The sequence below is a fragment of the Acipenser ruthenus genome, chromosome 41 (assembly GCF_902713425.1).
Source record: "Acipenser ruthenus chromosome 41, fAciRut3.2 maternal haplotype, whole genome shotgun sequence".
NCBI lineage: Eukaryota > Metazoa > Chordata > Actinopteri > Acipenseriformes > Acipenseridae > Acipenser > Acipenser ruthenus.
In genome coordinates this window covers 8301350-8362297 of record NC_081229.1, presented here as the reverse complement: position 1 = coordinate 8362297, position 60948 = coordinate 8301350, and the positions used below count along the sequence as shown (strand labels likewise).

At 42.3% G+C, this 60948-nt stretch overlaps 1 protein-coding gene and 1 pseudogene across 4 annotated transcripts; both read right to left on the bottom strand.

Moving 5' to 3' along the window:
• Nucleotides 1-2686: 2686 nt before the first annotated feature.
• Nucleotides 2687-38384, bottom strand: LOC131709117 (zinc finger protein 883-like). 4 transcript variants are annotated; one of them, XM_059011051.1, is made up of 4 exons: nt 37521-38383; nt 36888-37007; nt 29361-29868; nt 2687-4120 (listed from the first exon to the last, which is right to left on the bottom strand). In XM_059011051.1, exons 3-4 carry the CDS (start codon nt 29839-29841, stop codon nt 2700-2702), a joined length of 1902 nt encoding a protein of 633 aa, XP_058867034.1. In that variant the 5' UTR covers nt 29842-29868; nt 36888-37007; nt 37521-38383; the 3' UTR covers nt 2687-2699. The 4 variants fall into 4 exon arrangements, 3 of the variants coding, with proteins under 3 accessions (XP_058867034.1, XP_058867035.1, XP_058867036.1); XM_059011053.1 differs by lacking the exon at nt 2687-4120 and adding an exon at nt 24487-27020 and having other exon boundaries at nt 37521-38384; XR_009311383.1 differs by lacking the exons at nt 2687-4120; nt 29361-29868 and adding an exon at nt 29922-30411 and having other exon boundaries at nt 37521-38375.
• Nucleotides 38385-52771: 14387 nt separating this feature from the next.
• LOC131709114 (gastrula zinc finger protein XlCGF26.1-like) lies at nt 52772-60573 on the bottom strand (annotated as a pseudogene).
• Nucleotides 60574-60948: the final 375 nt, after the last annotated feature.

The following is a 60948-nucleotide window of genomic DNA, read 5'->3' as shown; positions in this document are numbered from 1 at the left end:
TATTTAAAATTGTCAAGGGGTTTACCAAAGTAACTGCTGAGAATTATTTTTCACACAGGAGTTTTTTGTTTTTCCTCTCCTGAGTGTTAACGGAGCAGAGGTGGGCCGAATGGTCTTTTCTTGCTCTAGAATTTTCTATGTTATTTAAAAAAAAGAATAGAAAGAAAAGAAAGAAATCAAATGAAGAGAAAAAAAATCAGATGAAATATATAAAAAATGAGTAACAGTTTTTGGGGGGGGTCGGTAGAAAAATGAAATTAGATCTAATATAAATTTACAAAAGTAAGATACAGTATTCAAAAAATATGTAAAATATCAATTGTATGCTCAAACTCACTAGCTTAACAGTTCCTCTCTAACCAACTCAACCAGACACAAGTCTGAGATACAAGGTTTCACTCACAGTAGCTATATACAAAAAACACACGGTTCTTAATGTTTATTTTTACCCTATGATCACTGAGTTTACAACACTTTTTTAAAGTTGGAACTACAGTAGCTCTCACACGCTCGGTGCATTACAATGGTGTCACACGATGATACAGTAGCTCTCACACGCTCGGTGCATTACAATGGTGTCACACGATGATACAGTAGCTCTCACACGCTCGGTGCATTACAATGGTGTCACACGATGATACAGTAGCTCCCACACGCTCGGTGCATTACAATGGTGTCACACGATGATACAGTAGCTCCCACAAGCTCGGTGCATTACAATGGTGTCACACGATGATACAGTAGCTCCCACACGCTCTGTACATTACAATGGTGTCACACGATGATACAGTAGCTCCCACACGCTCGGTGCATTACAATGGTGTCACACGATGATACAGTAGCTCCCACACGCTCTGTACATTACAATGGCGTCACACGATGATACAGTAGCTCCCACACACTCTGTACATTACAATGGCGTCACACGATGATACAGTAGCTCCCACACGCTCTGTGCATTACAATGGTGTCACACGATGATACAGTAGCTCCCACACGCTCGGTGCATTACAATGGTGTCACACGATGATACAGTAGCTCCCACACACTCTGTGCATTACAATGGTGTCACACGATGATACAGTAGCTCCCACACACTCTGTACATTACAATGGTGTCACACGATGATACAGTAGCTCCCACACGCTCGGTGCATTACAATGGTGTCACACGATGATACAGTAGCTCCCACACACTCTGTGCATTACAATGGCGTCACACGATGATACAGTAGCTCCCACACGCTCTGTACATTAGAATGGTGTCACACGATGATACAGTAGCTCCCACACGCTCTGTACATTACAATGGTGTCACACGATGATACAGTAGCTCCCACACACTCTGTACATTACAATGGTGTCACACGATGATACAGTAGCTCCCACACACTCTGTACATTACAATGGTGTCACACGATGATACAGTAGCTCCCACACACTCTGTACATTATAATTGTGTCACACGATGATACAGTAGCTCCCACACACTCTGTACATTACAATGGTGTCACACGATGATACAGTAGCTCCCACACACTCTGTACATTATAATTGTGTCACACGATGATACAGTAGCTCCCACACACTCTGTACATTATAATTGTGTCACACGATGATACAGTAGCTCCCACACACTCTGTACATTACAATGGTGTCACACGATGATACAGAAGCTCCCACACACTCTGTACATTACAATGGTGTCACACGATGATACAGTAGCTCCCACACACTCGGTGCATTACAATGGTGTCACACGATGATACAGTAGCTCCCACACGCTCGGTGCATTACAATGGTGTCACACGATGATACAGTAGCTCCCACACACTCTGTACATTACAATGGTGTCACACGATGACAGTCAGGAGCAGGAAGTATCTTCCTCTCTGTCACATGAACAAAACAAGACAAAGACAAATAGTCGTATGTTACTTCAAAGCTGATTTCATGAAGCACAGCTCGATAAAACAGCTAATAATCAAAAGGTAAACTTTTTTTATGATCAATCCTCATTGAAAAGAAAACAAAAGTTACACACAGATTGTTTTAAATTCATTCTGGATGTTTCCAGTACAAGCCAAAGATGGCCACTGCTTGCATTCAAATAGGCTGTAAATTACATTTAACAACTGCATCACATCAAATATATTTTATCTGTGTAATATAATGAAATTAATATGTTGTGTAATAACTCCTCGATGAGCCACCCCGAGTGAAAAAACAGCAATCCAGATTTTTATTTTTTTTTTTAAACATTTTTAACCATGTTTTTAATCATGACGTGCCAGGTACGTCCGTATCGCAAAAGAGGTTAATGTTAAAATATAATGTAATTGAGTTGCAGAGTCAGTGTGATACATCGAAAAAAAAATGTGCTGAGCCGATAAAGAACCTTGTAGAGCTGTGTTTGTACTGTAGTTCAAAGAAACATTGCAGTTAAAACGGAAGGCTTTTTTAATGCCTGCCCATTAGCATCAAAGATTGTACAGTATTTATCGAGATTACTCAGGACTTCAAGGTAATGTTGCATTTTACCCCCTGAAAAACATTTTACTCTCAGTGTTAAAAGGGTAAGTTACTCCCAGACCCAAAACCTTATCTGGTGCGCTGATGTAAGGTAATGTTTCTTTCTGAATGAACATGGTCCTTAGGGTTTGACTCCGGTGTGAATTCACTGGTGTGTTTGAAGATGTCCTAACTTGTTGAAACTGTTCCCACAGTCAGAGCACTGATACAATTTCTCTCCTGTGTGAGTTTGCTGGTGTGTTTTTTGAGGTTACTTAACCGACTGAAACTCTTCCCACAGTCAGAGCAGCAATACGGTTTCTCTCCTGTATGAATTTGCTGGTGTCTTTTCAGGTTTCCTAACAGACTGAAACTCTTCCCACAGTCAGAGCAGCAATACGGTTTCTCTCCTGTGTGAATTCGCTGGTGTGTTTTCAGTTTTCCTGAATTTCTGAAACTCTTCCCACAGTCAGAGCAGCAATACGGTTTCTCTCCTGTATGAATTTGCTGGTGTCTTTTCAGGTTTCCTAACAGACTGAAACTCTTCCCACAGTCAGAGCAGCAATACGGTTTCTCTCCTGTGTGAATTCGCTCATGATTTGTCAGGGTTCCTCTTTCTCTGAAACTCTTCCCACAGTCAGAGCAGCAATACGGTTTCTCTCCTGTATGAATTCGCTGGTGTTTATTCAGGGAGTCTGCATGCCTGAAACTCTTCCCACAGTCAGAGCAGCAATATGGTTTCTCTCCTGTATGAAGTCGCTCATGATTTCTCAGGGCTCCTCTTTCTCTGAAACTCTTCCCACAGTCAGAGCAGCAATACGGTTTCTCTCCTGTGTGAGTTAGCTGGTGTGTTTTCAGGTTACTTAACTGACTGAATCTCTTCCCACAGTCAGAGCAGCAATATGGTTTCTCTCCTGTATGAATTCGCTGGTGTGTTTTCAGTTGTTCTGAAACTCTGAAACTCTTCCCACAGTCAGAGCAGCGATATGGTTTTTTTCCTGTATGAATTCGCTGCTGTTTATTCAGGGAGTCTGCATGCCTGAAACTCTTCCCACAGTCAGAGCAGCAATACGGTTTCTCTCCTGTGTGAATTTGATGGTGTGATTTCAGGTGTCCAAACCGACTGAAACTCTTCCCACAGATAGAGCAGCAATACGGTTTCTCTCCTGTATGAATTCGCTGGTGTGTTTTCAGTTGTTCTGAAACTCTGAAACTCTTCCCACAGTCAGAGCAGCAATACGGTTTTTCTCCTGTATGAATTCGCTGGTGTGTTTTCAGTTGTTCTGAAACTCTGAAACTCTTCCCACAGTCAGAGCAGCAATACGGTTTCTCTCCTGTGTGAATTCGCTCATGTTTTGTCAGGGCTCCTCTTTCTCTGAAACTCTTCCCACAGTCAGAGCAGCAATATGGTTTCTCTCCTGTGTGAGTTAGGTGGTGTGTTTTCAGGTTACTTAACTGACTGAATCTCTTCCCACAGTCAGAGCAGCAATATGGTTTCTCTCCTGTGTGAATTCGCTGGTGTGTTTTCAGGTTTCCTAAGCGAATTAAACTCTTCCCACAGTCAGGATATTCTCCACCGCCCGCCCTCGCTTTAGCTGCTGGACTGGAACCTGGAAAATATGAACAGGAAAGAAAGTAAGAGGGGCTGCTTGTAGGCTTCGGGCATGTGGCTGGGTGGGGGAGTGGATTAAAGCAGGGGTTCCCAATTTTTTTTTACCCCCCCCCCCCCCCCCCCCCCGAGGCCCACCTGTTCAGCTGCATCAGGCACTGCAGCCCACTATTAGCACTCCTTGGGAAAACGTCAAATTAAAAACATTTTCTATGTTTAAACCTGTAACATTATAAATAAAGCTATTCTAAACTGTCCTTTATTCATTTGAATAAATAATGTGAAAGATGGAAATCACATAGAATATGCACAGAGTTAAAAATTAAAACACTTTAATTTTAGTGAATACAATAAATTGCAAAGATTAAACAGACGTTTTTTATCAACCTTTTAAATTAGGTACCTTTGTATAATTGAAAATTCTAGAAATGCGGTTATTTTTCTTGGTTATCAAACAAGAAAGTGCATGTCTCTTATTATTCCCATTCATAAATACCTTAACAGGAATCACTTTTGAGTAAAACCAGTACAACATGCACAAGAACATGACTCTTAAATCCTGATTTCTGAACACTGTGCAACTAAAACGTCCAGCCGTTACCTCAACTTTCACGCATACAATATAGAAGGAAACGAGAGCCTTGCAGAAGTTACTTTTTTCGCAACTACTCTGTACAACCAAATACAACTTGCAAAATCACATTCAGTTAGCTTGCAACTTCCCCCCCCCCAACCCAAAAAAAAAAAAAATCAGAGTGCAGCTGCGCCAAAAGAAAACTTACAATAAATCCACCTGCAGCGAAATCTGAAATCAGTCAAAAAACATTTTATTATTATTATTATTATTATTATTATTATGTTTCAACAAAAAAATATTCTAGCGTAGACATCTGTGAACGAGCATTTTAATAAATCAATTACCGGTATGCAACAAGACTTATCAGTTTGATTCATAACTTGATTTAGTTAATATTGAAACATACATCAAAGCACGCAATATTTTAAATGTTAATAGCTACTTAGGGACAAAAACGTATTCATCATTGGCATCAATTGTAAATGAATGTTATTATAAAAGTTAGTATGAAAACGTTTCTACAAAAGAAAAAAACCCATTCCAGCTCCTCAAAGCTGAGCCCGCGGTACAAATGCATTCAAACTCCTGCAGCTGCCTTTTCTGTTCTTTATACTTTGCAAAACGTATTCTTTGGTAGCGGATTCGACATATTGTAATGTTATGAATACTGAACACACTTTTTACATCTGCCAGCAGAGCGATCACATGACCTCAACACCGCCCTATTGTCAGAGCTCTCGCTCTACATCCCGCCTACAGGAAGGCAATCTGTTAGCTCTGATTTGTGAATTTCTGCTTTGATTGACAGTCCGCCGATACTCCCTTGCTACACTTTATTTTTCTATAATTACAGCTGCTGCCGACGCCTGCTTATCGTTATTAATAGAAAAAAACACATAGAATGTCATTGCACCCGCGGCCTGAAGGTGGTGCTGTTTGGAACCCCTGGATTAAAGTGTGTGCATTTTAGCTGTGGGGTTTGCTCTGGGTTACACCAGTTTAAAAATGCAAAGTTAAACTTAAAGCCTTTCTGTGTGAAAGCAAAGTCAGTAAAGAGTGATGCTGGTGAAACCGAGCCCTGGGATCAAAATCTGACTGTGAAGTTCTCCTGTAATGTTTCAGGTCTATTGCCCCTGACAAACCCAAATTACAAATATATCAGCATTAGATTACAATTATATCTCTCTTATGGTATTTTAGGAGTTTTTCCAAATCATGGGGTAAATCAAATACAAATCGAGTAATCCGTCGCGTATCTGACTGCGGAGGGACCAGAGTAAATACCATTTACTTTTAAAGTGTTCAAATGGATTAGTCATTTTTAGATCAGTATTCTGATTGGACAGGTTTTAAAAGTAATCTAACCAATATGCTCCCTCCCTCTCAAACACACTGTGGATTTCACCCAATCTAGAATGACAATGTCACAGCTACTGAGAGTCACTCACCTGCTAGACTGCATTCTGAATGGGAGTGCCCGTCTTCCTTTCCACCTCCTTGCATGCTGTTGGGAGAGCCTTCCTCTCCAGCGCCTTGCTCTCTCACGCAGATTCTCTCCAACACCACTCTACACTCCCGCAGGCGCACAGGCTCCAGCTCAGGGATGTTTGGTTTGAAGTCCTCGGATTCTTCCTTCCCTGGTTCCATGTGGTCAAACTCTACTTCAGGGGGCTCCTGTTTAATATGGTCAGTTTCCAGCACCTCTTCTTGTTTAACAGGAAGGGATTCTTCTGTCTGGGGGATCTCCAATTCATTGTGCTCAGCTTTAATCTCAGAGACCTCTGGCTGACTGCTGTCACATTGCATCTCACAGAGCTCCTGTTTAATGGGGAGGGAAGCCAGCCCAGAGAACTCCACTCTAATGGGGGCAGGTTCAAGTTCAGAAAACTCCTCTTTAATCTGGACAGATTCCATCTTCACACTGTCCATGGCAGCAGACCGGATTCTGTTTAATCGCTGCTGAAATAATAATTATGTATCAATTTAAATACAGTGTTATGACAGGAGTGGCTTTACTATTGAAGGAACACAGAATTTCTTGTAATAAATTTATAATATCATACAGTTTTATCTGTTTAACCCTTTGCGGACGGGGTCCAGCATTACAATTTTTCCCTTCCGGTCCGACATCATCAAAAAGATGTCAAGCGTAGGTCTCTAGTTTTTATTCTCAGGAAAAAGCAGAGAAAAACTTTCAATGGCTGAGTGAGACCGATAGCAGCCGAAAAAAAAAAAAATAAGGAGGCAGATCTGAGCAATACAGATAGTCCCTTCACCACGGACATAACACGGACATAAACAAACAAGATAGCTGCTTCCTCATCCAGCGCTCAAAGAATATCACAGACATTTGCCAAGCTTTTTGAGATGTTACAGTAATAAAATAATGCCAAATGCATACTGTGAGTTTCTATTGAAGCTACAGTAACACTGAAATCAAATTTCATTGACAGTACAATGAAAAGTATTATAAATGTAGTAGTACTGTGCATTTTATTGACAATACGGTTGTAAGAGAGCCTGCAGCAGGGAAGCAGGAGAGAGCCCTGCACACTATTAGCGGGGGCAGGGCACAGCCCTGCTTGTATAGAGGCTTTGTATTATTAATAGAATGTATAAATATGACTATTATTAATAGAATGTATAAATATGACTGTATTATTAATAGAATGTAGAAATATGACTGTATTATTAATAGAATGTATAAATATGACGGCGCAGCCTTGTGTTCTGTTTTGTATTTTAAAAAAATCCGATGTTTTGTTATTGTCTAAAAACCTTGTGCAGAAACAGTAAAGGCAACTGCCCAGACTGACCCAGGGTCTGTTTGGTTTCCTTTAGTGTTCGTGACTTTGTTTTGTTTTAACTGTTTTATTTCGCTCTGTGAGCAAGTGTTTTTGTTAAATGTTTGTTTTTGTATTTATTTTTGTGTTTGTAAAGAAACACGACGATGTCAATTTAGTACATTGTCAATACAAACTGAACCGTGTCACGCTCAACACTGTCTGTCTCAAGAAGTCAATACAAACTGAACCGTGTCACGCTCAACACGGTCTGTCTCAAGAAGTCAATACAAACTGGACCGTGTCACGCTCAACACTGTCTGTCTCAAGAAGTCAATACAAACTGAACCGTGTCACGCTCAACACGGTCTGTCTCAAGAAGTCGGCAGCACTCAGCAAATCTAGATTTGCACTGTGGAAGAAAATCTCTCACCGGCATGGTTTGCAATTTTCATTATTCTTGATTTTTTTTTCTAACCGTAAAAAGTCTGAAATTAAAAAGATGTTATCTCAGAGGCGACTGGCTACTCTTGTAATGACGCTGCATGACTGTAAAATGACCAGCCCCTACGTAGAAAAATACGTAGTTCATTTACATTTGTTTAGAACATGTAGTTTAGGGCAGCAGTGTGGAGTAGTGGTTAGGGCTCTGGACTCTTGACCGGAGGGTTGTGGGTTCAATCCCCAGTGGGGACACTGTTGCTGTACCCTTGAGCAAGGTACTTTACCTAGATTGCTCCAGTAAAAACCCAACTGTAAAATGGGTAATTGTATGTAAAAATAATGTGATATCTTGTAACAATTGTAAGTCGCCCTGGATAAGGGCGTCTGCTAAGAAATAAATAATAATAATAATAATAATAGTTTATATATTGATCAAAATCAACGTGTGTACTCAGGGGCATGTGAAATAAACACCGCAATTGGGGAGACACATTAAACAAACAAAACAAAAAACCATATATATATATATATCTTTATATATACACACACAATGTGTGTGGTGTGTGTTGATATGGTTATATAAATAAATAGCATTACACTCGCCATTTCAATGAAACTCCATACGCTGTGGAGCTTTTTATCACTGACACATCTTTCTGCAGTTGCAGCTGTAACAGGTAGCGCGGCCCAAAGCACCTGTAGGTGGAATACATCAGGATACAGGAGTCCAGGTCATGTTCTTTACAGAGCTTCATGAGTTCTGACAAAGACATTGCATTGTCCGATTCCCGAGTGTTAAAACAGGCTCAATGTGGTGTACGAATAAATCACACTGCATTTCAAGAACTCTGCATTGAAGCTCTCGATTCAGCTTCACAAGTGCTTTCCCTTTAGTATATTAACAGTTTTCAGTTTAGCATAAAATAGCATCATTTTTAAAATGTGCGGTTTATCCACTAATCGTACTACTACAGCTAGACTCAAACATTAAAGGGACACACGCGCCAGTCCTTAACTACACTTTATGATGAAATACGTTTAGTGTGTGAGTGTCAGTGACAGAAAGGGCAGAAATCAATATTTTGGAGATGATTATTGGAGGGGCCAGTGCCTCTGCATGTACTAAATATTTGAAGATGCACTAAATAGTGTGTTTCTGACCCAGATGGCCTTCCACACGTATGTGTGTGTGTGTGTGCGCATGTGTGTGTATGCGAGTACTAAAAGCACATCGAACACCCAATGCCTTAATATTTTGTGTACAGATTAGTTTTGTTACTAAGGAATTTTACCGACTGTATTAAGTTATTTTTTAATTCTGTGAAGACCTTTTTACAATAAAGACCTTAAAATGTGCCCAAATTATAGTTTAATGTAAGCTCAAGTTAAGTGTGTGCGTGGTGTCTCCATATCAAAGGCTGGACTCGCTGCGAGTGGTTCATTCAGACACAGCTTAAACTGTGCAAAATAACAATTGTCATATAAATATAAGGTCGCTTCAGCATTGATTTTATCACATCCCTGTGTTATTACAGAATGTCTAATTAATACTAATTAAAAAGCCCATTAATACTCACTATATACTGTAAAAAGCCTATCGTGCTGAAAAGTCTGTATAACAGGATATGTTATGTTAAAAAAGTCCCAGGTCGTGTTATTTTGCGGTACATGTTAAAACGTGGTACACCATGTACTGCGCGTGCCCGGGCTGTGCAAATAATTTTAGCTCAGAAAAAAAGTTAACGCCCATCTGAACAAATACAAAGTACTGTTCGACCTTTAAAGTTAATTTTAATATATATATATATATATATATATATATATATATATATATATATATATATAACCAATTCAGCAAATATGTGACTAACTGATGAGCAACAAATTGTGTTATCTAACATTGTAAACATGTACAATTTTGTGGGTGAACCACAGTTTGTCTTATTCCTAGTGATTTGTGCAGCAGTCTATCACAACACTGACAGCGTACCATTTTTTGACGTCACACGGATCAAGTTTTGGTACCAGTACCACATTCTGATGATGTACCACTTTCTGTAGCGCGACACTCTAAATACCTTTTCTCAAAATAACGAAAACAACCGCGTCTGTATCATTTAGTTTAAAACAACCGCGTCTGTATCATTTAGTTTAAGGCATCTGCAGTTAAAATAAATAAATAAATAATAAAATAGAGTAATCAAGAACATTATGTTTTATAAAGTCATTAACACAGACAGACGTGCTTATCTCTCAGCGCGCAATGCGTTTTCATGTAGTTTATATTCAATATGAATCTACAATCACGTGTAGTTTCGTACAGTATCTGTTCAGTTCAGTCGGGATTTATCCCAGACACTAGGAGAGCATCGAGAGGTTGCGCGCATCCGAGTTCAGCAGGTTAAACCACATCAACACCGCGCTGACATTACTAGCTACCCATGACGAGAACATCACATACCTGCGCTGCACAGAAACACTGACCGGCTGAAAAACCCGCGGCTAACAGCAAAACACCACTGCGTCGAGAACAACCAAACACCAATTAAAAACAACAACATGGAACTCACTTTTTCTTTTCTTTTTTTTTTTATCGTCCACGCCTTGTCAAGTGGCGCGCAACAAAATGTTAAATAAATTAAAAACAACTGTGCAGGGCTGAGTCGGTTTTTTTTTCTTTTCTTTTCTTTTAAATTTCAGGCGTTTGTCGTTGTTTTTATTCTCTTTGAAAATGCGCTGAGGTATGACTCTGCCTGCGCTCTAGTAACTCCTAAAAATCCTGCGTCGCCAGCGGGAGTCTGCCTCTGACGTCACCGCCTGCGTAGACGGAGCTGGGACAGATTTAGGAGGTTTCCCAGCGCGGTCCACTGAGCAAACATAGCGACCAACTTCATTGATTTTGCCATTGCAGAAGAGATAGAAGCAATTGAGTTTCCCTTCGTGCTCCACCACCTTCAACAATTACAGCAACCTCAGAAAAGGTCAAACGATGTAGACAGCACAAATACATTTTTCATTAGTTGTCAGTATTTTATTAGCCTTTGTACAATTAATTAAATGCTACATTTTACACAAATACATATACGTCCCATAATGATTGCATTTACTATAAGGATAAACAAAATGCAACAGAAAATATAACTGCATAAAGTGATGGAGTCCAGTAACCAAACTAGTGTATCCAGTGGTACTATTAGTTCACTGACATTCTTAATTAAAATATGTTCTATATATATATATATGGCTTCTGATCACAAACAAACACAAGTGAACTCTCCCTACAATACAGTTTAGAAACATGCACACACATAACTCACCTTTTGGGTGCACTGGGCTCTGGCTCTTCAGTACATCACTGAAAAGCCTACTGGCATATTTAAGATCTGCATGAAATAGGATGATCAAAGATTAGTGGATATATAACTGTGGCATTACATGAAGTCGGAATAAGCATTGTATCAAGAGGAGCTAACAGGTCTGGTAAAGGGTTAGGGTTAAGGTTAGGGTTTGTCTAAACAAATACCAATGCAAATGCACAACAACAAAAGGCTGTAGTTATTGTATTACAGGGTTGTTGTAGTTATTGTATTACAGGGTTGTTGTAGTTATTGTATTACAGTGTTGTTGTAGTTATTGTATTACAGGGTTGTTGTAGTTATCGTATTACAGGGTTGTTGTAGTTATCGTATTCCAGGGTTGTTGTAGTTATTGTATTACAGGGTTGTTGTAGTTATTGTATTACAGGGTTGTTGTAGTTATCGTATTACAGGGTTGTTGTAGTTATTGTATTACAGGGTTGTTGTAGTTATCGTATTACAGGGTTGTTGTAGTTATTGTATTACAGGGTTGTTGTAGTTATCGTATTCCAGGGTTGTTGTAGTTATTGTATTACATTGTTGTTGTAGTTATTGTATTACAGGGTTGTTGTAGTTATCGTATTACAGGGTTGTTGTAGTTATTGTATTCCAGGGTTGTTGTAGTTATTGTATTACAGGGTTGTTGTAGTTATCGTATTACAGGGTTGTTGAAGTTATTGTATTACAGGGTTGTTGTAGTTATTGTATTACAGGGTTGTTGTAGTTATCGTATTACAGGGTTGTTGTAGTTATTGTATTCCAGGGTTGTTGTAGTTATCGTATTACAGGGTTGTTGTAGTTATTGTATTACAGGGTTGTTGTAGTTATCGTATTACAGGGTTGTTGTAGTTATTGTATTACAGGGTTGTTGTAGTTATCGTATTACAGGGTTGTTGAAGTTATTGTATTACAGGGTTGTTGTAGTTATTGTATTACAGGGTTGTTGTAGTTATCGTATTCCAGGGTTGTTGTAGTTATTGTATTCCAGGGTTGTTGTAGTTATTGTATTACAGGGTTGTTGTAGTTATTGTATTCCAGGGTTGTTGTAGTTATCGTATTACAGGGTTGTTGTAGTTATCGTATTACAGGGTTGTTGTAGTTATTGTATTACAGGGTTGTTGTAGTTATTGTATTACAGGGTTGTTGTAGTTATTGTATTACAGGGTTGTTATAGTTATTGTATTACAGGATTGTTGAAGTTATTGTATTACAGGGTTGTTGTAGTTATTGTATTACAGGGTTGTTGTAGTTATCGTATTACAGGGTTGTTGTTGTTATTGTATTACAGGGTTGTTGTAGTTATTGTATTACAGGGTTGTTGTAGTTATCGTATTACAGGGTTGTTGTAGTTATCGTATTACAGGGTTGTTGTAGTTATTGTATTACAGGGTTGTTGTAGTTATTGTATTACAGGGTTGTTGAAGTTATTGTATTACAGGGTTGTTGTAGTTATCGTATTACAGGGTTGTTGTAGTTATCGTATTACAGGGTTGTTGTAGTTATTGTATTCCAGGGTTGTTGTAGTTATTGTATTCCAGGGTTGTTGTAGTTATTGTATTACAGGGTTGTTGTAGTTATCGTATTACATGGTTGTTGTAGTTATCGTATTACAGGGTTGTGAAGATGACAGGTGCTCTCTGTAAAACATTTCTCTCATGTTCCTTATAACAGCTTTCGATGTCTTCAAGAACATATTTGTTGTAGTAGTTATAGTGACAAATCAAACATGAACACACAATATCACTGATACACATCATGTACGTTTCAATAATGCATTCTTAAATGGGGTTTAGTTTATTATCAGTATTTCGTACTTGACTGAATTCTTTCCTTCTCTGCAGGTGTGATAGTTGCCATGCCATCAGTGAGTGTAATATCCAGCTTTTCCATTATGGATGCTCACCAGGGAAGTGGCTGCCACTAACATAGCTTTTATAGACACAGATACATACAGGTGGGTTGAATGAATCACTCAGGATAACAATGTGGCTTTATCACACTTCAACCATTCAGGTGTGTTTTAAGTACATGTGGGTTACTTGTTAGTATATTATTAAATGTGATAACTATGGATAACTACTTTCACAGGAGAAAGCTTATGTACTTTCATATCTATTCTGAAAGTGACATTTAGCTTACAACATTAGCACATATTTTATATGTGTATGTATGTGTACATTAGACCAAATACATTCCAAACCAATAGTTAACCGGTAAGGGCATCATTTGAAGTCTGCTTTACCTTTATTGTTTGTAGTTTAATCAATAGACAGCAATAAGAACAGGAACACTATACATGTCATTTAATAAACTAGAGCAATGTAACCTGCTCTGCAAGCTGTACTGGAAATGCCTGTATAAATAAACACACACAGACACACACACACATATATACAGTGCCTTGCGAAAGTATTCGGCCCCCTTGAACTTTGCGACCTTTTGCCACATTTCAGGCTTCAAACATAAAGATATGAAACTGTAATTTTTTGTGAAGAATCAACAACAAGTGGGACACAATCATGAAGTGGAACGAAATTTATTGGATATTTCAAACTTTTTTAACAAATAAAAAACTGAAAAATTGGGCGTGCAAGATTATTCAGCCCCCTTAAGTTAATACTTTGTAGCGCCACCTTTTGCTGCGATTACAGCTGTAAGTCGCTTGGGGTATGTCTCTATCAGTTTTGCACATCGAGAGACTGAAATTTTTGCCCATTCCTCCTTGCAAAACAGCTCGAGCTCAGTGAGGTTGGATGGAGAGCATTTGTGAACAGCAGTTTTCAGTTCTTTCCACAGATTCTCGATTGGATTCAGGTCTGGACTTTGACTTGGCCATTCTAACACCTGGATATGTTTATTTGTGAACCATTCCATTGTAGATTTTGCTTTATGTTTTGGATCATTGTCTTGTTGGAAGACAAATCTCCGTCCCAGTCTCAGGTCTTTTGCAGACTCCATCAGGTTTTCTTCCAGAATGGTCCTGTATTTGGCTCCATCCATCTTCCCATCAATTTTAACCATCTTCCCTGTCCCTGCTGAAGAAAAGCAGGCCCAAACCATGATGCTGCCACCACCATGTTTGACAGTGGGGATGGTGTGTTCAGGGTGATGAGCTGTGTTGCTTTTATGCCAAACATAACGTTTTGCATTGTTGCCAAAAAGTTCGATTTTGGTTTCATCTGACCAGAGCACCTTCTTCCACATGTTTGGTGTGTCTCCCAGGTGGCTTGTGGCAAACTGTAAATGACACTTTTTATGGATATCTTTAAGAAATAGCTTTCTTCTTGCCACTCTTCCATAAAGGCCAGATTTGTGCAGTATACGACTGATTGTTGTCCTATGGACAGAGTCTCCCACCTCAGCTGTAGATCTCTGCAGTTCATCCAGAGTGATCATGGGCCTCTTGGCTGCATCTCTGATCAGTCTTCTCCTTGTATGAGCTGAAAGTTTAGAGGGACGGCCAGGTCTTGGTAGATTTGCAGTGGTCTGATACTCCTTCCATTTCAATATTATCGCTTGCACAGTGCTCCTTGGGATGTTTAAAGCTTGGGAAATCTTTTTGTATCCAAATCCGGCTTTAAACTTCTCCACAACAGTATCTCGGACCTGCCTGGTGTGTTCCTTGTTCTTCATGATGCTCTCTGCGCTTTAAACGGACCTCTGAGACTATCACAGTGCAGGTGCATTTATACGGAGACTTGATTACACACAGGTGGATTCTATTTATCATCATTAGTCATTTAGGTCAACATTGGATCATTCAGAGATCCTCACTGAACTTCTGGAGAGAGTTTGCTGCACTGAAAGTAAAGGGGCTGAATAATTTTGCACGCCCAATTTTTCAGTTTTTTATTTGTTAAAAAAGTTTGAAATATCCAATAAATTTCGTTCCACTTCATGATTGTGTCCCACTTGTTGTTGATTCTTCACAAAAAATTACAGTTTCATATCTTTATGTTTGAAGCCTGAAATGTGGCAAAAGGTCGCAAAGTTCAAGGGGGCCGAATACTTTCGCAAGGCACTGTATATAGTAACATTGCCATGTCTGTGAAGCAGGACTCAGGGGAAACGCTGTTAATTCTTAATACAGGTTTATTTGAAAATAAAAGAAAGAGGGGATTCCTGTGGGGCCGCAACAACAAATAATCTGGACAGCAGCAGGACAAAATAAGACAGACAAGATAAACGAACTGGACAGACAACAAATCCTGCATTGCTGCAGGTGTCCAGATTGTTATTATTATTTTATTATAGGTCTGTTCAAGCAAGTTAAGTTATGTACATCGGTTTTACTAGTTACGTCCGAGAATTTAATGCAAACGTCTAATATATGCACATATATGTTGTTTACAATAATACATTGCAATTTATACAAGCTGTTTTCGCATGTATTTCACACCCCACACCAGGTGGCGGTATCCCCTTCACTAATCCTGCACATGGCTCTCAAAGCCCCTCTTGCACGGCTGGCGCTCTTCCATTGTTTATAGGGCGGGTCTGCTTCAGCACAGCTCCTTTTAGAATCTGCAGCGTATGCGCAGACTCAACACCCAGAGCACGCGTCACCTCTGCTGTCAGTTCTGGCTGCGGCCAAGCAGTTTGCCTTACTGGGACAGGTGTTGTGCGCGCAGACCCACGTCATTTGACGCAAAGTCGATGCAGGCTCCCAAAAGCTTGCGCTACTAGAACGCAGCGACTGGCTTGGTTTTTGGGATGGAACTTTTTATTATTATTATTTGTTTATTTAGCAGATGTCTTTATCCAAGGCGACTTCCAGAGACTAGGGTGTGTGAACTATGCATCAGCTGCAGAGTCACTTACAACTACGTCTCACCCGAAAGACTGAGCACAAGGAGGTTAAGTGACTTCTCTTTGAAAAGACGCTGAGGTATGACACAGGTCCCATTTTGGGGATGGAACTGCTTAAGTCCCGCTTTTTGATTGGTTCTTGTCTGTCAGAGGAATATGACGTCAACAGGAGTGGGAAAGCTTGGAGGCATTGTGGCATAGTGGTTAGGGCTCTGGACTCTTGACCGGAGGGTCGTGGGTTCAATCCCCAGTGGGGGGACACTGCTGTTGTACCCTTGAGCAAGGTACTTTACCTAAATTGCTCCAGTAAAAACCCAACTGTATAAATGGGTAATTGTATGTAAAAATAATGTGTAAGTCGCCCTGGATAAGGGCGTCTGCTAAGAAATAAATAATAATAATAATAACATTGTGATAAGAGAGAGAGAAGCTATTAGGTGACGCGATTTGATTGGCTCTTGTAATGCTTGATTGCATATTTCCTGATTACCCCTTGTTCTCTATTCATTGCTTTCATTCCCCTTAACTCGAAAGCTACGTATATATATATATATATATATATATATCGCAGTTCATTAGAGCAAGTGTTTTCCTTTATCAAATATTATTATTAAAACCCATTTTTGATAAAGAACATGGTATTCCTATAAAAGGACATCTTATTTGCTTGTGTAATGTCCATCAATATATAGTCATGCGTAGGGGTTTATCAGACCTCACTTATGAGTTTTAAGAGACCATGCCCTTCAACAGCTTCAAATAAGCATTCCTTGCCTATCCATGACAGTTTAAACTGGCTACAGATGGTGATTAAATAGTTTTATATGCAAATATAATGCAAACTAAATACATTGTAAATTAGTAATGATTCCATCGAGTGAGTGATTACAGACATTCTTGTGCAAAGTACAAGCAACGTGTAAAAATGAGCCCCTCAACCATTTACTGTGAAGTCCTTCCTAATTGGAAACATTTCCACTTGTAACGACCCACAGGCAGTCCTGATCGGATATGATCCATGACCTTTTATGTCATATCTCGGCCGTCCAATCACTAATCTACTATTTTTTTTGCGTGGGTCATATCCATGACTACGGGTCATGTCTCCATATAATTGGTTTAGGGCTAGGATGGGTGGGACGTATAATATTATAATACAAGGATAAAATCAAAGTAGATGTCGAAATGTCAGAATTCCTCTAGAGGAAAATATACTTGAACTTTGACCCATTCGACTCCTCGAGATCACTTTCAATTCAAACACAAAATGTCTAGTGTTCAATCACTCGATAACACCCACAATGCAGAAATGTTCATTAACAAAATGAGAATATGTCAAAAACAATTGATGTAAAGCTGGTACATTTGTCTCTCAGAGAAACTGGAGAGGAACGGGAAATTAAAGACAGTCCTGTCAATGGCTTTCAAAAATTCAATCAGACAACACCCACAATTCATGTTTTTTAGGCTTTTTTTTTTTTTTTCTTAAATTTATTCTATTATTTTCTCCCCAATTTGAAATGCCCAATTATTTTTAGGCTCAGCTCACCGCTACCACCCCTGCACTGACTTGGGAGGGGCGAAGATGAACACATGCTGTCCTCCGAAGCGTGTGCTGTCAGCCGCCCGCTTCTTTACACTCTGCAGACTCACCGTGCAGCCGCCTCAGAGCTACAGCGTAGGAGGAAAACGCAGCGCTGGGCAGCTTACAGGCAAGCCCGCAGGCGCCCGGCCAGACTACAGGGGGCGCTGACCCGCGGTGAGCAGAGGACACCCTGGGCGACCTAACCCCTCCCTCCCGGGCGACGCTCGGCCAATTGTGCGCCACCCCCTGGGAGCTCCCGTCCACGGTCGGCTGTGGAATAGCCTGGACTCGAACCGGCGACGTCCAGGCTACAGTGCACATCCTGCACTCTAGCGAGTGCTTTTACTGGATGCGCCACTCGGGAGCTCGATGTTTTTTAGGCACTTTTAACAAATCTGTCTCTGTGAAGATTTACAATTATCCTTCACCAACGGGAGCACCAACCAAGCGAGCGACACACATCTTTGACTCTGACAGCGACTAAAAAAAAATAAATAAATAAAATAAAAAGCATACCCCATTGAAACACATTTTTCTTAAAAATACATTATTTTTTGCAGTTCATTACCCAGTTTAATTCAACATTCCTGAATTATCAAAAATAATATTATATTTAAGATTGTTTAATATTGACAGTGTAAGGAAAAATTGATGAAAACAGGAAAACAATATTAGTGAAAGTCAAAAATAAGTTTATTTCTAATACAAGAATAGAACTGTTGTACAGAGTCGTGTCCCTCTGGGCTTGCAGTGAGATTGGTAAAACTGAGCACCACACAATGCATTCACTTCAGTTGTGTAGATTCCAAAACACACCCTTTTAATGATGTAATTTATGACCCCTCCTCACTATACCTATACGTGGCAAGTCTCCAGGCCTCATACACACATTCCTTTGCATGTGTTATCTCTGAGATTCTCCCATCCCCCATGCAAGCAAGCAGAGCAGAGCTGTAAAACCCCCTACACAAATGCCCATAAATGGTCATATTTGCTCTCCCTCTAGTCAAACTGCAATTTATTGAGACAGACCCTACACTCTGTGCTCAATATCTCTCCATTGAAAGTACCATACATTCCAAATATGAACGTGGTGATTGATTATCTGTCTTTAGGCCGTGCTGGAGATACCCTTATATTATTATTATATATTTCTTAGCAGACGCCCTTATCCAGGGCGACTTACAATTATACATTATACACATTATACATTATTTCACATTATACAGATATCATATTATTTTTACATATAATTACCCATTTATACAGTTGTTTTTTTACTGGAGCAATCTAGGTAAAGTACCTTGCTCAAGGGTACAGCAGCAGTGTCCCCCACCTGGGATTGAACCCATGACCCTCCAGTCAAGAGTCCAGAGCCCTAACCACTACTCCACACTGCTGTCATGGTAGACTTGTTTTCTAGATTCACCTTGGCCGTACCCACTAGAGAGCAGACCACACAGACCACAATAAAAGCTCAATAGAAAGCCATAATTCAGCCTTTTGGATGTCCGGAGCGTATCCACTCCGACCGTGGGGCTGCATTCGAGTCAGAATTGGTGCAAGAACTAAGCAGGTTGTATGGCTTTCGGAAAAGCTGCACTACCCCGTACCATCCACAAGGGAACGGGGCTTGTGAGAGACTTAATGAAAACTTTTGTCTTTGTTAGCATCTTTGAGAGAGGATGTGATGTTTGGATGCCACGCCCATCTCCCTGTGGATCTAGTAACCAGAACAATACCGACACGGAATCCCCAGACCTTGAGAGGATGGATCTGTTCCTTCATTTGGTTAAAGCTTTGAACCCGGAAGGACCCGTATTGTACGGTATCGTGAGTGTTTTGTTTGTTTTGTATAATTGTTATTATTAGACGGCTAACACGTTCTGGAGCTGTCGTCAGAGGCCAGCACTTACCTGGAACATCCCTGCACTGGAGCATGATCAATTGTATTTACAGCACCAGCACTACTGCCCTCACTGAGGACTGGTGACCGTGTATGTGTTTTGAATACCGTGTACATTGTATGGGGCTGCCCCGTGAATTAAATATACAGAGCAGTACACATCATTGTGTATTCCCTGTATCTCATTATTATTTCTGCTGGTCGGGTGTTCAGAGGTGGAGTGAGAGAGCGAGATAGTAAGAATTGAAACTGAAATTAAAACTAAAGAATTAACAATTGCTATGCATGCTGTCATTACACCAGCGCGACACTGGCATTACACCAGCACGCACTGGCATTACACCAGCGTGCTGTCATTACACCAGCGTGCTGTCATTACACCAGCACGCACTGGCATTACACCAGCGTGCTGTCATTACACCAGCGCGACACTGGCATTACACCAGTGTGCTGTCATTACACCAGCGTGCTGTCATTACACCAGTGTGCTGGCATTACACCAGCGTGCTGTCATTACACCAGCGTGCACTGTCATTACACCAGCGTGCTGTCATTACACCAGCGTGCACTGTCATTACACCAGCGTGCTGTCATTACACCAGCGTGCTGGCATTACACCAGCATGCTGTCATTACACCAGCGCGCACTGGCATTACACCAGCGTGCTGTCATTACACCAGCGTGCTGTCATTACACCAGCGTGCTGGCATTACACCAGCGCACACTGTCATTACGTTTTATTTAGTGTTCGCTTTATTTTGTGTTTTGGCCACCGTGCTATATTATTTTGCAAAGTGTTTTGTTTGTTTGTTTAAATCTTTAATTGGCAATAAACTCGCCCAACAGCGCTTCATACCTCCCAGTACTGTGTGTCTCTTCCTGGTCTGACGTCACCCACAAGCCATCTTGCTCACGCTAGCCTACAGTATAACTATCAGGAATAGATGAGGAGTAATTGACCAATGCAATCCAATAATATCCATGTTAAGTTGTTGAAGGGCACTGGTCTCTTAAAACCCATAAGCTAAAGAGCAGATATAGGCCTTTTTGTATTTTTTATTTATTTATTTGCATGTGATAGGTTTATAAAATATGTTGAATTCCACCATTCTATTCATACTGAGGTTTGATAAACCGCTACACATGACTGTATATTGATGGACATTACATAAGCAAATGAGATGTCCTTTTTTTGGAATGCCATATTCCTTCTCAAAAATGTATTTTAATATTAACCTTTAATAATCTATTTCAGTGTGATGCAGTTTCTTCATTGTAATAAATAAATAAGCTTTAAAAAAAAAAATTAAATTTGATTTCTGTTTCTTCTTAAAACAAAATTTGGGGAGAGTATGACCTAGAAACTGGGCTGTCATGTGTAAGAGCAGAACATCCCATAAACTCGGCTGAATTCGGAAGAGCAGAAAAGCCCAGAATTTGGGACGTTATCTGAAAAGCAAAGCGGTCCAGAATTTGGCATATAGCCTCAGAACAGGGGCAGTGTATATATAAAACTGTGATTACATTAGAGATAAACTAATGTATCCTGTAACAAAACTGAGATAGTGCAGTATATAGATTTGCAATTAAAATACATCATGCAAATGATAAGAAGTAGTAAGGTATAGTCAGTAAAACATTTTTTTTAACTCAATTTCATTGCAGAATGTTCTTTGGTTGTTTATTTGAGATGGTGATTGTTTTTTAAAACACTTTATTAACTGTATGACTGGGGGAAGCAAATCTAAATGTAATGATACTTGTTATATATTGTTATATAGTTTACTTATTGCAGCCTAAACCAGTTCCTAACTGCGGACGCGCATGTTCACCAGATATACACATACTGTCAATTCTCATGAAAATGAATTTCAAGGGACCAGCAAAAACGTGTTATCAGTAATTCTGATTATCAGCAGTCTCAAATGCATATGGTCAGTTTGTATTGAAGTTACAGTGAGACTGAAATCAAATTTCAATTACAGTCGGCTACAGTGAAAAGTATTATAAATGTAATTACAGTTGTAAGTGAGCTTTTAAAAAGTATACATGGCAAATGAACTGCAGTTGAAATGTGCATGTCCCAGCTGCTGTGCTCATTCCTCAGGGTGTGTCTCATAGTGATTCCAGATTCAGGCACATTCTGATCACAGACATTTTTAAAGCACAGAAGCAAGGCGTCCTCAGCATCAGGTATTGAGCAAATCAGAAACGCTGACGACTTGCATCCAGTTTGCTGTTCACAGGCCTGTATTATTGTATCCCGTTATTTCAGAACGGTTTTCAAAGTGCTTGTGGGAATGTTGAAATCTGCAGCAGCATCTTTCTTTTTCTTGTACGGTGCTGCATTATCCATCGCTTTCAGCACCTCCACTTGTCATCAAGGAGCGCACGTATTTGTGTGAGCAGCATGGCAACTCGAAATGCATCATGGGAACTGAAGTCCCCAAACGACACTAAAATACAGAACAGAGATGCTAATGTGGATGCAAGTGAATACATTTCCCACAATCCTTTACACTCAGCTGTTTGAACTAGGATGTTTTATTTTATTCACATTTCTTCCCTGGGAAGGCTCCAAAATAATTTGCATCTGCGTTAAATGAGTAGCTCTCTCTTCTTACTGAAAACCTAACCCTAGCACAAAGGATTATTCATCTTCAACCTCTCACCTTGGAGTCCAGGTGCAACACGATCTTTTTTATTCAGGGATTACAGGATAAAACCCTGCAGACGGTTGCCCAGTAAGGACGGTGCAGTCTTCTCTCTGGGATGCTACAAACCAGGGTCGGGATACTCGTTACATCAATTTATTTATTTTCAAGTCTATGATGCTAAACCCTGATACTGATTCCCCACACTGAGTTATCAATTTCTCCTGACTCGTCCATCAGATGAGGTGCGGAATAGTTTCCTTTCTGCATATTCCCGCTCCCAGGCAATGACTGGGATCAGGAATATGCAGAAAGGAAGGGATGCAGTAAGGATTCAAGGAAATGCATGCACATGGATTAGGGAGTGGTTAACATGTAGAAAACAGAAAGTACTGATTAGAGGAGAAACCTCAAAATGGAGCAAGGTAACCAGTGGTGTAACTAAATCATTAATTTACATTAATGATTTAGATTCTGGTATAGTAAGCAAACTTGTTAAATTTGCAGACGACATAAAAATAGGAGGAGTGGCAAACACTGTTGCAGCAGCAAAGGTCATTCAAAATGATCAAGACAGCATTCAGAACTGGGCAGACAGATGGCAAATGACATTTAATAGAGAAAAGTGTAAAGTATTGCATGCAGGCAATAAAAATGTGCATTATAAATATCATATGGGAGATACTGAAATTGAAGAAGGGATCTATGAAAAAGACCTAGGAGTTTATGTTGACTCGGAAATGTCTTCATCTAGACAATGTGGGGAAGCTATAAAAAAGGCCAACAAGATGCTTGGATATATTGTGAAAAGTGCTGAATTTAAAGCAAGGGAAGTAATGTTAAAACTTTACAATGCATTAGTAAGACCTCATTTAGAATATTGTGTTCAGTTCTGGTCACCTCGATACAAAAAGGATATTGCTGCTCTAGAAAGAGTGCAAAGAAGAGCGACCAGAATTATCACAGGTTTAAAAGGCATGTCGTATGCAGACAGGCTAAAATAATTGAATCTCTTCAGTCTTGAACAAAGAAGACTACGCGGTGATCTGATTCAAACATTCAAAATCCTAAAAGGTATTGACAGTGTCGACCCAGGGGACTTTTTCGACCTGAAAAAAGAAACAAGGACCAGGGGTCACAAATGGAGATTAGATAAAGGGGCATTCAGAACAGAAAATAGAAGGCACTTTTTTACACAGAGAATTGTGAGGGTCTGGAACCAACTCCCCAGTAATGTTATTGAAGCTGACACCCTGGGATCCTTCAAGAAGCTGCTCGATGAGATTCTACTAACAACCAAACGAGCAAGATGGACTGAATGGCCTCCTCTCGTTGTTAAACTTTCTTATGTTCTTATGACTGCATTGACAGCCTGAGTTAAACTGACAGCAGAGAAGCCTCTAGTACGGAAAATCTTCCCACAGTCAGAGCAGTGACACGGTTTCTCTCCCGTGTGAATTCGTTGGTGTATATGAAGGTTGGTTTTCAAACGGAAACTCTTCCCACAGTCAGAGCAGCAATACGGCTTCTCTCCTGTGTGAATTCTCTGGTGTTTTTTCATGTCTCCTGAAAAACGGAAACTCTTCCCACAGTCAGAGCAGAGATATGGTTTCTCTCCAGTGTGACTTCGCTAGTGTTTTTTCATGTATCCTGAAAAACTGAAACTCTTCCCACAGTCAGAGCAGCAATACAGGTTATATCCTATATGCATTTGCTGGTGGGCTTTCAGGGCTTCTGTGTAACTGAAACTCATCCCACAGTCAGAGCAGCGAAATGGTTTCTCTCCAGTGTGAATTCGTTGGTGTTTTTTCATGTCTCCTGAATGACTGAAACTCATCCCACAGTCAGAGCAGCGAAATGGTTTCTCTCCAGTGTGAATTTGTTGGTGCTTTTTCATGTCTCCTGAATGACTGAAACTCTTCCCACAGTCAGAGCAGCGATACAGTTTTTAGGGCATGTGGCTAGGTGGTGAAGTGGATTAAAGTGTGTGCATTGTAGCTGTGGGGTTTGCTCTGTGTTACACCAGTTTAAAAATGCAAAGTTAAACTTAAAGCCTTTCTGTGTGAAAGCAAAGTCAGTAAAGACTGATGCTGGTGAAACTGAGCCCTGGGATCAAAATCTGACTGTGAAGTTCTCCTGTAATGTTTCAGGTCTATTTCCCCTGACAAACCCTACAATATATCTTTTTCCTCAGCATTAGATTACAATGATATCTTTCTCATGATGGCATTGAGTAGCTATATACAAAAAACACACGGTTCCTAATGTTTATTTTTACCCTATGATCGCTGGGTTTACAACACTTTTTTAAAAGTTGGAAGTACAGTAGCTCCCACACGCTCGGTGCATTACAATGGTGTCACACGATGATACAGTAGCTCCCACACGCTCTGTACATTACAATGGTGTCACACGATGATACAGTAGCTCCCACACACTCTGTACATTACAATGGTGTCACACGATGATACAGTAGCTCCCACACGCTCTGTTCATTACAATGGTGTCACACGATGACAGTCAGGAGCAGGAAGTATCTTCCTCTCTGTCACATGAACAAAACAAGACATAGACAAATAGTCGTATGTAACTTCAAAGCTGATTTCATGAAGCACAGCTCGATAAAACAGCTACTAATCAAAAGGTAAACTTTTTTTATGATCAATCCTCATTGAAAAGAAAACAAAAGTTACACACAGACTGTTTTAAATTCATTCTGGATGTTTCCAGTGGAAGCCATAGATGGCCACTGCTTGCATTCAAACAGGCTGTAAATTACATTTAACAACTGCATCACATCAAATATATTTTATCTGTGTAATATAATGACATTAAAGCAACCAACCTAATATGTTGTGTAATAACTCCTCGATGAGCGACCCTGAGTGAAAAAACAGCAATCCAGATTGATAGATTTTTTTAAAACATTTTTAACCATGTTTTTAATCATGACGTGCCAGGTACGTCCGTATCGCAAAAGAGGTTAATGTTAAAATATAATGTAATTGATTTGCAGAGTCAGTGTGATACATCGAAAAAAAAATGTGCTGAGCCGATACAGAACCTTGTAGAGCTGTGGTTGTACTGTAGTTCAAAGAAACACTGCAGTTAAAATGGAAGGGTTTTTTTTAATGCCTGTCCATTAGCATCAAAGATTGTACAGTATTTATCGAGATTACTCAGGACTTCAAGGTAATGTTGCATTTTACCCCCTGAAAAACATTTTACTCTCAGTGTTAAAAGGGTAAGTTACTCCCAGACCCAAACCCTTCTCTGGAGCGCTGATGTAAGGTAATGTTTCTTTCTCAATGAACATGGTCCTTAGGGTTTGTCTCCGGTGTGAATTCACTGGTGTGTTTGAAGATGTCCTAACTTGTTGAAACTGTTTCCACAGTCAGAGCACTGATACAATTTCTCTCCTGTGTGAATTCGCGAGTGTGTTTTCAGAGTTCTGAATTTATGAAACTCTTCCCACAGTCAGAGCAACAATACAGGTTTCTCTCCTGTGTGAATTCGCTGGTGTCTTTTCAGGTTTCCTAACAGACTGAAACTCTTCCCACAGTCAGAGCAGCAATACGGTTTCTCTCCTGTGTGAATTCGCTGGTGTGTTTTCAGTGTTCCTGAATTTCTGAAACTCTTCCCACAGTCAGAGCAACAATACGGTTTCTCTCCTGTGTGAATTCGCTCATGATTTGTCAGGGAGTCTGCATGCCTGAAACTCTTCCCACAGTCAGAGCAGCAATACGGTTTCTCTCCTGTATGAAGTCGCTCATGATTTCTCAGGGTTCCTCTTTCTCTGAAACTCTTCCCACAGTCAGAGCAGCGACACGGTTTTTCTCCTGTATGAATTAGCTGGTGTTTATTCAGGGAGTCTGCATGCCTGAAACTCTTCCCACAGTCAGAGCAGCGATACGGTTTCTCTCCTGTGTGAATCTGATGGTGTGATTTCAGGTGTCCAAACCGACTGAAACTCTTCCCACAGTCAGAGCAGCAATATGGTTTCTCTCCTGTATGAATTCGCTGGTGTGTTTTCAGTTGTTCTGAAACTCTGAAACTCTTCCCACAGTCAGAGCAGTGATACGGTTTTTCTCCTGTATGAATTCGCTGGTGTTTATTCAGGGAGTCTGCATGCCTGAAACTCTTCCCACAGTCAGAGCAGCAATACGGTTTCTCTCCTGTGTGAATTTGATGGTGTGATTTCAGGTGTCCAAACAGACTGAAACTCTTCCCACAGATAGAGCAGCAATACGGTTTCTCTCCTGTATGAATTCGCTGGTGTGTTTTCAGTTGTTCTGAAACTCTGAAACTCTTCCCACAGTCAGAGCAGCAATACGGTTTTTCTCCTGTATGAATTCGCTGGTGTTTATTCAGGGAGTCTGCATGCCTGAAACTCTTCCCACAGTCAGAGCAGCAATACGGTTTCTCGCCTGTGTGAATTCGCTCATGTTTTGTCAGGGCTCCTCTTTCTCTGAAACTCTTCCCACAGTCAGAGCAGCAATACGGTTTCTCTCCTGTGTGAATTTGCTGGTGTGCTTTCAGTGTTCCTGAATTTCTGAAACTCTTCCCACAGTCAGAGCAGAAATACGGTTTCTCTCCTGTATGAATTAGTTGGTGTATTTTCAGTGTTCCTGAATTTCTGAAACTCTTCCCACAGTCAGAGCAGCGATACGGTTTCTCTCCTGTGTGAATTTGCTGGTTTGTTTTCAGGTTTCCTAACTGGGTGAAACCTTTCCCACAGTCAGGATATTCTCCACCGCCCGCCCTCGCTTTATCTGCTGGACTGGAACCTGGAAAATATGAACAGGAAAGAAAGTAAGAGGGGCTGCTTGTAGGCTTAGGGCATGTGGCTGGGTGGAGGAGTGGATTAAAGCAGGGGTTCTCAATTTTTTTTACCCGAGGCCCACCTGTTCAGCTGCATCAGGCGCTGCGGCGCACTATTAGCACTCCTTGGGAAAATGTCAAATTAAAAACATTTTCTATGTTTAAACCTGTAACATTATAAATAAAGCTAATCTAAACTGTGCTTTATTCATTTGAATAAATAATGTGAAAGATGGAAATCACATAGAATATGCACAGAGTTAAAAATTCAAACACTTTAATTTTAGTGAATACAATAAATTGCAAAGATTAAACAGACGTTTTTATCAATCTTTTAAATTAGGTACCTTTGTATAATTGAAAATTCTAGAAATGCGGTTATTTTTCTTGGTTATCAAACAATAAAGTGCATGTCTCTTATTATTCCCATTCATAAATACCTGAACAGGAATCACTTTTGAGTAAAACCAGTACAACATGCACAAGAACATGACTCTTAAATCCTAATTTCTGAACACTGTGCAACTAAAACGTCCAGCCGTCACCTCATATGATAACTGTCACGCATACAATACAAAAGGAAAAGAGAGCCTTGCAGAAGTTACTTTTTTCGCAACTACTCTGTACAACCAAATACAACAAAAAATCAGAGTGCAGCTGCGCCACTTAACCAAAAGAAAACTTACAATAAATCCACCTGCAGCGAAATCTGAAATCAGCCAAAAAACATTTTAGGAAATAACACTTACTACCCAGGAACCAAAAAAAAATAAATAAATTGTTACACGGTGTAATTATTATTATGTTTCAACAAAAAATATTCTAGCGTTATTTTAAGACGTCTGTATAAAATAGCAGTATAACCAAACATTTTAATAAATCAATTACCGACATGCAACAAGACTTATCAGTTTGATTCATAACTTGATTTAGTTAATATTGAAACATACATCAAAGCACGCAATATTTTAAATGTTAATAGCTACTTAGTGACAAAAACGTATTCATCATTGGCATCAATTGTAAATGAATGTTATTATAAAAGTTAGTATGGAAACGTTTCTACAAAAGAAAAAAACCCATTCCAGCTCCTCAAATCTGAGCCCGCGGTACAAATGCATTCAAACTCCTGCAGCTGCCTTTTCTGTTCTTTATACTTTATTATTATTATTATTATTATTATTATTATTATTATTATTATTATTATTATTATTATTATTATTATTTATTTCTTAGCAGACGCCCTTATCCAGGGCGACTTACAATCGCAAGCAAATACAAATACATTCAAGTGTTACAATACAAGTAATACAATAAGAGCAAGAAATACAATAATTTTTGTTCAAGTGTGACAAACCACAATTCAATAATACAGCAGATAATAGTGATAGTTACATCAGGATATGATTAAATAGTGATAGTTACATCAGGATATGATTAAATACAAAGTTTGCAAAACGTATGAAAATACTTTGCAAAACGTATTCTTTGGTGGCGGATTCGACATATTGTAATGTTATGAATACTGAACACAATCTTTACATCTCCCAGCAGAGCGATCACATGACCTCAACACCGCCCTATTGTCAGAGCTCTCGCTCTACATCCCGCCTACAAGAAGGCAATCTGTTAGCTCCGATTTGTGAATTTCTGCTTTGATTGACAGTCCGCCGATACTCCCTTGCTACACTTTATTTTTCTATAATTACAGCTGCTGCCGACGGCTGCTTATCGTTATTAATAGAAAAAAACACATAGAATGTCATTGCACCCGCGGCCTGAAGGTGGTGCTGTTTGGAACCCCTGGATTAAAGTGTGTGCATTTTAGCTGTGGGGTTTGCTCTGGGTTACACCAGTTTAAAAATGCAAAGTTAAACTTAAAGCCTTTCTGTGTGAAAGCAAAGTCAGTAAAGACTGATGCTGGTGAAACCGAGCCCTGGGATCAAAATCTGACTGTGAAGTTCTCCTGTAATGTTTCAGGTCTATTGCCCCTGACAAACCCAAATTACAAATACATCAGCATTAGATTACAATTATATCTCTCTTATGGTATTTTAGGAGTTTTTCCAAATCTTGGGGTAAATCAAATACAAATCGAGTAATCCGTCGCGTATCTGACTGCGGAGGGACCAGAGTAAATACCATTTACTTTTAAAGTGTTCAAAAGGATTAGTCATTTTTAGATCAGTATTCTGATTGGACAGGTTTTAAAAGTAATCTAACCAATATGCTCCCTCCCTCTCAACCACACTGTGGATTTCACGCAATCTAGAATGACAATGTCACAGCTACTGGGAGTCACTCACCTGCTAGACTGCATTCTGAATGGGAGCACCCGTCTTCCTTTCCACCTCCTTGCATGCTGTTGGGAGAGCCTTCCTCTCCAGCGCCTTGCTCTCTCACGCAGATTCTCTCCAGCACCACGCTACACTCCCGCAGGCGTACAGGCTCCAGCTCAGGGATGTTTGGTTTGAAGTCCTCGGATTCTTCCTTCACTGGTTCCATGTGCTCAAACTCTACTTCAGGGGGCTCCTGTTTAATACGGACAGTTTCCAGCACCTCTTCTTGTTTAACAGGAAGGGGTTCTTCTGTCTGGGGGATCTCCAGGTCATTGTGCTCAGCTTTAATCTCAGAGACCTCTGGCTGACTGCTGTCACATTGCATCTCACAGAGCTCCTGTTTAATGGGGAGGGAAGCCAGCCCAGAGAACTCCACTCTAATGGGGACAAGTTCAAGTTCAGGGAACTCCTCTTTAATCAGGACAGATTCCATCTTCACACTGTCCATGGCAGCACACGGGATTCTGTTTAGTAGCTGCCGATAAAAGAAAATCATTGATTTATTTAAATACAGTGTTATGAAGGACATTCAAGGGACAGACACAATCTGGCATTACAGCAGGAGTGGCTTTACTATTGAAGGAACAGTCGTAAACAAAAATACATTTCAAGAATCACAGTTGTGTTAATCACAGATTGATTAACACTAGTGGCAGATTACAGTACTCTAAAGTACAGGATTAAATGCAGTAAAATAAGGAACAGATAAGAGCAAGTAAAGCGCATTAAGGAAGAGTGATAAGTGTCCAGAGGGAAAAGGAGTTTCTACAGGTGCTGTCTGAAGAGGGGAGTCTTGAGGAGGCGCCGGAAGATGGTCAGGGACTGGGCAGTCCTGGCATCTGTAGGAAGGTCATTCCACCACTGCAGGGCGAGGGTGGAGAAGGAGCGGGCTCTGGAGGCAGGGGAGCGTAGCGGAGGTAGAGCCAGTCTTCTAGTGCAGGCGGAGCGGAGAGGTCGAGTGGGGGTGTAGGGAGAGATGAAGGTCTGGAGGTAGCTGGGTGCAGTCTGGTCGAGGCATCTGTAGGCGAGTACAAGAGTCTTGAACTGGATGCGAGCGGTGATCGGGAGCCAGTGGAGTAGCGTGTGAGAAGCGAGGCAGAGAGAACACCAGGCGAGCACCATTCTATATACAGTGTTTCTGTGAATTAAAGCATTTGTACTGAACAGATAGGAGAGAGAAGGCTTCCATAAGACCAGACTGGCAGATCTAGACTAGACTTTGCATTGTGCTTTCATGTCGACGAACACACGAGGCAGCCAATCAGAATCATGCATGAAAAGGAAATAAACAAATCCTCCCTCCATCACAGACTTGCTTTGTTAACAAGCCTGGAACTGTCCAATCACGCACTCATTCGATTGGCTGTGCCTTTAAAGGGCGGGGTCTAGAGGCCTGTCACAGACCTATTGCTGTCAGTCAAACTGACGAGCAGCTTCAGTCATGGTAGAATTATTTTGTGCACACTGTTCTGGTATATTTGTTTCAGTTTTGTTATAGTTACTTTTTTTATATATTATATATACTAGGGGTGGGTTAGAGCATTAATTTACTTAATTAGACCTTTTTAATTGTTTTCAGCTGTTAACAGTTAAATATTTCAAGTTACCTATACCATTTTATAAGTAACTTGAACTCTGCAACAATTAAACAGGTCTAATTAAGCAAATGATCAGTTCAATGAAGGGTGTGGTTAAGTTGGAATGAAAACCAGCAGGCACAGGGGGTGACCAGGACCAGAGCTGGGAACCCCGGGGTAAGAGTACTCTAAATAATTATAATAACTCGAGCACTCATGTATTACTCCAGGACTCACATTTAAATAACATCTCTTCATGAATGGAAGTTCAATATATTTGTATTCACGTGTACCACCTTACTGGGTTCACACTCTTAATGTGTAGACCACTTCAGTTATAAAGAGGAAGGGCTCCTCGAGTCTGCAGCAGAATGATTGATAGCGGGCAGGTTTCATGGGCGGGCGGCCAGCGCTCCAGTTCTTCCTGCTGGAGGTGTCGTCTGGGGAACTTTCAACTTTTTCTTGCACATTGTCTTTTGGACGAGACTGCAATGTTAAAGTCTTTTTTTTTTTTAATCCGCTGAACCACATACTACAAGATAGTTTTTGTTTTATTTCTAAATGGTGTTTTTTTGCACCAACTTGGATGCAATTGTTATTTATTTGGATTTTGTACTGGGCAGACTGAAATGTTACAAATATTTTTGGAGCAGGTGAAAATATGGACCTTTGTTAATGGATTTAGCATTGCAACTCCTCCCTATACTAGATGAATGGGTTTTTTCTGGGATTTTTGATCGAACATCCAGGAATATTTAAGACAAGTTGTATTTGTTTGTTCATTGGATCTGCTATTTGCAGGGCTTTCGAGTTACATCTTAAACAGGCAGGCCAGGCTTTGTGTGTAACAGTTTGTGTACGTTAGTTCAATTAGAATACGCAGACATTTATCTAGTAAGACTTGCCTAAGATACAATTAACTCTACCTGAAAGCAAATGTCACTCAGTACTTAACCTATTATTTAATTGTGTGTTACATTAGCATTTAGAAATAGGACTGGCAGGGAGACTAGATTACTCCATGGTCATCGGGACACTGAGACAGGACAGGATTTTAAAGATACCCTTAAACTAAGAGATTAACGTGGAAATTAAGCATTACACCTTAATTACACTACACAGCAATAATAATAATAATAATAATAATAATAATAATAATAATAATAATAATAATAATAATAATAATAATAATAAGGAATAAAATGCTTATCAAACATATATTTTTATTTTAATTAATTTAAATGATCGATTCCAGTTGTTCACTCCCTCTGATCGAGGAATAGTGAACAGCTGATCTGTACAGAGGGAGGAATAGTGAACAGCTGATCTGTACAGAGGGAGGAATAGTGAACAGCTGATCTGTACAGAGGGAGGAATAGTGAACAGCTGATATGTACAGAGGGAGGAATAGTGAACAGCTGATATGTATTACTTGTTTGATTCCCACAGTAATTAAGCAACAATATTCATCTTAGTAATTTGTCCCGGTGACCATGAAGCCATATGTTCACCTTAACTTGTGGTCATTTATGTGGCGCTGTCACAAAGATGGCCGGAGTGGGTGGCGTCAGACCAGAAGCAGGAAATAAACAGACAGAGAGGTGTGGTTTGGTGAAGCTGAGCGAATGCTTTCGCTCAGCATTTAATAAACAGTACAGAAAATAAAAGGTTTGAAACAAAAACACAGGACACGGCACTTGCGCCAAAATAAATAGACAAACAAAACGTACTAAACACTTAACAAACGGTGCACGGAGAGACAAACAAACACGGTGAGTACAAACACTTCTAGATTACTATTTTATTTTACTTTACGTTCTCCTTGTCTCTCACCCGTTCTCCACTCTCGAACACCCAACCCCGACTGAATGCTACGTGTCTCTATATATACTGTTGTGCTGGGATTCAATTACTAATTAATTATTCACTTGAATCCCAGCACGTGAATTAATTCTGTGCAACCCCGTGCTCACTTATTACATTTAACCAGCACGTGAAGTGATTTGTGCTCTCCTCGTGCCTAAATACAAATCTACCTTTTTAAATACACGTGAAACACAGACCCGTTTATATCCCGTGTACCAATGACTATACACCAACATTAACACACGCACGCAACATACAACACATAATATGCACACAGGGGCGGGGCACATTGCCACAGGCGCATATGTTGAATAATATTGTCTGGCATTAGGATTGAGTGCCAAATACTTAACGCTCGAGGACTAAATTACTCACAATTCCCATCCCTAATATATACACAATCAACTCTCATTAATATGAATGTCAAGGGACCAGCAAAAAAATGGGTCTCATCAGTAATTCTTTTTTTATCAGAGGTCCAGGCCAGACTGTGAGTTTTTACTGAAGTTGCAGGAAGACTGAAATCAAATCTCAATTACAGTACAATGAAAAGCATATCAATGTAAATACTGTGCATTCTATTGAAAATACAGCTGTAAGTGAGCTTTTAAAAAGTATACATGGCAAATGAACTGCTGTTGAAATGTGCATGTCCCAGCTGCTGTGCTCATTCCTCAGGGTGTGTCTCATAGTGATTCCAGATTCAGGCACATTCTGATCACAGGCATTTTTAAAGCACAGAAGCAAGGCGTCCTCAGCATCAGGTATTGAGCAAATCAGAAACGCTGACGACTTACATCCAGTTTGCTGTTCACAGGCCTGTATTATTGTATCCCGTTATTTCAGAACACCACAAAAAAAGGACTTGTTTGAAACAGTTTCTAACAGATTTGGTTAAGATAGTCAGTAAAATGCTTAAATGTGACGCACTGTAGAATGTGATAGATTTGGGCGAGTTCCCCCCCCCCCCCCCCCTCTTCCCAGGAGGTGTGTTGAAGGTGTGTGATCGCAGGGTGGATCCATACTGATCGGAAGAGAGTATAAGAAATGGGGTGGAAATGCTGATATATTCATAGTATTTAATGTAATGTTTTTGTTTGAATCATCAGTCAATTCTGTGATTTGACTCCACGGACGTCTGTGTTACGATACAAACGTATACATCAGGGCAAGCTGTGACCTGCGCGTCTTTGCTAGCTTGTATCTAATGTTTATACGATTGTATTAACATTATTTTTGTTTATACATAAAGTATTTTTGATTTAAAAAAATCATTTGTCAGATTTATTTTCCTACACTTCATTATAGTTTCTTCCACCCAGTTCAATTCCCCTCTAAATATTCCACTCCCTAATCTAACCTTTGGCTTTATATCCTAATAAAACCTTCCCTTAGGATTGTGTTCCCATTGGTTTTGTTTGGTTCTTGCATTTATTTCTGCCTGGCACAGGGGGAGTACTGTATTCAGTTTTTTATTTTTCTTAAAAATATTTCCCAACATAAAACCAACGTCACCTTACAATAATTGATTTTGAGTTTCAGTGTTTTAAAATAAAATATCAAACAGAACGAAATTTCAACGTACCATTTGTAATTCAGTAATATGAGAGAATTGGTCAGGGGTCTGAATACTTTTGCAAGGCACTGTATATATGGTGATCAGGCATTCCGACATTCCAGCAAAGGTCCCAGTGCAAATCTTCCTCTCCTTTCACCCCTCTGACCGACATTTCCTCCAGTATCTCTACCTCTCCAAATCAGACCTCCCCCTCTTCCTCCCCCACCGCTGATCTCTCTATCTCTATTCCTCTTGAATCCACCAAGAACCTCGGTGTCACCCTCGACCCCTCCCTCTCCTACTCTCAGCACATCTCTACTCTGGCACGTTTCCTGTCGCTTCTTCCTCAGCTTCATATACAGAATTCGCCCCTTCCTCAATGGCTACTCCACACAGCTCCATGCCCTGGTACTGTCCCGCCTTGACTACTGCAACTCTTTCCTGGCTGGCCTCCCTGCTTCCGTTATCCGTCCGCTCCTGCTCATCCAAAACTCTGCTGCTCGCCTTGTCTTTTCCCTTCCTCGTTTCTCCCACGCTACACCGCTGCTCTGTTCTCTGCACTGGCTCCCTATCGCTGCTCGCATCCAATTCAAAACTCTTGTACTCACCTATCTCTGTGTTGACCTTTCTGCTCTCTCCTATCTCCAGACTATCATTTCCCCTGCACCCCCTGCTCGCCACCTCCACCTCTGGCAGATTAGCTGTACCCCCCCCCCCCCCCTCTGCCTCCAGAGCCCCCTACATCTTCAACCTTGCCTCCCAGTTGTGTAACAACCTACCTATGGATATCAGGACTGCTCAGTCCCTGACCACCTTCTGGCACCTCTTCAAGACACACCTGTTCAGACAGCATCTGTAAACCTCACAACTCTCCACTATACTGGACTAGATGGCACCCAATTGTACCAGTACTTGCATCAGCATGTACTTGCACTGAACTGCTCCATACCTCGCTGCATTCAACTACTGCTCCTAACTCTAACTACTTCCCATGTCTTGTATCTGGTTTTACTCTTATAGGTAACCGTACTCACTTTTGTTTGTAATTGCTCTTATTTGAAATCATTCTCATCCATGTATCATTCTTACTACGTGTTCTTACTGGACTTTACTCATGTAAGCAGATATTTACTGTTTTAGCTGCTCTCAGTGGAACTCGCTCTTTACTGCATTCTTTATTCTGCTCTTACTTGAATTTGATCTGACTGTACGTTCATAACTGCTCTTACCTGTATTATGATATTCTGTAATGTGATATTTTATAATGCAATACTTTGTACTGTGATCCCTCCTAACAATGGTACACCATGTACTGCGCTTACCCAGGCATGTGCAGATGATTTACCTCAGAAAACAAGTGAACGGCCATCTGAACAGGGTACCATGTACTGAGTTTGGCCTAATTTTTAAATTATTATTTTTTCCACAGCTCAGCAAATATATGTGACTAACTGATGAGCAACAGCTTGTGTTATCTAACATTGTAAACATGTAGGATTCTGTGTGTAAACTACAGTTTGTCTTGTTCCTACTGATTTGTGCAGCAGTCAATCACAACATTGACAGCGTACCATTTTTTGATATCACACGCGTCAAGTTTTGGTACCAGTACCACATTCTGATGATGTACCACGTTCTGCACCTACACCGGTTTTCATCCACTTCCTGCAGCGTGATACACTCTAAATACTTTTTGTCAAAATAACAGAAACAACCGCGTCTGTATCATTTAGTTTAAAACAACCGCGTCTATATCATTTAGTTTAAAACAACCGCGTCTATATCATTTAGTTTAAAACAACCGCGTCTGTATCATTTAGTTTAAAACAACCGCGTCTATATCATTTAGTTTAAAACAACCGCGTCTATATCATTTAGTTTAAAACAACCGCGTCTATATCATTTAGTTTAAAACAACCGCGTCTGTATCATTTAGTTTAAAACAACCGCGTCTATATCATTTAGTTTAAAACAACCGCGTCTATATCATTTAGTTTAAAACAACCGCGTCTGTATCATTTAGTTTAAAACAACCGCGTCTGTATCATTTAGTTTAAGGCACCTGCAGTAAAAACAAGATAACATTTTTAAAAAGTACTATTGTAATCAAGAACATTGTTTTATAAAGTCATTAACACAGACAGACGTGCTTATTTCTCAGCGCGCAATGCGTTTTCATGTAGTTTATATTCAATATGAATCTACAATCACGTGTAGTTTCGTACAGTAGCTGTTCAGTTCAGTCGGGATTTAGTCCAGACATTGACTAGGAGAGCACAAAATTGGCCGTGCTGAAAAACCCGCGGCTAACAGTAATAATATAGCAGCAGGCAGAGGCTTCCTGTCCCGTTAGATTTTCTGTCACAGGTCTGAGTTGAATGTTAATTGAATCGGTCTTGCTGAGGAGGCTCGCCATGGCTTGTTCATTCAGGATCTGCAACACCACTGCGTCGCAAACAACGAAACATGAATTAAAAACAACATGGAACTTACTTTCTGAATCGTCAACGAGTGCCCAACACCATTTAAATAAGTGAAGAACAACTCTGCGGGGCTCGGTCAGGTTTTTAACTTCTGACTGTTGTTCTTATTCTCTTTGAAACGACGCTGTGTCTGAAACAGAGACATGAAAACATTATAGATAGGATAGGAATAGATAGGACGCGCCTGTACAATCACTCCGAGAGGCAGCCTGCAAACCGCCGGCCATATTACCTAGGGAGGAAAGTGCAGTCCCTGCAAGGCAACAGACACAAGCGTAGATACAAACGAGGTGTTGAATTGTATTTTAAACTTTTATTTATAACAGTAATATATTATAACTGAAAATATTATGTGAACATGTTGATTTATAAAAACGTATTTGATTTTTATTGTTAAATAAAAAAAAACACTGTAATTGAAATTAATGTATCATTATCCGATTCATTTTTCAGTTATATTTTTCAGTTATATTCAATGAAAAACATGCATTTTGCAGACTGCCAAGGCAATTTATATGGCTTTTAAAACACATTTAATACAGAATTCTAACATTTATTCAGATCCCAGTAAGCAAGTATTAATATTTGTAAATATCTAAAGAATGTAAATCTATCTAGCAGTATTATTATTATGATCTGTTACCTGTGAAAGGTGAGCCCCCTCCTCAACGAGTCTGCGGACTTCTGAGCAGTTTATAGCTGCACGTCGATGTCGGATAAATAACGTATTTAAACATAATATATACGTCACTGAAGTTCTTATGAGCCGAGTGTCGTGGAAATTCTATTGAAAGGAAGAGAGACTGTAGATTCTCAAACAGCAAGCTTTATTAAGATTTGCAAACCTGGAGCTAGTCACAACACTCAGTGCAGAGTCAGTTAGAGAACAAGCCCACATAGCTCTGCCTAGCTTGGATATTTATAGGTACCTCGGCAAACTGTCTAAGTGACAGTTGGGCATGTAACAACTTGAGCGAAACTCTTGCATACAGAGGAGACAGAGAACATATTTTTAGTAGAACAGACGGTCAAAAGGGTGGTTCAAAAATTCTGCAATCGGTTGCCACCTGTCAACGTTCACATTTAGCAGACAGGATGCTGTGGTTACCCCCCTCGCTGACAGCAGCATTATTCTGCACGTAGCTATTTGTTGCAAGAATAAGATACAGAGTGGAAAAGTACAAACAGTTACAGGGTGGAACAATACAAGTTCTTACATTAAAGTATGTGTTCTTAACATTGTCGAGAATACCTTGTATTGTGAATTTTCTACCACATGAGTCAGTCACATAACAAGTTTGTATTCCTTAGTGAAGCAGCTGTGTGAGCATATACTGTAAATCTGTATCCTTGTTAGGAGGGAGCACTCTTTCTGTTTCTTAGTGGGAGGGAGCAGTTCAGTCTCTGTGCCTCAAGCCTGCCCTGGACTGGAGGGAGCACCCTTTCTCTTAGGGGGGTGAGGGATGGTGGGAGGGAGCAGTTCAGTCTCTGTGCCTCAAGCCTGCCCTGGACTGGAGGTAGCACCCTTTCTCTTAGAGGGGTGAGGGATGGGGGGAGGGAGCAGTTCAGTCTCTGTGCCTCAAGCCTGCCCTGGACTGGAGGGAGCACCCTGTGACGGGGTACTGCCCCGTCTTTATGATCATGGTTGGGACTGGCAGGGAGGGGGTTAAAATTCCTCCCTGCCAGGAAAACATGTGAGAATGTGGCTGGAGCCCTAATTGACTAATTAGCAATTATTGAATAATTGGGCTCCAGCCACAGGGGATAAAAGCCAGGGGAGAGGCCCTGGTTGGGGAGAGAGGAGAAAGAGAGTTCCAGAAGCAAGAGTGTGTTTGTATGTGCTGTTTTTCTGTTCCAGTGAAGGCAACGCCCAGCCTGGAAACTTTATTTTGTAAGTTTTTGTTTTGTGTGTTTATTTTGTGTTTAAATCTCTTTGTTTGGCCCTTGTGCTGGTTTATTTTGTATTTTTGTTTATTAAAACTTTATTTTTGAACTTTATACTGTCTCTGAGTCTCAAACCTCGGTCAATCCTGTCACAGTTGGTGTCAGAAACGGGATAGCGCCACCTGGAGGCTCAGAGCAGTATTATTTTTTTTTTTTTGAATTTTGGGAGTTATTTTCTTTGGAAACCTTAATTTAAATGGGGAAGAAGAGCAGACAGCGGCAAAGGCAGGAGATGCAGCAGCCGAAGAAATGTAGGCTGCTGCAACAACAGCCACCCCAGCTGGAGGACCCAGCGAGGCTCTTCCCGTGGTGTTCCTGGTGCGGGAAGGAGGATCATCGGTGGAGGTCCTGTCCAGATGGGCTACCAGCTGACTGGTGTGGGTACTGTGAGGTGGATGGCCACAACTGGGCAGGATGCCCCCACAATCGGGACCAGGAGCAGCTGCAAACCCCGTCCTCGGCAGCCACCCCACCACTTCCTACATCACCGCCTTCACCACCATCCCAGGAAATATGGGACTGGTTGATGCACCCTGAGGCGGACCTCTTCCACGACCTCCCCATAGTTATCAACACGCTGTGGCGTCGAGATGGGGGGAGGTGGGAAAAGTGGGAGGAACAGCATCACCCGGCGTCCTTCGCAGAGCTGGCCTTGATGGTCGTTAATTACCTGGTGGTAGATATGGGAGATGCCCCAGTCATTCCAATAAAGAAGGTGGAGCTGTCGTCCCGAGAGCCAGAGAGGGGTGAGTTGTTGTCCCGAGAGCCAGAGAGGGGTGAGCCGCTGTCCCGAGAGCCAGAGAGGGGTGAGCCGCTGTCCCGAGAGCCAGAAGGGGAGGAGCCGCTGTCCCGAGAGCCAGAAGGGGAGGAGCCGCTGTCCCGAGAGCCAGAAGGGATGGAGCCGTCGTCCCGAGAGCCAGAGAGGGGTGAGCCGCCGTCCCGAGAGCCAGAAGGGGAGGAGCTGCCGTCCCGAGAGCCAGAAGGGGAGGAGCTGCCGTCCCGAGAGCCAGAAGGGGAGGAAATGCCGTCCCGAGAGCCAGAAGGGGAGGAGCCGCCGTCCCAAGAGCCAGAAGGGGAGGAGCCGCCGTCCCGAGAGCCAGAAGGGGAGGAGCCGCCGTCCCGAGAGCCAGAAGGGGAGGAGCTGCCGTCCCGAGAGCCAGAATGGGGGCCGCTGCCGTCGCCCAGAGAGGGGGAGCCGCTGCCGTCGCCCAGAGAGGGGGAGCCCGAACGTCCACAGCCCGAGAGGGAGGAGCCCGAACGTCCACAGCCCGAGAGGGAGGAGCCCGAACGTCCACAGCCCGAGAGGGAGGAGCCCGAACGTCCACAGCCCGAGAGGGAGGAGCCCGAACGTCCACAGCCCGAGAGGGAGGAGCCCGAACGTCCACAGCCCGAGAGGGAGGAGCCCGAACGTCCACAGCCCGAGAGGGAGGAGCCCGAACGTCCACAGCCCGAGGGGGAGGAGCCTGAGCGGGAGGAGTCGGTGCGTCCACGGCCCGAGAGGGAGGAGTCGGTGCGTCCACGGCCCGAGCGGGAGGAGTCGGTGCGTCCACGGCCCGAGCGGGAGGAGTCGGTGCGTCCACGGCCCGAGAAGGGGAAGCCCACAGGCCTAGGGCTGAAGGGACCTGTAGGGGAAGAATACAGGCTGTTCCCGCCTCCGCCAGCAGAGGGAGACGAGCTGCCGTTCCCGCCTCCGCCAGCAGAGGGAGACGAGCTGCCGTTCCCGCCTCCGCCAGCAGAGGGAGACGAGCTGCCGTTCCCGCCTCCGCCAGAAGAGGGAGACGAGCCGCCGTTCCCGCCTCCGCCAGAAGAGGGAGACGAGCCGCCGTTCCCGCCTCCGCCAGCAGAGGGAGACGAGCCGCCGTTCCCGCCTCCGCCAGCAGAGGGAGACGAGCCGCCGTTCCCGCCTCCGCCAGCAGAGGGAGACGAGCCGCCGTTCCCGCCTCCGCCAGCAGAGGGAGACGAGCCGCCGTTCCCGCCTCCGCCAGCAGAGGGAGACGAGCCGCCGTTCCCGCCTCCGCCAGCAGAGGGAGCCGGGCCGCCGTTCCCGTCTCCGCCAGCAGAGGGAGCCGGGCCGCCGTTCCCGTCTCCGCCACCAGAGGGAGCCGGGCCGCCGTTCCCGCCTCCGCCACCAGAGGGAGCCGGGCCGTCGTTCCCGTCTCCGCCTCCCGAGGGTCCGCTGCTGCTGCCGTCGCCTCCCGAGGGTCCGCTGCTGCTGCCGTCGCCTGGGGTTGCCAGGGATCCTGTTTCGCCTGGGGTTGCTACACTATGGCCGGAGCCCCACGGAGGGGAGTTGCTGACCATGAAGAGGGGGAGGGAGGTCAGGAGACCAGCTCCCCCAGCTGCACTTTCGCGGCAAGATGGTGTGTGGCCGGAGCCCCGGAAGAGGGAGCTGCTGGCCACGAAGAATTGGGTGGTGCCGGACGTCCCACCATGGCCACCCCCATGGACACTGTGCTTCCCCCTCTTCCGGGACTGAGACTGAGGGGGGAGGTGGCCATTTAGGCCATGTTGTGCTTGGCACAAGGGGGGGGATATGTGACGGGGTACTGCCCCGTCTTTATGATCATGGTTGGGACTGGCAGGGAGGGGGTTAAAATTCCTCCCTGCCAGGAAAACATGTGAGAATGTGGCTGGAGCCCTAATTGACTAATCAGCAATTATTGAATAATTGGGCTCCAGCCACAGGGGATAAAAGCCAGGGGAGAGGCCCTGGTTGGGGAGAGAGGAGAAAGAGAGTTCCAGAAGCAAGAGTGTGTTTGTATGTGCTGTTTTTCTGTTCCAGTGAAGGCAACGCCCAGCCTGGAAACTTTATTTTGTAAGTTTTTGTTTTGTGTGTTTATTTTGTGTTTAAATCTCTTTGTTTGGCCCTTGTGCTGGTTTATTTTGTATTTTTGTTTATTAAAACTTTATTTTTGAACTTTATACTGTCTCTGAGTCTCAAACCTCGGTCCATCCTGTCACACACCCTTTCTCTTAGGAGGGTGAGGGATGGAGGGAGGGAGCAGTTCAGTCTCTGTGCCTCAAGCCTGCCCTGGACTGGAGGGAGCACCCTTTCTCTTAGGGGGTGAGGGATGGAGGGAGGGAGCAGTTCAGTCTCTGTGCCTCAAGCCTACCCTGGACTAACCCAGGTGTGGCAGTTCAGTCTCCATACCCATCCATTGCTTGGTGGTGTTTTTGTAAACAGCTTGGATACAGCATGCATCTCCATTCCAGGAAGGGGACCCCACATGCATACTGTATGACTGGGGGAGCAAATCTAAATGTAATGATGCTTTTTATATGTGGCTGTTCTGTGTTGTATTCAAATCTAAATGTAATGATGCTTTTTATATGTGGCTGTTCTGTGTTGTATTCAAATCTAAATGTAATGATGCTTTTTATATGTGGCTGTTCTGTGTTGTATTCAAATCTAAATGTAATGATGCTTTTTATACGTGGCTGTTTTGTGTTGTATTTTTTTGTGATATTACAGAAGCCAGTCAGTGCATCTGTTTTGTGTGTTTTTAATTCATTCTAAATGTATTGGGAGACAGTGGACACAACCCTTCTGTGATTATAGACATGATTGGTCAACACAGAAAAAAGACTGAGACAGTAAAGGTTTCCCCTTAGTGGTATTCTGTTTATATCACAATTACAATTTATGGAAGAAGTTTGAGCCTAAACTAAACACTTGGGGCTGAGTCTCTGGAATGGGTTAAAGCAGAATGATGCACTCAATTCAAGAGTTTAATACCAATACTTTATTAAACAGAGAACAGCAAGCAATGCAGGGAGGTATTGAAAGTGTAGGGGCCAAAACTGAAATAAGAAATAAGATTCTCCGAGAGTTGATAATCAGTAACATACAGGTAATAGACAAAAAAAATGGAAACCCCAATGTAAAGTCACTTAATAGGGCGTTGGGCCACTATGGTATCCCGCTCTGTGGAGTTCTCTCCGGACCGTTTTTGTTGAAACTGGCTGCTCGCTTCCCAGGTTGAAATTTGCAGTCAATTGATCTGCAGTTGCTCGTCTCTTTTGCCTTGCACTTTGAATTAATGCACGGATATCACGATCCTGGAGTATGCGCTTCCACCCACTCTTGCCCTTTGCTGATGATGTCTTTCCCTCAGAGTTCCATGCCAACATCACCTTAGACACCGTTGCTCATGAAACATTAACAAGTTCAGCTGTCTTTGTCACTGAAGCTCCTGCCAAACGCGCCCCAGCAATCACCCCTCTTTCAATGTCACTGAGGTCTCCTCTAGCAGCCATGCTAGCCATAATTATAGGCAACCAGACCTGTCCAGCATTTTTACACTTGACCCTAAGCATGCTGGGATGTTATTTGCTTAATTAGCGCATGAGCGACATCTGTGTGGAAGCCCTTGCTTTCAATATACTTGGTGTCCCTCATTTACCCGGGTGTTTCCATTTTTTTTGTCCACTGCCTGTAGTTTAATAAAGAGTTCTGGAGAGAAGCAGAAACAGTCAGTATGTAAATGTTTCTCTGACTCATACACATTCAGCAATGGTATGTATATGGGGGCACAAACACTTACTGATATCCAATAAGAGAATGACAGTTTTAAAACAGTTCACAATATCCAATCAAGAAAGACTGCACCCTTTAGAAACCAGCCATAAATGAGTTTCCTGTGTTCACATTCCACAGTGCACACTGAACAGAATTCTGTTCACCCCCTGCAAGGAGTACAGGGAGAGAGGGGAAACTTGAAACCAAATCTGCTCATGCACTCCCTCTGTCACAATATAAAATAGAAATCTATTCCTCAGTGCTGTGTCTCATAGTGCTCCCAGATTCAGGCACATTCTGATCACAGGCATTTTTAAAGCACAGAAGCAAGGCGTCCTCAGCATCAGGTATTGAGCACATCAGAAACGCTGACGACTTGCATGCAGTTTGCTGTTCACAGGCCTGTATTATTGTATCCCGTTATTTCAGAACGGTTTTCAAAGTGCTTGTGGGAATGTTGAAATCTGCAGCAGCATCTTTCTTTTTCTTGTACGGTGCTGCATTATCCATCGCTTTCAGCACCTCCACTTGTCATCAAGGAGCGCACGTATTTGTGTGAGCAGCATGGCAACTCGAAATGCATCATGGGAACTGAAGTCCCCAAACGACACGAAAATACAGAACAGAGATGCTAATGTGGATGCAAGTGAATACATTTCCCACAATCCTTTACACTCAGCTGTTTGAACTAGGATGTTTTATTTTATTCACATTTCTTCCCTGGGAAGGCTCCAAAATAATTTGCATCTGTGTTAAATTAACTTGTATTATAAGAAATTATTTACAATAAGCAATACCGAATGCAGAACTAGTAGTAAGTGTGGCACTGACTTCTCATAATGTGGATGTTGCAGAATGTTTGTGTGTGAAAGCATGAGTTGCATCGGTATGTATTTATGTGTACGAATGGTAAATAACTCCCTTGCAAAATCTATAGACCCCCCCCCCATCTTTATTCCCATTACCACACTGCATTGTATATTATCCTGTGCTCTGTAATCTACAGACCCCCATGCTGATTCCATTACCACACTGCATTGTATATTATCCTGTGCTCTAATCTACAGACCCCCCATGCTGATTCCATTACCATACTGCATTGTATATTATCCTGTGCTCTGTAATCTACAGACCCCCCATGCTGATTCCATTACCACACTGCATTGTATATTATCCTGTGCTCTGTAATCTACAGACCCCCCATGCTGATTCCATTACCACACTGCATTGTATATTATCCTGTGCTCTGTAATCTACAGACCCCCCATGCTGATTCCATTACCACACTGCATTGTATATTATCCTGTGCTCTGTAATCTACAGACCCCCCATGCTGATTCCATTACCACACTGCATTGTATATTATCCTGTGCTCTGTAAATCTACACACCCGTGATAGAGAGAAAGGATTGATGCTGTTAATCTCCCTCCTGATTAGAAAGGGCGCTGTGTAAGGGGGAAGGTATGCTGCCTCCTAGATCTGCCACCTCGGTGGTAGGTGGAAACCGGAAGGTGACCATATTAGCAGGGGCACGTAGCTGCAAGTACTCAGGACGATTCCATTGCGGTCAGCTGCGGGGCAGCCCTCTATTGGAGAAACCATGGCGACGCGTTGACTGCAGGGAGGAGTTTGCTGGGTACAAAGGGGAAGCAGCTACGTCAAAACCTCCCCTTGCGCTGAGTTAATGGAAACGACCGTCCGGAGCCGATGTTTGTTTTGTGTGTTACGTGTCTGCTTTGTCAGTTAACAGAGGAGCTGGAGTAAGGGAGGCTGTAGCCACTGAGCCAGCACTTACCCCAGAGCACACCCCTCATCGCACAGCACTTACACCAGAGCACACCCCTCATCGCACAGCACTTACCCCAGAGCACACCCCTCATCGCACAGCACTTACACCAGAGCACACCCCTCATCGCACAGCACTTACACCAGAGCACACCCCTCATTGCACAGCACTTACACCAGAGCACACCCCTCATCACACAGCACTTACACCAGAGCACACCCCTCATCGCACAGCACTTACACCAGAGCACACCCCTCACCGCACAGCACTTACACCAGAGCACACCCCTCATCGCACAGCACTTACACCAGAGCACACCCCTCATCGCACAGCACTTACCCCAGAGCACACCCCTCACCGCACAGCACTTACACCAGAGCACACCCCTCATCGCACAGCACTTACCCCAGAGCACGCCCCTCAACGCACAGCACTTACCCCAGAGCACGCCCCTCATCGCACAGCACTTACCCCAGAGCACGCCCCTCATCGCACAGCACTTACCCCAGAGCACGCCCCTCATCGCACAGCACTTACCCCAGAGCACGCCCCTCACCGCACAGCACTTGCCCCAGAGCACGCCCCTCACCGCACAGCACTTACCCCAGAGCACGCCCCTCATCGCACAGCACTTACCCCAGAGCACGCCCCTCATCGCACAGCACTTACCCCAGAGCACGCCCCTCATCGCACAGCACTTACCCCAGAGCACGCCCCTCACCGCACAGCACTTACCCCAGAGCACGCCCCTCATCGCTCAGCACTTACCCCAGAGCACGCCCCTCATCGCACAGCACTTACCCCAGAGCACGCCCCTCATCGCACAGCACTTACCCCAGAGCACGCCCCTCATGCACAGCACTTACCCCAGAGCACGCCCCTCATCGCACAGCACTTACCCCAGAGCACGCCCCTCATCGCACAGCACTTACCCCAGAGCACGCCCCTCATGCACAGCACTTACCCCAGAGCACGCCCCTCATCGCACAGCACTTACCCCAGAGCACGCCCCTCACCGCACAGCACTTACCCCAGAGCTCGCCCCTCATCGCTCAGCACTTACCCCAGAGCACGCCCCTCATCGCACAGCACTTACCCCAGAGCACACCCCTCATCGCACAGCACTTACCCCAGAGCACGCCCCTCATCGCACAGCACTTACCCCAGAGCACGCCCCTCATCGCACAGCACTTACCCCAGAGCACGCTCCTCATTGCACAGCACTTACCCCAGAGCACGCCCCTCATCGCACAGCACTTACCCCAGAGCACGCCCCTCATCGCACAGCGCATGCACCACAAGCCCCGGAGGAGAAGAGCACATTTTCGTGCACGGAGGACTGTGGTTATCGGAGTGTCTGTTTGTTTTCTGTTGTTTGAGCCTGGACCCTGCCGTGTTTGCCCCAATACCATCGCTGGTAGCGGGTCTATTTACTATTTGTCCCATGTGGATTATTTTTGTAATATTTCTGTTTTGTATTAAAAAGGATTATTTTTTGGGAGACAACAGTCTGGACATTATACATTCATTGCACTGCACCATTCATCCTGTCACACCCCCCATGCTGATTCCATCAATTATTTCCAAACGAGCTCATGATCCAGAAAATGAAACCCAGTGGAACAATAACACCACGACACTGTTCTATAGATGATCCATTTTATCAAAGTGAGTTCAGTGATACGCTACAAAAGGAAGAAAGAACACGAGTATCACAATAATCACAACGTGAAGTTAAGCAATGGATAATATTCAGGTACTATTTCAGATGCAATGGAAAATATCAATGATAAGTAAAAGCAACCATTCTATCAATCATCTATATTTGTCATTCTATAATAATAATAATAATAATAATAATAATAATAATAATAATGTTCTTGTATCAATAAGCAAAATAGCATGAATAACATATGCAAGTAGAATTGTTTTAATATACAGTATAAGAGTCAGGAAAGAAATATAATCTCAGTAAATTCTAATAGGATATTACGAAATCGTAATTCATTCTTTAGCAATGTGTTGTTTAATTATACATCCTTCAGATAGAATCCACGACCCTTAAACTGAACACCGTTACATGTGTTATTATCCATCCTGTATTCGTTCCAGCACCTGTTACACAATTAACCAGATCGCTTCAAATATTTACACGTCTCATATTGTCAGATTGTTCCATCAGATATTACACTGACCCGTTTCTCTTGTCCAGCGACTCACAGCCACACCCTGTTATACTTTATAAATCTTCATCATTCTACAATTCTACATGTATTACATTCCCACATATAGATTCTGTCAATCTCTGCACTCTTTAGCTGAGCTGGGATACTCAATTCTACATGTATTACATTCCCACATATAGATTTGGTCAATCTCTGATTTCCATTACACGAGAGTAGATGTTAAAACTTCATGCTGATTTGAACTCGGCTCTCGCCAAGATAAGCACCAACTAAGACGTAGCTTTTCAGTAAACTAATGTGATCCATATGTGTCTCCATCCATTTACGTTTCCTTCCATATGATGATGTAGATATCCTTCTGTCTGGTGTTAATGGCTGAAGTGTAATGCTGGCTCCAGGGATCAGTTTATTTTGCCTCCCTGGCGCATCAGCACACACAACGGCTGCGATGCTGGCTCCGGGGATCAACCATAGTGCGGCCTCCCCAGCGCATCAGCATGACAACCGTCTGGATTGAGCTAAGTAGGGTTGTGGCAAAGTGGTAAAGACGTGCAGGTGAGTGCAGTGCAGAATAATCACACAGACAAACGTTGGTACAGGTGCAAGGGTGTTTATTTAATGTAATAAATGTCCAGAGCCTTAAGGCAAAACCTGTAAATAATAATAGTGCTGGAAGTGATACAGCGGCGTGTATCACTTCTATTTGTAATCCTACGGGTTTGACCCGTATCCCCAAAGTCCCGTTCAGACACCCACACTAAACACAAACACAAAGACAGTGCGTGATTCAAGTGCTAAAAGGTGCAAACAAAAGACAGTTCCGATAGTGAAAAGGTGAGTGGTGAAGTCCGGGTTTTTCGCTGGCCTGCGGCTGCAGCTCCAGATCGTGCTCAGTAATCTTTAGTGAGAAAACAACACACAAGACACACAGTGTTAAGACACAGACACAAAACACTCATGGTCGATTCCACAGATACGGGCCCCTTCTTGGTTATATAATTTAACCATATGCAAAGGAACAGATCACTGAAGCCATGCCCCCTATTTATACCCTCGCCCATGACCCCGAGGTTAACGAGCGCATCCGCTCCTCAAGTCCTCGGATGCCACGCCGCTTACCGTCTGGGTCACTGAGCTCGGGTGCCATAGCTCCGCCCCCTTCCGAACTGACCGACTTCCATCTACCCTACGGAATAAATTGTCGTGCCATTTTCTATTCCTCGTACACCGTGCTCTCACAGGTCGAGAGGGAGATCTAACACTAAGACTCATTCGATCTCTGTCACAAGGGTACATCTCTGGGGTTTTCAAGTGGGCACCTTCCATCCTCAGTGTTTCGTCGACTAGCCCAGGACACCTCAAGAGGGCTCGACGGTGATTCTGGCGTCCCAGCATCACCCCCCTCCGTCCCCCACTCAACTCAGCCCAGCTTACTTACCTGTACATCAGCGTTTCTTTCTTTCTATTGTGCTTGAGATCCCCAGCCAGAATCTTTCCGTCTCAACCACAGCCAGTTGCTGCTCCTCTCTGCTGCTTCAGATAAGTTCTTCACTGTGCGACGCAACTCTTGGCCACTGAATCCGACGTCTCTGAGAAACCGGGTTGTAGAGTGTGCCACAAATCCTCGACAACCCACTTCCACTGGGTAAACCCGGACTCTCCATCCTCGCTGTTCCGCTTCAGTGGCTAGTTGAGCATACCGCAGTTTCTTCCTCTCATACGCCTCATCTACAGCATCCTCCCATGGCACTGTTAACTCTACCAGGTGAACAAGGCGTGCTGATCCAGACCACAAGACAATATCTGGTCGAAGGTTAGTGGTGGCAATCTCAGGTGGAAAAATAAGCCGTTGACCAACATCTGCCAGCATTTTCCAGTCTCTAGCAGCTTCCAGTTGTCCTGGGCGAGGATTGGTTTTAACACCTTTTCTTGGTGGTTGCTCTCCTGGGCGGAGGAATGTTGTCTTTTGTGTGTAATGTTTTGATGGAACAGGTGGCAACTTATTGGTCATGTTACGCTTGTCTTCCAATGCTAAGGCCAAACATTGCAGCACCTGGTCATGCCGCCAAGTAAACCGTCCTTGGCTAAGAGCCACCTTACATCCTGTCAAAATGTGCCTTAATGTTGCAGGTGATGAACACAAAGGACATGAGGGATCCTCTCCTACCCAGAGGTTTAGGTTCTGTGGTGATGGGAGAACATCATATGTTGACCTGATGAGGAAACTGATCCTGCTCTGTTCCATTGACCATAGGTCTTGCCAGCCAATCTTGCGTTGTTCCACACTCTCCCATCTCATCCATTCTCCCTGCTTGGCCTGGGAAATGGCCTTTATACACCTCATCCTCTCCTCCTGCTTTTGCACCTCATTGACTACCAGCTTCCTCCTTTGAGCTGGGGCTGCCTTGTGCCATGTAGGAGGAGCTGAACTGAAACCAAGACCCCCTCTTCCATGCTGTACTTGCCCCATGATATCACCAATTCGAAGGGCAGCCTTTGCATCTTCCACAGCTTTCTTTGCCGCCCACTTTCTTCCAGTTTTCAACACAGGTGCTGCCTCCCTTACGCATTTGTCACGTGACTCTGCTAATGTCATTTCCAGTCTGACCTTGGTGCACTTAAACTCCTCAGTTAGAGCAGAGACTGGTAGCTGCAGTATTCCTTTACCATAAAGTCCCACTCTGCTGAGGCACCATGGAACTCCCAACCATTTCCTGATGTATGAACTGATTAAAGCTTCCAGCTTCTCTACTGTTGTCAAAGAAACCTCGTACACAGTCAGTGGCCACAGCAACCTCGGCAGTAGACCAAACTGAAAGCACCAGAGTTTTAGTTTACCTGGTGGAGCGCAGCTGTCTATGCTCTTCAACCCTTCCACTGCTTGTTGTCTAACTTCTCCCACACGAACTGTGTCCTTTAGATCCCCGTCGTACCATCTCCCAAGACACTTCACTGGCTTCTCAGACACTGTTGGTATTGCCTCACCATTAATGAAGAATGTTTTATCTACTACTTTGCCTATAATTATAGAGATGCTCCTTGATTTAGTGGGCTTGAATTGCATTTGTGCCCATTCAATGTTATTGGTTAATTTGCCCAATAATCGATTAGTGCAGGCTACTGTTGTAGTCATGGTTGTCACGTCATCCATGTATGCTCGAATTGGTGGTAGTCGCATTCCAGAAGCCAAACGCTCTCCTCCTACTACCCATTTTGATGCCCTAATGATTACTTCCATTGCCATGGTAAAAGCCAGTGGAGAAATGGTGCATCCTGCCATTATTCCAACCTCTAGGCATTGCCATGTAGTGCTGAATTCTGAAGTTGAAAAACTGAATTGCAAATCTCCAAAGTAGGCTTTAACTAAATTTGTTATTGTCATCGGTACACTGAAAAAATCAAATGCTGCCCAAAGTAGTTCATGTGGCACTGAACCATATGCATTAGCCAAATCCAGGAATGTCACATGGAGCTCCTTCCTCTCCTTTTTAGCTGATTGAATTTGTTGCCAGATCACATTGCGGGCATTCCTGGGAAACCTGGAATGCCCGCTTTTTGTATTGAAGTGTCAATGAAGCAGTTCTTTAATAGGTAAGCTGACAATCTCTGAGCAATAATGCTGAAGAAAATCTTGCCTTCTACGTTTAATAGGGAAATGGGACGAAACTGACTAATGCTTGTAGAATCTTTTTCTTTAGGTATAAAGACTCCACCTGCTCGGCGCCATGCTCTTGGTACAACCTGTTTTTCCCATGCCACTTTTATCAATTTCCACAGAATTCGTAGAACTCCTGAAGCACTCTTGTACACTCTGTACGGAACTCCATTAGGCCCTGGAGATGATGAAGTCCTTGCTTTTTTCACAGCTTGCTCTACTTCTTTCCACTTAGGTGCACAGTCCTCCATTTGGTATTCTGGTGGATTGATAGGTGGGATGTCTGAAGGAACTGACATAGGCTCCTGCCTTTTTCAATCTGTATGTGTTTCCTCCAAATATCTCTCCAGCTCAACCTTAGATGCTTTTAGTGTGCCATTCTTCTCACTGGTGAATAACTTCTTTACAAATTTGAATGGGTCTTTATAAAAGTTAGCTCTCGCACGCTCCTTCTTTTTGTAGCGTTTCTGTAGGCGCTCAGCTCTGCGCAATGTTGCAAGCTTATCTTTTATGACCCTTTGTAAGAGATTGAGTCCCTCCTTCTGACTTTGTTCTGCTCTTCTCCATTGGTTCCTCAGCTGTCTCCTTTCTCTAACTAAGCGTTCAATCTCCTGCTGCCGTCTAGACTTTCCAGGAATAGTTTGTACTTTTTCCTTCCTTTTTTCAACTCCAAACCTCTCACTTCCATATGCGTAGATGATGTCCCCAAATTTATCCAGCTTCTTTTCAACTGTTCCACTTAATCTTTCCAATGCAACGCAGAGATCTGTGTTTACTGTGTCCCATGCAGTTTTCTCACAAGCTCTTGGTCATTTAACTCCAGGCTTGTGCCCGTTGAGGTTCTTTTCTCTCTTATGCTGGTTTGTCTGACCGGGTTCACAAGGATCATTAGGTTCATCACTAACTGTGTCCATGCAAGTCCTCCTCACATCTATGACAGGGGTGCTGATATCCTGCGAACTGTGGTTTGCTTCCTGCTGCTGGATTTCATTCGACTGACTTGACTGACTTCGTAAGAAGTAATGATCAATGCGAGGCAAATAGAATGTTAGGTTATATATTCAAGACAGATGAATTCAAATCAAGAGAAGTTATATTATACAATCCACTGGTACGACCACACCTAGAATAGTGTGTCCAGTTCTGGTCCCCTTATCATAAGAAAGACATTGAGGCATTGGAGAGAGTACAGAGAGCAACACGATTAATTCCAGGACTGAAGGGCATGTCATATGAAGAGAGACTGAACGAGCTGAATCTGTACAGCCCAGGAAGAAGGAGAGCCAGAGGGGACTTAAGAGGTATTTAAAATTGTCAAGGGGTTTACCAAAGTAACTGCTGAGAATTATTTTTCACACAGAAGTTTTTTGTTTTTCCTCTCCTGAGTGTTAACGGAGCAGAGGTGGGCCGAATGGTCTTTTCTTGCTCTAGAATTTTCTATGTTATTTAAAAAAAAAAATAGAAAGAAAAGAAATCAAATGAAGAGAAAAAAAATCAGATGAAATATATAAAAAATGAGTAACAGTTTTTGGGGGGGGGGTCGGTAGAAAAATGAAATTAGATCTAATATAAATTTACAAAAGTAAGATACAGTATTCAAAAAATATGTAAAATATCAATTGTATGCTCAAACTCACTAGCTTAACAGTTCCTCTCGAACCAACTCAACCAGACACAAGTCTGAGATACAAGGTTTCACTCACAGTAGCTATATACAAAAAACACACAGTTCCTAATGTTTATTTTTACCCTATGATCACTGAGTTTACAACACTTTTTTAAAGTTGGAACTACAGTAGCTCTCACACGCTCGGTGCATTACAATGGCGTCACACGATGATACAGTAGCTCCCACACACTCTGTACATTACAATGGTGTCACACGATGATACAGTAGCTCCCACACGCTCTATACATTACAATGGTGTCACACGATGATACAGTAGCTCTCACACGCTCGTGCATTACAATGGTGTCACACGATGATACAGTAGCTCCCACACGCTCGGTGCATTACAATGGTGTCACACGATGATACAGTAGCTCCCACACACTCGGTGCATTACAATGGTGTCACACGATGATACAGTAGCTCCCACACACTCTGTACATTACAATGGTGTCACACGATGATACAGTAGCTCCCACACGCTCGGTGCATTACAATGGTGTCACACGATGATACAGTAGCTCCCACACACTCTGTACATTACAATGGTGTCACACGATGATACAGTAGCTCCCACACGCTCGGTGCATTACAATGGTGTCACACGATGATACAGTAGCTCCCACACACTCTGTACATTACAATGGTGTCAGACGATGACAGTCAGGAGCAGGAAGTATCTTCCTCTCTGTCACATGAACAAAACAAGACAAAGACAAATAGTCGTATGTTACTTCAAAGCTGATTTCATGAAGCACAGCTCGATAAAACAGCTAATAATCAAAAGGTAAACTTTTTTTATGATCAATCCTCTTTGAAAAGAAAACAAAAGTTACACACAGATTGTTTTAAATTCATTCTGGATGTTTCCAGTACAAGCCAAAGATGGCCACTGCTTGCATTCAAATAGGCTGTAAATTACATTTAACAACTGCATCACATCAAATATATTTTATCTGTGTAATATGATGACATTAATATGTTGTGTAATAACTCCTCGATGAGCCACCCCGAGTGAAAAAACAGCAATCCAGATTTTTATTTTTTTTTTAAACATTTTTAACCATGTTTTTAATCATGACGTGCCAGGTACGTCCGTATCGCAAAAGAGGTTAATGTTAAAATATAATGTAATTGAGTTGCAGAGTCAGTGTGATACATCGAAAAAAAAATGTGCTGAGCCGATAAAGAACCTTGTAGAGCTGTGTTTGTACTGTAGTTCAAAGAAACATTGCAGTTAAAACGGAAGGCTTTTTTAATGCCTGCCCATTAGCATCAAAGATTGTACAGTATTTATCGAGATTACTCAGGACTTCAAGGTAATGTTGCATTTTACCCCCTGAAAAACATTTTACTCTCAGTGTTAAAAGGGTAAGTTACTCCCAGACCCAAAACCTTATCTGGAGCGCTGATGTAAGGTAATGTTTCTTTCTGAATGAACATGGTCCTTAGGGTTTGACTCCGGTGTGAATTCACTGGTGTGTTTGAAGATGTCCTAACTTGTTGAAACTCTTCCCACAGTCAGAGCACTGATACAATTTCTCTCCTGTGTGAGTTTGCTGGTGTGTTTTTTGAGGTTACTTAACCGACTGAAACTCTTCCCACAGTCAGAGCAGCAATACGGTTTCTCTCCTGTATGAATTTGCTGGTGTCTTTTCAGGTTTCCTAACAGACTGAAACTCTTACCACAGTCAGAGCAGCAATATGGTTTCTCTCCTGTATGAATTCGCTGGTGTGTTTTCAGGTTTCCTAACAGACTGAAACTCTTCCCACAGTCAGAGCAGCAATACGGTTTCTCTCCTGTGTGAATTCGCTCATGATTTGTCAGGGTTCCTCTTTCTCTGAAACTCTTCCCACAGTCAGAGCAGCAATACGATTTCTCTCCTGTGTGAATTCGCTGGTGTTTATTCAGGGAGTCTGCATGCCTGAAACTCTTCCCACAGTCAGAGCAGCAATACGGTTTCTCTCCTGTATGAAGTCGCTCATGATTTCTCAGGGTTCCTCTTTCTCTGAAACTCTTCCCACAGTCAGAGCAGCGATACGGTTTTTCTCCTCTATGAATTCGCTGGTGTTTATTCAGGGATTCTGTGTGGCTGAAACTCTTCCCACAGTCAGAGCAGCAATACGGTTTCTCTCCTGTGTGAATTTGATGGTGTGATTTCAGGTGTCCAAACAGACTGAAACTCTTCCCACAGATAGAGCAGCAATACGGTTTCTCTCCTGTGTGAATTCGCTCATGTTTTGTCAGGGCTCCTCTTTCTCTGAAACTCTTCCCACAGTCAGAGCAGCAATACGGTTTCTCTCCTGTGTGAGTTAGCTGGTGTGTTTTCAGGTTACTTAACTGACTGAATCTCTTCCCACAGTCAGAGCAGCAATATGGTTTCTCTCCTGTATGAATTCGCTGGTGTGTTTTCAGTTGTTCTGAAACTCTGAAACTCTTCCCACAGTCAGAGCAGCGATATGGTTTTTTTCCTGTATGAATTCGCTGCTGTTTATTCAGGGAGTCTGCATGCCTGAAACTCTTCCCACAGTCAGAGCAGCAATACGGTTTCTCTCCTGTGTGAATTTGATGGTGTGATTTCAGGTGTCCAAACCGACTGAAACTCTTCCCACAGATAGAGCAGCAATACGGTTTCTCTCCTGTATGAATTCGCTGGTGTGTTTTCAGTTGTTCTGAAACTCTGAAACTCTTCCCACAGTCAGAGCAGCAATACGGTTTTTCTCCTGTATGAATTCGCTGTTTTGTTTTCAGTTGTTCTGAAACTCTGAAACTCTTCCCACAGTCAGAGCAGCAATACGGTTTTTCTCCTGTATGAATTCGCTGGTGTATTTTCAGTGTTCCTGAATTTCTGAAACTCTTCCCACAGTCAGAGCAGCAATATGGTTTCTCTCCTGTGTGAATTTGCTGGTGTGTTTTCAGGTTTCCTAAGCGAATGAAACTCTTCCCACAGTCAGGATATTCTCCACCGCCCGCCCTCGCTTTAGCTGCTGGACTGGAACCTGGAAAATATGAACAGGAAAGAAAGTAAGAGGGGCTGCTTGTAGGCTTCGGGCATGTGGCTGGGTGGAGGAGTGGATTAAAGTAGGGGTTCCCAATTTTTTTTTACCCCCCCGAGGCCCACCTGTTCAGCTGCATCAGGCACTGCGGCCCACTATTAGCACTCCTTGGGAAAATGTCAAATTAAAAACATTTTCTATGTTGAAGCTGTAACATTATAAATAAAGCTAATCTAAACTGTCCTTTATTCATTTGAATAAATAATGTGAAAGATGGAAATCACATAGAATATGCACAGAGTTAAAAATTCAAACACTTTAATTTTAGTGAATACAATAAATTGCAAAGATTAAACAGACGTTTCTATCAACCTTTTAAATTAGGTACCTTTGTATAATTGAAAATTCTAGAAATGCAGTTATTTTTCTTGGTTATCAAACAAGAAAGTGCATGTCTCTTATTATTCCCATTCATAAATACCTTAACAGGAATCACTTTTGAGTAAAACCAGTACAACATGCACAAGAACATGACTCTTAAATCCTGATTTCTGAACACTAACTAAAACGTCCAGCCGTTACCTCATACGATAACTTTCACGCATACAATATAGAAGGAAACGAGAGCATTGCAGAAGTTACTTTTTTTGCAACTACTCTGTACAACCAAATACAACTTGCAAAATCACATTCAGTTGGCTTGCAACTTCCCCCCCCCCCCCCCCCCCAACCCAAAAAAAAAAAAAATCAGAGTGCAGCTGCGCCAAAAGAAAACTTACAATAAATCCACCTGCAGAGAAATCTGAAATCAGTCAAAAAACATTTTATTATTATTATTATTATTATTATTATTATTATTATTATTATTATTATTATTATGCAACAAAAAATATTCTAGCGTTATTTTAAGACGTCTGTGAACGAGCCAGTAATCAATAAAATAGCAGTATAACCAAACATTTTAATAAATCAATTACCGGCATGCAACAAGACTTATCAGTTTGATTCATAACTTGATTTAGTTAATATTGAAACATACATCAAAGCACGCAATATTTTAAATGTTAATAGCTACTTAGTGACAAAAACGTATTCATCATTGGCATCAATTGTAAATGAATGTTATTATAAAAGCTAGTATGGAAACGTTTCTACAAAAGAAAAAAACCCATTCCAGCTCCTCAAAGCTGAGCCCGCGGTACAAATGCATTCAAACTCCTGCAGCTGCCTTTTCTGTTCTTTATACTTTGCAAAACGTATTCTTTGGTAGCGGATTCGACATATTGTAATGTTATGAATACTGAACACACTTTTTACATCTGCCAGCAGAGCGATCACATGACCTCAACACCGCCCTATTGTCAGAGCTCTCGCTCTACATCCCGCCTACAGGAAGGCAATCTGTTAGCTCTGATTTGTGAATTTCTGCTTTGATTGACAGTCCGCCGATACTCCCTTGCTACACTTTATTTTTCTATAATTACAGCTGCTGCCGACGGCTGCTTATCGTTATTAATAGAAAAAAACACATAGAATGTCATTGCACCCGCGGCCCGAAGGTGGTGCTGTTCGTCGCCCTGGATAAGGGCGTCTGCTAAGAAATAAATAATAATAATAAATAATAATAATAATAACCCCTGGATTAAAGTGTGTGCATTTTATCTGTGGGGTTTGCTCTGGGTTACACCATCTTAAAAATGCAAAGTTAAACTTAAAGCCTTTCTGTGTGAAAGCAAAGTCAGTAAAGACTGATGCTGGTGAAACCGAGCCCTGGGATCAAAATCTGACTGTGAAGTTCTCCTGTAATGTTTCAGGTCTATTTCCTCTAACACACGCTACAATTTCTCATCGAGGCATTTTATGACTTTTCTATCTTGGATTATGTACAGATGCATACATAGAACTGCAGTGTAATGTAGTATAATCTGTCAATGATGTGCTTGGAGACTGGAACGGCTCCCTCCCTCTCTCTGTTTGGAATCATCTTGTTTATTGTTGTACAGATATACATCACGGTGCATTAGAAATGTGCAGCCCCATGCCATAGCATTACATTACACATGCAGGGTTTATGGGTTTTGTTAATTCAATTCTCTCTATTTATTATTCCTATAATTGAATCCCAACACAGTGGGTTACAGGACTCCAGTATACAGACAGAAACACAAGCAGTTTATTTTATACAGTTACACAGACTGTAAATGCATCAGCAACCTACATTACAGACAAAAGTTTAGAAACACCTAGAATTTGAGGATTGAGACAAAAATAAATAAATACACACAATATAATGTGACATTTCGAAATCTAACAGGAAATACTGTGATACTATTCTGGCTTCTGGTAGAATTTTGCAATATGTCGTTTATTTGTTTACATGATGCTAAATAAAAGGTATAAATGATGTTTATATATTTTTTATTATGCCTCAATCCTACAATTGTAGGAGATGCAAAGCTTTTGTCCATAGCTGTAGAGCCCTGTCTAATCCAGCCCCTCTACAAACCAGCATTCTAATTCGGTATGATTTTGGGGTCCCGATCAAATCCCTATTGAAATGAATGGTGTGATCCCCTCTACAGTCCAGAGCCTGGCTATTCTGGAATCTGTCCCTTCTGCCTGATGTTGTGTATACACTACCATGTCCAGCCGGCTCCATTCTGAATTGTGCAGTTGTTGAACAGCAAATACATGTCTAATCGTCCACACAGTGAGCAATCTCTCGAAAGAAAAGCTGAACAAAACACCAACTCAAAAGAGCTAACAGTGAGAGACCCTGAATGCAGCAGAAAGCACCTGAATCCTCATGCAGGTACAGTACGAGCACGTGAAGGTCTTTCTATGGGAATGGGTTAAACAGGCTTGTGATAATAACAGGTGAAGAGTTTGCTGAAGCATTACTGTGTTTATTACACTGTGTATGTACAGTAACACAGCTATTTAATGTTCAAATAGTTTAGTCATTTTACCTTTAGGTCAGTATTCAATGTTTTACAGTAACTCTCTAATCCTGCACCACTTTCCAGTCCCAAGCGATGCCAAATTGGACAGGTTTTAAAGTATTCTAACCAATATGCTCCCTCCCTCTCAACCACACTGTGGATTTCACGCAATCTAGAATGACAATGTCACAGCTACTGGGAGTCACTCACCTGCTAGACTGCATTCTGAATGGGAGCGCCCGTCTTCCTTTCCACCTCCTTGCGTGCTGTTGGGAGAGCCTTCCTCTCCAGCGCCTTGCTCTCTCACGCAGATTCTCTCCAGCACCACGCTACACTCCCGCAGGCGTACAGGCTCCTGCTCAAGGATGTTTGGTTTGAAGTCCTCCGATTCTTCCTTCACTGGTTCCATGTCGTCAAACTCTACTTCAGGGGGCTCCTGTTTAATACGGACAGTTTCCAGAACCTCTTCTTGTTTCACAGGAAGGGATTCTTCCATCTGGGGGATCTCCAATTCATTGTGCTCAGCTTTAATGTCAGAGACCTCTGGCTGACTGCTGTCACATTGTATCTCACAGAGCTCCTGTTTAATGGGGAGGGAAGCCAGCCCAGAGAACTCCACTCTAATGGGGACAAGTTCAAGTTCAGGGAACTCCTCTTTAATCTGGACAGATTCCATCTTCACACTGTCCATGGCAGCAGACCGGATTCTGTTTAGTAGCTGCTGAAAAAATAATCATGTATCAATTTAAATAGTGTAATGAACGGCATTCAAGGGACAAATGCAATCTGGCATTATAGCAGGAGTGGCTTTACTATTGAAGGAACACATAATTTCTTTTAATAAATTTATAATATCATAGGATTTTATCTGTTGAAAAAGTTTAACCCTTTGCGGCCATGTTGGACCAGGTCTGACATTACAATTTTCCCTTTCCGGTCTGATGTAACTTAAAAAAGGATGGTGAGTAAGTAGATTCAAGAAACTGCACAGAGTCCTTTTCTTCAATCAGTTGTTAGGTTTATTGAAATATGCAGGGAGTCTGGTCCCAGGTACAGGACAAACAGAATACTCGTTCTTACAATTGTTGCATGACATTAAATACCCTTCTGCATAGGTGTCTGTCTCTCTCCTCCTCTTTCTCTGACACTTAACCAATAGAAAAGGTACAACTCATTATCCTGTTACCATATATTTCATGTGCGAGTGTGTGTGTGTGTGTGAGTGTGTGTGTGTGTGAGTGTGTGTGTGTGATCTAGTGTGAAGACCTCTGAACTCAGTGCATTCTTCACACCCCTGGTGCCACAAAGGTCCATACATCTGGTTTTTGTCATCTTCTTGAGACCTTTTCTCTTTTGATCTATTTGAAGTCTTAGAGCCTGGCTCCTTCGGTCCCCTTGAAAACTAGCTTTATGACCCCGTCATAAACCAGCTGTATTTTCTAAGCAAAAACCTGTTAACTAGTTTTATACCCCAAGTGGACTCCCCGAAGGGCAAGCTTCTTTCATGTCAGGGCTGGAGATCAAAGGACTTGTTTGTACAGCCGTGTGCTGCTGGCCAGCCATTTGCTTTGACACAAAAGAATCTTTTTCAGTTGTTACAACTTCAGAGTAACTTCTCTACCATATTGCAGCTTTCATCTATCACAGCAGTGCTTGCATTTTTGGAACTAACAGTTTTTTCTATCCAATGTTAAATCACTTTTCAGAAAAATAACATGAATACAGCCGTCATTCCTCATGCGTAGCAAACTGCTATTCAATACTTGTTCCATGTTTTCCAACACGGTCCGACATCATCAAAAAGATGTCAAGCGCAGGTCTCTAGTCATTTTTTCTCAGGAAAAAGCAGAGAAAAGCTTTCAATGGCTGAGTGAGACCGATAGCAGCCGAAAAAAAAAAAATAAGGAGGCAGATCTGTACAGATAGTCAGATAGATAGTCCCTTCAACACAGACATAACACGGACATAAACAAACAAGATACCTGCTTCCGCATCCAGCGCTCAAAGAATATCACACACATTTGCCAAGCTTGACGTTACAGTAATAAAATAATGCCAAATGCATACTGAGTTTCTACTGAAGCTACAGTAACACTGAAATCAAATTTCATTGACAGTACAATGAAAAGTATTATAAATGTAGTAGTACTGTGCATTTTATTGACAATACGGTTGTAAGAGAGCCTGCAGCAGGGAAGCAGGAGAGAGCCCTGCACACTATTAGCGGGGGCAGGGCACAGCCCTGCTTGTATAGAGGCTTTGTATTATTAATAGAATGTATAAATATGACTGTATTATTAATAGAATGTATAAATATGACTATTATTAATAGAATGTATAAATATGACTATTATTAATAGAATGTACAAATA

Excerpts from the sequence above, each read along its gene's own strand:
- LOC131709117 (XM_059011051.1), bottom strand. The coding sequence starts at position 29,841 with ATGGACAGTGTGAAGATGGAATCTGTCCTGATTAAAGAGGAGTTCCCT. Across the intron at positions 4,121-29,360 it reads TTCAGAATGCAGTCTAGCAG|GTTCCAGTCCAGCAGCTAAA; the intron begins GTGAGTGACTCC and ends CATATTTTCCAG.